The sequence below is a fragment of the Hemicordylus capensis genome, chromosome 1 (genome assembly GCF_027244095.1).
Source record: "Hemicordylus capensis ecotype Gifberg chromosome 1, rHemCap1.1.pri, whole genome shotgun sequence".
NCBI lineage: Eukaryota > Metazoa > Chordata > Lepidosauria > Squamata > Cordylidae > Hemicordylus > Hemicordylus capensis.
In genome coordinates, this window is record NC_069657.1 from 110,374,386 (window position 1) to 110,446,474 (window position 72,089).

General features: G+C 44.7%; 1 protein-coding gene across 14 annotated transcripts; it reads right to left on the reverse strand.

Annotated features, from left to right (window-relative positions):
- Window positions 1–10,019: 10,019 nt before the first annotated feature.
- Window positions 10,020–54,521, reverse strand: PAX6 (paired box 6). 14 transcript variants are annotated; one of them, XM_053286214.1, is made up of 14 exons: window positions 54,312–54,519; window positions 43,884–44,029; window positions 39,786–39,862; window positions 39,301–39,355; window positions 33,180–33,310; window positions 32,217–32,258; window positions 32,108–32,122; window positions 30,812–30,977; window positions 20,511–20,669; window positions 19,573–19,655; window positions 18,704–18,854; window positions 18,447–18,544; window positions 12,949–13,099; window positions 10,020–11,548 (listed from the first exon to the last, which is right to left on the reverse strand). In XM_053286214.1, the coding sequence occupies exons 4-14, from the start codon at window positions 39,308–39,310 to the stop codon at window positions 11,463–11,465; spliced, it is 1,092 nt and encodes a 363-aa protein (XP_053142189.1). In that variant the 5' UTR covers window positions 39,311–39,355; window positions 39,786–39,862; window positions 43,884–44,029; window positions 54,312–54,519; the 3' UTR covers window positions 10,020–11,462. The 14 variants fall into 14 exon arrangements, 13 of the variants coding, with proteins under 13 accessions (XP_053142189.1, XP_053142185.1, XP_053142188.1 ...); XM_053286210.1 differs by having other exon boundaries at window positions 31,907–32,122; XM_053286213.1 differs by having other exon boundaries at window positions 18,447–18,562; window positions 54,312–54,499.
- Window positions 54,522–72,089: the final 17,568 nt, after the last annotated feature.

Here is a 72,089-nt window from a genome sequence, read left to right on the forward strand (position 1 = left end):
CCATGTATCTCCAGTGTAAGAGCAACCACTTTTCAGTCCCAAAATGGGTCCAATAGCCAGATTTGAATGGACCCATACAGTCAGCTTTGTCCATGAAGCATAAACATTTTAACGGAAATAATAAATAGCTGGCCCAGGTGCAGAGTATCTGCACCTCTAGTTCTCCCCCCACGTTCCCTCCTCCCTCTCGGCTCCCCCCCCAGGTTCTAATCCCCCACCCCACAGCCTCTGCTGCTTTCTTCCCCTCCAGCTGCCGTTGCTTTCTTCCCCCCCCAGCAACCACTGCCATTTTCTTTCCCCACTACGCCCACATGCCTGTCCGCCGCTGCTTCCCTCTGCCCCACCCAACAGCTTGTTTGAGAACTTTCACAATATAGATAACTGTAATAATAATAATAACAACAACTAGCTTGACAAGCACAGAGCATCTGTGCGCTAGTACTTGATTGCTCTCCTCACACCCTGCCACAGTCCCCCTCACCTCAGAGATCTCTCCACCCTCACCTGAGCCACACTCCCACTAATCCTATTCCATCCGGTTGCCTCTTGGTCATGGCTGCAGCATTGCTGGCGCCTCTTGGCCAAGCTGTAGCCCCCATTCCCAGAGACCTCTCCACCCTCACCGGAGCCCCACTCCTGCTCCTCCTTATAGGAGCAGCAGCAGTTGACTGGGCCCTTCCTCACTGCCACCGCCACCATGGACACTTGTCCCCCTCAGGCCGCTAACAGGCCTGGGTCCATCCCTTGCCTGCCTGCCTCCCTCACTCCACCAATGACCTTGATAGCTCCAAACAGCAGCAGTGGTTGAGTGGGCTCTTCTTTGCTGCCAATAGGTGCCACCATGGCCACTCGTTCCCCTCAGGCCACTGACAGGCTTGGGCCTGTCCCTCACCCTTCCTTCTTTCTCTCTTCTCCTCTCTTCTTTTTCTCTCTTTCTCTCTCTCCCACTCGCTCTTCCCCTCTATTTTTCTTCCCCTACTCCCTCTCTCTCTCTCTCTCTCTCTCTCTCCCTTCCTGAGTTAATAGATCCTGTTCATCTTGTTTCCTCATCTAATTCACACAATGGCAGCCTCCTTCTTCTGAAGGGGCTCTTTCCTCCCTCACGACCCTTCTCTTCACAGACCCCTGCCTGCTATCCTTGTATATATAGAGAGATTCCTTTCCTCTACAATCAAGAACATCTTCCAACCAGTAACAGTTGCATTCCAACTGACCTTCGCCATCACAGGCTCCTCCTCCCTATCTGCATATGGAATCTCCATTGTCCAATCACCGTGGTGCTTCTGCTCACACAGGTTCCTCCTCCCTATCTGCATATGAGCTGCCATGCACGGGATTAGCCATGGGTATGCCTTAGAGAATTATATATAGAGAGATAATGATGATGACGATGATTAATAATTAATTAATGATGATGTTGTTGATGATGATTTATTTATTACATTTATAGACCACCCCATCCAAAGGCTCTGGGCGGTGCACAACAAATTTAAAAAGACATATAACAAACACCATCTAAAACACACTATTTAAAACAATATAAAAACAATTTTAAAATAATTCAAAATAATTCAAAACCAATTAAAATACCCCAAAACAATTTTAAGACCTTGGAAGGCCAGGGCAAATAAATAAGTTTTCAAGGCTCTCTTAAAAGCCAACAGTGACCCTAAACTGCGGGTATCTGCCAGGAATGCATTCCATAGGCCAGGAGTAGCTACAGAGAACACCCAGTTCCAGGTCACCACCAGACAACCTCCAGCCACCAGACGACTGGAGATGTACCTCTCCAGATGACTTCAACGTGCGATGGGGATCATACAAAAGAAGGTGCTCTCTAAGTTTGCTCTCTACAATTTTGAAAAGGAAAAATGAAGCAAGAACTTTTAAAGACTCCTGTATTAAGGTTATTCACACATTACATTGTCTACATGTACTCTCTACAGTGTACACAGATCACTGAGCTGTATGCACAGTTATTCACACATTATGCTCAATCTATGAATAGCCATGTGTACAATCTGTAGCCTCTATTTGATTAGTCAGTCCCTGGTTCATTTTCAAAACAAATGCATCCATAGTCATTCACACAAAAACATGTATGTGCATTCAGACATCTGTACACATGCACAACACAATGTGTGAATAGCCCTAATCTCAAGAGAGAATAGCTGTTCACCAAGTTAACCTGCACTCTTCACAATCCTGGCTGGACCACTGTTCCTACACTAGGGTAGGTTCACATGGAGCTTCCCACTCACTTCAGAGCTATTAGGAGTTCTGTAAAATTCAGAGCCAGGGGTGTAGCTGCGATTTAAGGCGGGGAGGGACTAATGTCCCTGGGCCGCTGAGGGAGGGGGGCCACCAGTTGAGTGGCAGATTGCCTTTTGCTCCCGCCCCCCTTGCGCCTCTCTGAAGAAGACGGAGGGGGACGAGGGGAGGATAGGCAGCCAATCTTTACTTTTTGTCCTAGGGCTCTCTCCAAGTTTGTTTACACCCCTAGTCAGAGCAGGAACAGGAGCAGTGCAAAGGAAGAAATCTAGGGAAGAAATGTTTTTTGGGGGGGGACTAGAATGCTGAGAAGTGTGTTTATGTGGGGAGAGGGGAGAGTTGAGTGCTTTATATCACATTAGCTAGAGCTTAACTATACGTGAGGGAAAGTTACAAATTTCATAACTGGGGAGTCAGGCAATGCCCTGGTAAGTTGTGAGCCTTCTCTTCCTTATAGGTTTTAAGAGCAGACTGGAGTTGATGAAAGCATTCTGGACCACTCATTTAAGACCTTTCCAACATATGTTAAAGAAGTTTCAGACCCGCCTCTTCAGAAAGTCAATCTGAGTGCTCCATACCTTTAAAAAAAAATTCTGTAAGTGTGTCTATTTTGTTTAGCTTCTTAGGGCAATAGAATTGTATAGTAAAACAATCTTCTTTTCCTGATTTTTAATGATAATATAATATGCCCTGGGTATGTTAAGAACCACGTGAAACTATAGCGAGTTTCAGTTCTTAACTTCCTCCAAGTTCCATTTTAAACAGCTGAAATGAATGTGGGAAAATCTTTCTCAGACAAATCATTTGTACTCTTCTAGTCCTTAGGTTCTGAAATTTTGAGGCAGGACTCCCCAGGGAAGTCACAAGACTCCTTCATGGATGTGTGAGTGCTGGGACTCTGAGAATGGTCTACGGCTACTGGAAAACCAGCAGTGTCTGGGGTCACTCCACACTAGGCTCTGAGACTTTAAGCAGGAACTTGGCAAACAAAAGTTAGAACTACTCAGTTCCTTTCCTTTGGATCAAAACCTAAAGCAGCTCCGAAGGCCGCCTTTTCTCTCTCCTCCCAGCCCTTGACAATTCACACGCTTGTCCTCATGTCTGGAGAGGGGCTTCTTAACCCTTCACCAACCCTCCACCACCATGCAGGTAAGTTAGTAGTGCTGATTGCTACCATGGCAACAGTGCCCAGTCCCAGCCAGGCTGTTTCCTCTCCTCTTTTCCACTATAGCTACCCAGACTATGAAGTTCATAGTGGTTCATTGTATGAACCCAAAGTGGGACTCCATTATTCCTTCTTCTCACTGTTAGCATATCATAACATTTAAAATTCTCTCCCCATTCACATTTTAAAGTAGATTCCAATGATCATAACTGGAAGTTTAGAAGGAGTTGAGGTAAATTAAATGCCTAGGAAGAACACTACGCTAATTTAAATTTTTGCATCCTTTCCCATTACAGATTGCATTTGATTTAGGGTCTTTTTAAAAAAATTATTGACCACAGATAAGATCTTAGCAATTTCCTGAATTGGACAAGCTATCACTTCATGATGGCTTCACACGTCATGGAGATTTGAAGTAGGTTGCAGATGTGAGGTTTGAAAGTACTAGTAGGGTAAAATCACACACCAGTGTCAGCATAGCCTTCCCAACAGTGAAAGTCAGGCTCATGCCCATGGGTACTCCAGGAACTAGCAGTTCAGCTAAGCCACTGATCCTCCAAGACATGTGAAGCCAGCCTTAACATTATTGCCTTGCAAGTTTATCAGCAAGATTTAAGATATATGTTAAAATCTTAACATTTTACTTAAGATGTAGAGACTCCAAAACGTATATTTTCAAAAATAAAATTTAGAGATTTGAAATGTTAGGTTTCAGTAGTAAAGTTTTTGCCAAAGTTTGATTCTGTGCAAAATTTTGAGCCAAGTATTAAGTTGATTAGGATTTTAAAATGAAAGATGAAAAAACAATTGTCCTGTTGCATGAATACCTAAAGTCTAGAGATCCATAAGAACAGTAGAAGTTGTCCCATTTCCCAGTAGTGGGAACTGGAAGTCTGCCCAAAATCCCACTTACCAATGGGATGCATTCTGGGTCAGGACCACAACAACTTTCCAGAATCACTTGTACCAACTGGGTATCAGGATGCAGGAAATGTTGCATCCCTTCAACAATTCCTTCTGTGGTGGAGGCAATTTTACATAGATTCTTCTTTTCACCTATGAATTACACTCTGCATTGCAGATGTGGCCATTAGCAGATCAGTCAAAATGTGAGCTTGTGGTATCAGAGCCTAACATTGGGTGACATCTAGACTAATGAAGTGCTCATGCAGCAATGTTGTACTGGTGCTGCAGGGGAGGGGCGATATTAGTCTGTCTTTCTTTTCTTTCAAAGCTGACTGTGATTCCTAATAATATGCCCCTGAGAGTCATGCAGCCCCCAGGGACTTATTTGGGGGGGTCACAGTGGGCTTCAAAAGGAAGAGAAAATATATTAACATTGTTCCTCCCTTGAAACACTAATTCAGTATTAGTAGAACCAGCACTATGTTATCTAGATGTCAGCCACTGCATTTCAAGTTGCAATTGAGTTTCTATTCCTCTATTCAGAACAGAGGCACATCAAATTTGTCTCATTTCACTGGAGCAAGAAAATGGAAAAATTAAATATTATATTTTTAATTATAGCGACTACTAATACAAAACAAAACAATATCACAAATTTGCTCACAGCTGTTCATTTGCAATTTGAAATCAGTTACAAGAAACTGATAATCTGAACCCTACAAGCAGACATTTTTAAAAGTGAAAAATTTGCCACAGCAATTAACCATAATGCAGTCAGAAGCATTATTTCCCAGTATGTCCCTTTTAAAACCAATAACTACTACCCAGAAAATTCACAACAATGTCAGTTTTTTAGATACATTCCACAATTAGGTTCTGGTAAGGAGTGCCCCTATCGCTTTGAATATTCACTCTGGGAAGCTGTGGAAAATGAGAGACTTAGCTTTCAGAAAAGAATGGGAAACTATAGAAAACTTTCTACCCCAAAACCGGAACAAACGGGTGAAGTAGAACAGATGCATTTGTTTGAAATCTGGATGACTATTTGAGTGTTGTCTGCACTCCATACAAAAGCAAATAGGAACAAAGGAGAAGACAGTGTTAAGTATCTGTCATAACATCAAACTGTAAAAAGAGCTTATCCCCAAATTAACACTAAACCTTGCAGGTGTTGCTTGAAGAAAATGAAATTGCACAATATGATTGGAAAAGGGCAAATCAATTGAAATAGAACAGACATATGTGTGCCCATCACTGATACCCTGAGGTTTCTGGCTGGTCTGTTTTGATTGATCTGTCCTTTTTCAATCACATTGTGTTATTGGTAGGCAATTAAATTTCATGAAGGTCTAAGAAGTCAGGACAACAGTTGTGGTAGAGTCTAGTAATGGGTTGCCATTCTGCAGACAAGAGCACTCACTTTGTGCATGACAGATGGATTGGTTGTATGCATAACATCTACTAGGGTTCCAAATATTGGCCACATTCATTTGATTGCCCAGGCCTTTGTTGAAAAGCATTATTATATTATTAATTCTTATCATCATCATCATCATCTCACATACCATGCAATGTAACGTGGGTGATTGGAGCACCACCTATATTGCTGAATGTTTGTAAACAATGTCAGTGGTGTTGTGCCCACTGGATTGCAATGGGCAGCCTGTTGTGTGCAACTGTGTTTGCGCAACTTTACACCAGAGTGGAGCTGCCTGGGGTGCAACACCATCAACATTGTTGACACACATACATCAGTGTAGGTGGTGTTCCAACTGCCAGCATTGCATTGTGATATGTGAGTATATTATTATTAATTATTATTATTTCTTGTTTGCACAAACAGGTATTATTGACTGGTGGTTGTTATTAGTATTATTATTATTTATTTACACAGTCAGAGAGGTGTTATTGACTGGTTTGTTTCATCATCATCATCATCATTTCTTGTTTACACAGTCAGACAGGTGTTATTGACTGGTTTGTTTTATCCAGACATCGAGGGCTTCCCAAGGACCTGGGATGGCTGAATTTTATTATCAATATTGTTGTGATTATTATTATTATTACCTTTTGAATGACAATATGAGTGTTCATTTTTTTAAAACCTCATACAGACTGGAATTTTAAATTCAGATTAGAAGTGTTTTGTTCACCTTGCACTTACAAATTAGTACATTATTATTTAAAATGTTAATGCAACCCATGCCACTCACCAAGCTTTTCCAGTCCTGTTGGGAAAATGATTTTTAATGCAGTTTGATTCCTATATTACATTGAAAAGAATGAAACAGCACTTAAATTGGATTTAATTCCATTCTGCTTATATTGTGCAAACTAATTTGTACAAATGACCTGGAAGAAATTCAAAATATATGAATAATTGGAAGTCTGGATAAAAAGGGTATACTTTGAATTAAGGTTTTCAACTGATTTCCCCCATAAATGATCTTGCTTTTAAGCAATGTTAATTCACTCATTAAAATAATATTAAAATATATTTATACTGAGGCTGTGTAAAGAAGATAACATTTTTCTTAACTAAAGGCATAATCCATGAGACACTTCTCCTGAACAAACCCTCTGAAATGTTTCCCTTTGATATAGATGGATGGACTCTTGTGTAATTCTTATTTCAGTGGGGTTTGCCCGATGAGGTTACCTGGTGAATTTGCTTTACGAGACAGAGAAAAAACAATATTTGGGAAATGTAAACTAAGTTTTCCAGACCAAAAATGTACAGAGAGGCTTTACAGTGCTATCACCACTGAACGTTCTTTTGCAAGAGCAGTGCCAATAATCCAATTTAAACTCCACATTTTAAAAAACCTGATTGTTTAATCTCACAATTTGATTTAATCACATATGCATCCCTCCTTGTTTTTATAGGATGAAGGTGACATGGGAGGGGGCCACTAACTGAGGCATGAAGAATAGAGGTCCCTCTGTAAGGCTGTGACTATGGTCGGCATCAAGGCCATAAATATACATAAATAAAGAATAAGATTATTTTATTATCACTTGTTGAACATTGCCTAGAACTGAACGTTTGAAAGGAACAACAACCATGTGATTGAATGAAAGCTTACATCCTATTTCCCGTCTGTATTTGATGGAAACACATTCAGAGTCACAAACAGATGCAAGAACTGCTTAATGATGTTTTTTTTTACTGTCAGTCTGCAAACTTCAATATGAAACTTAATTGCATGCAAATTGTCAGTAGGTGCCATTCAGAAGACATTCAGGATTTTACTTCCACAAACCACCTCCCAAAATGTTTCTCTGTGAGATGTGCTAGGCAAAACGATGTGTACATGGGCACACACATACCTTCTCTTGCATTCTTTAAATACTAAAAATTGCCCTGTGCCCAGCAAGATGCTTGGGTTGTTTCATGATGTAGCATGCCCCTGAGCCAATAGCCAGGAACTGGCATGTAAGCTCACACATGTCAAGATGTTACATTTTCTCTCCTTGCCCACCCACTCTTGGCAATACGCCCTTGTCAAGCTTCTAGACAAGTTGTCCTCCAGGGCAATGCCGTGTGCAGCTAGTGTTCTAACCCACAATGCTGCTGGCTAAGAGAACAGCCGCTTTTCCAGGCAGGCGGTGCTCAGAGGCCCAAACAACCTAGCTTCAACCTAATGAGCAGTGATCCAGTGCCTCTTCCCAGTCTCTCCCATTGAAAAGCAAATGGATCACCAGCCGGTGAACATAAATGCCTCACTTGCTCTTAATAAACTCAGAGAATGCACTGCCACTTTCACACATGATGCTTTTAGATCAGTCTTTGAATTATGCCTCTAAGACAAGGAACAAAGTATCAATAAAATATAAATTAGACAATGCAGATAAGCCTTGTTACTGTACAGATCCACGCTGTAGATGAAAGTGAATCTCTGTCTAAGGTGTAAAGAAGATTAGGGAGGGGAGGAAGAAGAAGGAGAAAGCTCTTTTCTTTTAGTCTTTTCACCATCTCTTTTGGATGAAAGGACTAGGAAAAGGTTCTTAATTGTATAACCTGAGCCCTGAAGTTAGATACAAAACCTGATGCCACATTTTTAAGATCACCTAACACATTTTATCCTTTAGCACATTGTAATGATCTGTAATCAAGAAGGTTAAAAACTTGTGGGTTTTTTCACATTTGGACTGCCTGTTCAGATCTAGTGTGATGATTATAATCTGCTTTGGTAATGCTGAGTACAGAACCAGGGGGTGGTAGTTAGTTTAATTAACCTAGAATAAAAGAGTGTGAACTCGTGATGTGCCCTAGGACATATATTGATGCAAAGTAGCAAGAGTAAAATGCTAAAGAAATCAAAATATTACATAGATTGAAAAAGCTTTAGCAGTGAGATTAGGCTGGGTATACAAGGAGCCATATTAAGGCATAGCTATATGTTTCCCAGACTATGGGAAACATCTATATCAGGCAGCAGTGATATAAGAAGATGCTGAAAGGCATCATCTCATACTGCGCAGGAGATGGCAATGGTAAACCCATCCTGTATTCTACCAAAGACAACCACAGGGCTCTGTGGTCACCAGGACTCGTCACCAACTTGACGGCACACTTTACCTTTATCGGACACTGATATTCCTGTTAGGTTTTGCACATTGTCACTTATATACAAGCTGGGAAATTTTCTGAAAGATTATTGACTCTCAGGAGAGATGAAATTACGTTAAGAAGACTTAAATAAGCCAGCATTCTCATCTAATGACCTGCAATTAACTATGCCTTCAAAGTTGCTTGGATCTCTTTGGAATGTAGTTTACTAAGTTTACTTTGGCATGTAGCTTACTAATTTTCCTTAACACCTGATATCTGATCAAGCTCATGCATGTGATTTTATTCAGTGCATAAAATGTATTCTTTCTCTAGAAAATAATATTAAACATTGGCAGAAACTGATATCTGATGAAGCCACTTTAAGTTTTTATCCAAAACATCCATAAATTCCAACACCCTTATTTCTGTTCATGTTGAGTGTGGCTCTGTGTGTATGTGTGTGAGTGTTAAAGCTGTGTTATGCTTTGCATATATCTGTGTTTGTCATGGAAGCAGTTGATGTATCTGGATGCTTTCACAGAATCAGCAGAATCATGTGTGCTTCAGAGCAATCGCAGTTTTCCCAAGTTATGGATAGGCAATATATGTTTATATGGCAGAGTGAGCAGCAGGAAAATGCTCTCAGCTGTCTTTTACAAAGGCAGCTTGTGATGCCTTCCCTTTGATTCCAACTCCCTGCGCATTGCCTTTTACACTTCATCAGAGCTCTTCTTCCTTGCAACATTGCAAGTAACAGCTGGGCCACAATGAGCTCTCTTCATAGATATGGGAATGTTTATATTTAGCTGCCACTGACTAAAAGCCTTGAGCTTTCACTAGCCAGTCACAGTTTGCATTGTTGTTGCATGTTTATTTGTCCTCACTTGTTATTTCTTGGCATGCACCTCTCCACCCTTGCCCACACTCATGTAAAATGCATGGAAATATTAACCGGGTTGCAAGTTTACTAGAAAATGGTGCTAAGAGTGTGCTTTGTGAATACACATATAGAATTTGTTTCCCTAGAATTTGTTTCCCTAGAGAGCTTTCCTTTTGTTATGAACAGACCCGCTTAGCAATTTAAAAAGAGAAGTCCAAAGCTGCAGCCTTGCAACCAAATACTCCAGGTTGTTCCCATTTATTTAAATTGGGTATTTTAAAAAGATAAGTGGTTTCAGGATTGCAGCCTCATTGACTTAAGGAGCATAATCATTTCTATACATCTACTTTTGTCTAGAACAATAATTTAAAATGCAAACCCCTTCTTAAAAGTTATTTAGATTTTCCTCTGTTAAATAGTTCTTTTTTACATATACTTCTGTGTAACAAGGAAAACATTCTTTTTATATGCTCTCCAGAGACTTTCATACATAGCTTTGCTTTTTCATCAATTATCTTTTCACTGATATTACAGGCCAAGCTATAACATCTACAAAACTAATTTCTAAGGACTGAAAATAATTTTCTTGAAGACTTTCAGAATTAAGGACTGAAAATAATTTCAAAATAAGACTTTGTCTATAAAAATGTTAAAATCTCTAAAGGGAACAAAATTTGCCACACCACACTATAAGGTTAAAAAGAAAATATTATAATAAAGGAAATACAAAGGCTTTGGCATGGTTTTTACAATCAACAATGGTTAATTTTGATATGTCGTTGTGAACAACTTCAAAACACTTAAGTTTAAAACTCTTGCAAGCACTTTTAATTGATTAGGAATGAATTCTAGATGCACAAAAATGATTGAACTGTGAACAGTAGTACAACTATAGCTAAGAACAATTAACTTTTGCCGACCAAAAAAGAAATGTTTGATGCATGAAAATGTGTATAAAACATCTATAGAATATTCTTGTCAAATATAAATGAAATTAACTTTATTATAGAAATCATTCTGGGAGATTTCTAGGGAAGACAAATACTTACATTTTGACATAAAACAAATTGGATTATATCGAAGACACCATCTACCTTTTTCCTATCAAACTCTTCTTCTTTGACGTTTTCTCTTAACCTTTGTTTGCACATAAGCGTCATCTGTTAATAACCTTTGGAAATCCCAACAGATAATTTTCTTACAGAAATCTAGTGCGTATTGTTCCAGGTGGAATTATATGCAATGGAATGATGGAACTTGGAGCATCAGGCTGAAATCTATGAACAGATTGGTAGAAGTATTCGATATAGCTTGATAAACTCTTAATTCGTGGCAAAGCTTGTTGATCATGGCTTCCTTTTTAAAAAAAAAAACAACTTCATGACCAACACAAAAGCAAACATCCATTCAGTCTACATTGTTCTTTTTTTCATTATAACATACAAATGCCCATTTACAAATAATACACCAAAATGAATAAAAGTTTGGATACCAAAATGAAGATTTGTTCCAACTGATATAACACCTTCAGTATTCAAAGGTCCATGTTAAAGTCTTTCTCCATGTGTTACATCATAGGGCACAGTTGCAGTACAGAAGTACTTGGAAAGCCATTCTTCTTTTAGAAAATACAGCTGAATACCCAACTGTTGTCCATATAGCCATTTACAAAATCAACACATGGTTTACTGTAATCTTGGCCAGTACTGAGACATATCAGGTTCACTGCCGGGAACTTGAACTGGAACTGACACTCCAGGGGAAATAAGACCTTTAAAAGAGAAAGGGGTGTGTGTGTTAAAAATTACTCTCTCTCTCTCTCAGCTTCTCTGTATGAACTGCAAAACAAGAGCAATGTAAAGCTTTCAGAGTTCTTACTGCCAGGGGCATAGCTATAATTGAGCGAAAAGATTCAAAGAACATGGGCCCCCAGCTCCTGAGGGCCCTCCAGCTCCACCCCTCCCTATTTTCTTCATTATCTCCCTCACTCTGGGGGACCACCAGAGAGAGGGATGAACACGGGCCCCCTCTCCCCTAGCTACGCCCCTGCTTACTGCATTCTGAATGTTCATACATCTGTTGAATAACTGGCATGACCCTGCATCTTAATAGGCTTTTAAAGCCTTCTGAACATCTACAGTCAAATTGTAATTACTCATATAGCACAGGCTGGCTGATCCCTGAGAATGTGTAATAATTTAAAGATAATCAGAAGTCTGGATGAATATCTGGCACTAACTCTTTTCATGAGGAAAAGAGAATTACTTCAGATAAAAGGGACCAAGGTACAGATAACAGGGGTTCTACTGAACTTACTTATGGGGAGGGGGGACACTGTGACATTCCATTGATCTCAATGGGAGAGAGCTAAGCACCTAGTTCTCCCTTTGAAATAACTGGAACTTCAATGTGCTGAATTGTGGTTGGACTCTGATCTTGCATTCCTATTCTGCCCGATCATGGAGACTAAGGGTGAAGACTAAGGGTCTGTGTTTATTTTACATAAAATAAATTAAAAACAAATGACTTTTTCCAGTAAAAAGAAATAGATAGTACACCATCTGCATTATAAATGATACAACTCCCCCAAATACAAAGCTCCTTGGGCACCTTTTTGCAAGTTGAGATATTCCCCCACATTGACATGAAGGCACAAGTATAGGGTTTCTCCATGTTTGCCCATTGGAGTTCTTATACCCCCAAGTATCAGGGCACTATTGTAACAAAGAACTAAATCTACCATTAATTTACTTCAGTTTGAGATTTCAGACAAACATGGGCTGCTCTCTTAAGGAAGTGTTTATATGTGATAAATCTATGAGATATAAATGTATATCTGATTATCCCCTTGTATGCTATATTTTCTAGGATCTTCTTCCTCATTTGAGTCATAAATTGGAACAATTTTTTAAAAATTAATGAATATAATCTACTAGTGGATTGAGAAAGTACAGCACTCCAAAACAATGCATTTCATATTTGAAACCCCAAACTATTGCATTTAAACACATGATGGTAGCATTAACCTTTTAAGAGAAATCCAGCCATCATCTCTTGAAAGAAAATTAGTAATCGTTTTCTGAATATATGAATTAGAGTTAGACCATTTAGATTGGCAGGAGAAGCAATTCCTTGAAATTCTCATTGAAGAAGGTGGCAATGGATGCTTACCTGTTGAAGTAGCCCCAGAGGTGCCCATTGGCTGGCTGTTCATATGTGTCTGCATGTGAGGAGGAGTGTATGTATCATAGCTCCTCCCATTCACTGACGGACTTGTGGGCAGCATGCAAGAGTAAGATGAAGTCTGGCTGGGTACTGGGGGCTGTGGACAGAACCAAAAAATATTTATGAATGCCTTTGTATCGCACCCATTATTTCTTCTCTTTTTAGTGCATTACAAGGGTGTAACAAGGTTGGAGTGGACCTTGGGGAAAAACGTGAAGATGGGTCCCTGCCCCCCTTCTTCTTCAGAGAGGTGTAAAGGAACTAGGAAGAGTAAACTGTCACCTAGCAAGCAGGCTCCCCTTCTTCAGGGGCCCAAGTACATTTGTCCCATCCCCTTATAAAATTGTAGCTATGCCCCTTGTGCACTATGCAAGCATCCCCTCCACAAACTCCAAATAAGCATTCCCTCCACGAACTCAAACAAATCCAACATTCACTAAATGCCCTGTTCCATGGAGCTCTTATAGGTTTCCCTGTTTGTTTCGATGGGGGCAACAAATGTCTCCAAACCAGGGGAGTGTACGACATCAGCTCCCATAGAGCTCATCTCTGGCCTGTGAGGTCTGTTGGGGTAGCCCCTCAACTAGCTTTACAGGGATGCTGGAAGATCTGTGGACCCTGAGAGGAAGACAAGAAAGGAAGCACCCAGGCCACTGAGCTCTGGTCCTCAGCTCTTGAAAAACACTGCTTTGTAAATCTCCTGTGTTTATGTTTAGTATTGGAAGCCTTGGGTGTCTTGGTCAAGGAAGAAAGGTGGTATATAAATTCAATCAATCAATCAAAGGAGTAGTGAGGGGAGAGTGGGTCTGTGTTTATTATACAGGTGGCCTCCCCTCTTCTCGTGGCACTCCCCTCAGTGGTGATGCACACACTCATGCACGTTCAGGCTCATGTGCATGTGCACCCCACTCGCATAGCTCCACCTATCCTCCTTCCATCAGCCGGGAAGGAGCCCGGTCTATGCAAGGAGGAGGTGCAGAGCTGGGCCAGCCCATTGCCAAGGGAAATGGCAGCAACAGCGGTGGGAGCCCTAGACGAGGGGGCTCGGTGGCTCCCCAACTCAAGGCATGGAGGGTTCTTTGAACCCATCTGTTTTATTACAACTCCATTCCTGTAATCAATCCTTGGCAAACAAGGACAGGGTCCCTTCACTTAACTTATTATTTGTTATATCTTTACAAAAATCTGAGCACTGTTCAGGTCCATATCAACTGAGAACTGGGTGCTTCCATAATATTCACCAAAAAGGGGGATTCAGTATCAGCATGGAGCAACCACACTCAGAAGCAGCCCCTGAATTGGCTTAATTTAAAACATTGAACGCAAACTTTGGGCATTCAACTAAGAGGTACTTTTGAGAGCAAATCACTGCTGGGGGGCAATTTTCAGAGGGAAACAACATGAAGGCAGAGGGTTAATCCCCCTCCACCTACACTGTAGTCCTGTCTGGATCCCTATTCACTCACACACATGGAGCTGTTATTTTAAACAAGGAGGAGGAAATCAAGATTGCTGACAACATGTTTAACATCTAGTTTGGCCCTCAGAAGTACTGTGCTTAATGTTTTTCTCAGATTCAGTCTGAGCCATTCCATTCTCTTTCCATATAGCAGGAAATCGGGCCAGCTCCTCCTGTGCCTGCAAACCTCACAATGAGCATCAAAAGTGAGAACATTTTTAGCCATAGAAGAATCACCCACATCTCCCACAACTCAATCCACCATCTGGGAATCACTGAAGCAGAATATAAGCAATTTGAGTGGTAGTAAAAGTCATATTATTGAAGAACAATCTTGTTGTGAGGCTTGCAGCCATTTTCATATTGTGACGCTGCAACTAGCTTATCCTTACAGCCTGGTCTGATACTCCAATTAACTAATGTGTTCAGAATTTACAATAATTTAATCAGAACAGCAACTTAAATCCAAATGTTTTGTGGTTATGGTTTAGGCAGATCCCAGTTACTTATATATTACAGAATATATAAAGCTATTGTATATATGTACATATATATACATAAGTACATATGTAATATTTACATTATTACAGAATTGCTTGGTTACATAAACAAGTATGATACAATAGGCCCACTGATTAAATAAAATAATATACAACACACTTAATTTCCCCCATTAATTCTAATTGGTGAGACTTTAGATTGAAATATTTTTAAAGGTTCTGTGGAGTTTTCTTCTTAAATCCCTTCAATATTTACTGAAATTTGATAAATATTTATTTATTTATTGTATTAGATTACTGTTGCAATGCACTCAAAGTATGTTATTTTTCTATACACTGAATATACAATTAATATCCTTTCATTTTAGGAATATATGCTTGAAAAATTAATTTCAGGTTCAGGAATGCCTCATTCAGCTTTCCCCATTATTTATTTTTGACACATTATACTGAAATTTCCCTGGATCTCTCGTCATGCACACCTCCATTATTTTAGGTTCACCTAACAATGCCTAATTTAGTCATAAGCACCATTTCCAATCCAAAATGCAACTTTAATCCAAACTGATTTAGGAGTACACTCCAATGAAATCATCATCAAACTTCCACCAGCGCAGCAATATATCACAAAACCAATTTTCCTAGCTTCAGTTTGATATGAAAAAGCCTGTCTCTAAGACCTCAGACATCATAAATAAATGTTTCACTTTTTGTAAATATGAGTCCTTTCCCCCTCCCACACCAAATATATTAGCTTGGTTTGGGATCATAACGAGCATAGCAACAATTCTACTGTGGTCTGACTTCGCCGAGATCTTGGCTAAAGTGGTAATAAACAGATGATTCGAGAAAATGCATGGAATAGTCATAACTTAAGTGTCTTCCTATGACCCCTACTATATGCATGCAGTCATTTATTGAACTCTAGAATGGTATTCTTTCCTTGAGCCAGCTAGTTTTCCACATGCTTGCAAGCATGAGGGTTGGCACTCTATCCACTTTAACACAGCTATTTAGAACTGCAGGTGCTGTTCACAACCTTTGTCTCCCCTTTGGGTATTTCTAGGGTGCCAATAGCCACAGCATCTCATCAGCCAAGGTGCAATCCTGCTAGCATTTTAATAAGCTCATTCTTCTCAGCCGTGCTTCTCAGCTGAAACTCTATCTAATGAGTTTCTCTTTAGATAGATTTTTCTTAAACAGATATTTTCCTTTTACCCATCTTAAACTTTCTCCCTTTTGAATGCCGATTACGAGCCCCAATTAATCTTCACCACACAATAGCATTCATTACTCTGCACAATTTTATCAAATCTTTTCTTTCTCTTCTGCAATGCAGGCTATGCCATTCATGATCGACAAAGCTTTCCTCTCTTGCCTACCCTCTACTATCATACTCCCTATAGGTGGCCATTTGGGTGGACATTTCATTTTGGTTCCTTCCAGACCTTTGAAATCAAGAGTCTCTAACCAAAGATTACATTTTATAGGATATTCCAGACCTTTAGAGACCTGGATTTATACTTTTCTCCATCCATATTTGCAATTCTAGAAAAATCATTTAAGGAACTGAATATCCCAAGCCTATCCTATATCCCAAGCCTATAGATACAGATCTCAATTCAGAAGTTAGTTGAACCTTACTGAAATAATCAATATTCACTACACAGCAAGAAACTGCCTTAATTTCATCATGCTTATCCAACTAGATCCATGAAACCTCTATTATTCATCAGAATCATATTTTTTAAAATTATATCAGTGAAATACGTTAGTTGAAACTGACTGAAATCCTGTTGAAATTAAACATGTCAGACTTTCTCTGGGTTGGGATCAATAGCCATGATTCAGTACAGACATAATCACATTTTCTACGAGGAAACCCCCATGAAAATCCCCAGAATGAAGCCTTTGACCACAATTATCAAAGTTCCCTATTATTCAAAAGAGTTTGCCTCTTAGAGGCAGATTATGCAACTCCTATTCAGCAGCAGGGGAATATACAAGAATACTGACAAAATTCTTTTAAATGCCTGGTAGTCTCTCAAATCAGCTCACAGACATGATCACATAATTTTAATCAATCTTAACATTGATTTATTCCAGATGCAATTAATCAGAATTAACTACTGCCCCCCTTTTCCACACTAGTTATCATTGGCACCATTTAAAATCACACTCCACCCTGAAGAAGCAAACATTACGAAATTGGGGAGGCACTCTGAAAAAGCTTAGAGTTTAAAAAAGCAATGCTGAAGGACATCAGAGGTGACTTGTCTGCTATTGAGCGCTACTGCTAGGAAGTGGACCAGTACTGTGACTACAAGGGTCAAGATTATGATGAGCAGCCGTGAGGAGGTCACACTGCAGAAACCAGGAGCAAAGCCAAATACATACAGTAATAGTATTAATAATGCTCCAGATAATTTTTAACACCATTACTTAAGGGACTTCCATGGGCCACAAAAACATAAGCCCAATATGGGGGCTTTTCAAGCCTAAGTTTGCAGCATGTAAAATAAAATGAACAGTGGGCACTATTTATTGGGCAACATCCAAACTAAGTAGGTCAAGATTAAGTCCCATTGAAATTCATGGGACTTCAATTAGAAATTACTTTTCTCTTTTATTTCAATAGTATTTAGTCATGACTACGGTAAATGGTCAGGATGTTGCCCATCATTTTTACATTTCTCTCTCCATTACTGTTCTTATTCTGTTCACTCTCACAAAATCCTTGTGGTAGAGACTTGCCCAACATCACCCAGTGAATTTCATAGCAGAGCAAGAATCTGAACCCCTCCTGAATTCACCACTGCAGCACATTAGTCCCACATAATTATAGTGGCTGACATCCTAACTAATGGTGCAGAGGTACTCTATGCACAATGCATCCACTTTTCCATGCAGTGCCTCTGCAGCATTAGTGAGGATGTTGGCCACTACTGACATCTATTCATCTACTGAAGTGCAGTTCTGTTGAAATAAATGCATGATCTAAGAGCATGCAATTTGAGGGCTGCATTCTTAGTGCACCTGAGGTTGCTTACTCAAAATCAGAATTATTCCTTATACCATTTAGTCAATTGTCATAGTCAAAGGGGTTAAAAGATTGTGAAAAGATGGATTTTTCACCCTTTCAATGCATGTCTATGGATAAAATGGAGGTTTTTATCTGTATTATGGATTGTAAGCATAGAAATAGGTAGTGGGAGTTATTTCAGATTATTTAACATAAAGCACAAGGGTGAGCTTGTGATACATGGTGAATGTTTCCCATTTGTGAACCTAAACAAAAAATACTTGGTGAGGTTTCATGGAGATTTCCATAGAAAGATTAGTAAGTTTGGTAATGGTGTCAGATAGAAACCCCTTTGACCTCTGAAAACATCCCATCTTGGCATTAGCCCTTCAAACACCAAAGGTCAAAGATCTGTCCAAGAACCACTCAGCCCAGAGAGAGCATATTAGTGGATTATACTTACTTGCATAGGCAGGTTGTTAGCCATTGTGAAACTAGGCATGGGTGGCAAAGCACTGTATGTGTTTGTTAGCGCGGTGTCTGTTCTGCCCAGCATGGAACCTGATGTGAAAGAGGAAACTATAATAGAATAGATAGATAGACAGGATGGACTTATTAGTTTTCACTTCAATCAGATGATCGTATTACTGTACAGAGTACTCTGATTTATCGCCCTGAAAGGGTGAGTAACTGGTCAGTATATTTCTTAAAGCATATTACCAGGTGTTGTGGGTTGTGGGATCGGTTGATAGACACTTGTGCTGAAACTACTACTGATGGGAATGTGACTGGGAGTGTTACTAGCTTGTCTTCTCTGGTTCCTTAGTTTCTCTTCCCTTCTCCACTTTGCCCTCCTGTTAGAAAACCACACCTGCAAATGCAAAATATTTTCCATTACTACAGCAAAAAGAGTATGGTGTCCTCCTGCAGGGTGGATCTGTGTTCCTCTAGAGCTGTGACCTCTTCATGAAGAAGATATGTTCCTCGCAAATGACATACATCCAATTTTTCATTTGTTAACAAATGCCTAGGAATCCATGTTTAGCAAATGATGTAAAAGGTTATCTCTGTGTGTAGCAGGCTTTCTACAGGGGCAGATTAGATGCAAATGCAGGTGCATATCCACTGCACATCTGCATTACAGTACACATCTGTATCTAGATGAGTTATAGGTTCAAAATCACTCTCTACACTGCTTGCTGTGAGTGGGGATGCACCTTCCCATTCACATGCATGCCCGACCTTTCTCTCATGACTGGGCCCAACATTTTCACATTACCCACATATTAGCAATATATAAATATTATTGTCATCGTTGTAGTAATCATAGTAGTACAATTTCTTGTGGCAGAGTGATAGCTAGCTGAGACTAACATAAGAACAGCCCAGCTGGATCAGGCCCAAAGCCATCTAGTCCAGCATCTTGTTTCACACAGTGCCCCACCAGATGCCTCTGCGAAGCCCACGGGCAATAGCTGAGGGCATGCCCTCTCTCCTGCTGATACTCCCCTGCAACTGGACCTTGTCCTGTGAACATCAGTGTGCCTCTTTAGAGGGAGGGAGGGAAAATGATATAGTCACTTGGGTACCTGTATTCTTGCTTCAGGTAAGTCTATTTTGGCAGCTAGTCTCTCTCTGGCAAACACGTCAGGATAATGAGTTCTCTCAAATTCTGGTGTAAAGGAAACATTATGGAATTAGTGTTAAAAATATGTTTCAAAAAGAATGACCACTACATGCTTTCAGCTTTCTGTGTATTTCTGAGTGCACTCTATGCTTTAAATCTTTCATGAGGAATATCCCTCAAAAGTGCTTTTGGACAAGATAATATGCAAGTTTGTTTCAAAGTGAGAGACATCATTGTTCAATCTTCACGTACACACACACACACACACACACAGATCATGGGATCAATACTGAACCATCTGATTGAAAATTGTGCCCAGTAATAGAATGTGATGGAGACAAATTAATAAAATCCCTCTATGTGGAACAGCTAACATACTAAAATCAGGGCAGCATTTTTCATTCTAACCTTTATATATGTGTTAGTTTGTGTTAGTTAATACTTGTCAGTCTAATTGTATTATAAACACAGTACTGCAATCCAGGCCCCACAAGCAGAGATGCACTAAAGCAACAGAAAATCTACTACACACTGAGAGCAATTGGACCCAAGGCCACCAGAATAGGATCTGCAATCTCAATGCCCCAAACCAGCTCCTCAGGCATATAATGTAACCTGAGAAAAGGAATAAGACTGCACTGCAGCTGGGAATCTCACAACAACTCAGCCCACATGTGCTCCTCACACTATACTTCTGGAGCATTTGAGGTATCAATTTAAGTTTGGTTATCACTTAATCTATTCTCTACACATTTCCATGATGCTACAGGAAGGGAAACTTTTGTGATCTTTATCAATAAACACCAGCATCTTTATTTTCTTCGAGCACATTCAGTTCTAGACAGAAAGTGGGAAGCGCTTTCCTTGTTCTCGCTCCTGCAAACAAAAAATGTTGCTCACCTTTCTCAAGCGCTTCAATTTGTTCTTGGGTGAAGGATGTCCTATTTCTCTGCAACTTTCTTTTCAGCTGTAGTCTCATCTGAGCCTCATCGGAATCTTCTCCGTTGGAACTGATGGAATTAGTGTTTTCACCCCCTCCTTCCTGTTGTGGGCAGCCATCTGCAACATAAAGGAGAGGTGATTTTAAGTATGAGAGACTTGGTTGAATTAATATAAGTTATAACAAAGTCAGCCATGTTTGAGCTCATCTCTTCTTAATGATGCCCAGCCTACAATAATCAAATTGCTTACTCTTGGAGAGGCTCATTGCCAACTGTATGATGTCTCTTGCAACTCAATGTATATCAGTTAAACTAAAGCATTTGGATTTTGGTCAACGTACATCCTGATCCTAAATACATTTGCATGATCATGGTCTAATCCACAGGTTACAATACTATGCACACTTACTTGGACTGGAAGGGCCTTGGGCCTGATCCAGCAGGGCTGTTCTTATGTAAGCAAGTCTCACTGAACTCTGTGAGATTTCCTTCTGAGTAGACATGCATAGGACTGGGCTTTGTGTCTCACTGGACTGACATGTGAGTCACCAGCAGCAGCAAGTTGCCTTCAAAACTGAAATGTGTGCAGACACAAGAGCTCTGTGTGTGCATGGCAGTACATGTGGAGCTCCGTTTAAGATAAATGTGTTAGGACTGGGATATCACTCATTGAAGTCAATACCCTTAATCCCAGTACTCTAGTTTAGCTGGTTTGTGAACTAGGTTTGTGGTCTGTAAACATGAAGCAGTAGTCCATGTCCACATGAAGCAATAGCCCATGTCCATGGAAGTACATGGGGCAACTATGGGACTGACAATTGCAGAATGGCAAACAGTGATTTATTAAAGACATTTATTCATCTTGAAATCTTGGATGTGGTGGCAGCAGATGAGAAGAGTAGAATATGATATTCCTGCACTAAGGAGGGTCTCAATGTACGGAGGGCAAAACAAGAAATGCAATAAAACTATGAGGGACGTACTTAATGTTCAACTAAAAAAGATTCACAATTTGATATATTCAAATAGCAACATTCTACTATATGAACGAAGAATTAATAAATGTATTATATACCCTAATAATATCAACTACCCCCCTCTCACGCCCTCCCTGATAGGAGAAACCTAAAAATGGCTCCACGGATCTATGGGTGTATCTTTTCCAAAATGTCCTGAAAAGATAATCACTTTATGGAATTTATTTACCTACTGCTACATTTAAAATAGTGACGTTCAGTATTTCAGATTATCTATAATCAGTAATTCCTATCTAATCAATTAGATGTTGATAGGTTTGCAGAAAATGCTATTAAGAAACCAAACCAAGCTTGTAATCTTTTAAAAAAAATATTTATCTAGTTTTGATTTGAATTCTGCACAGTCAATTTCATTTTAAAGGTTGTGAATTTAGAAGTGCCTGCATTGTTCTGCAGTTTTATTCAACTATTGTATGAGTGTGCATTGCCTTGACACCTATTACAGAGCACAGCTGTAATTATATCATCACCAAGAACAGGCTATAATTGCTGAAAATGGAATTTTATATTTAGATAAAAGGACTGTCCATTCTTTGTAATGTGTTGCACCAGAGAAAAGTAAGATTTCTTTTAAAATTTTAACATGTAATTTTAAAAAGAAATAGTAACGAGTTCGCTAAGTAGCTAAATATGCTATTCTGCAGCTGAGCGCCTGGCATATCATTTAAGTAGTACATTTTTAATTAGGGCATTTCCACCACTTTTAATGTAATTTCTATCATTAAACAAGAGAAAGTTTTATTGTTTTCACATTGCTGCTGGAGGTAAAGATATGCTCGTGGTCTAGCTGTCTTTCAAAGTGTCTGCAGACACTGAGGGGAAGGGGAAGGGGGAGAGAGGGGAGCTTACAAAGGGAATGGACATTTCTGTAGAGGCAGAAGAGTTGTCAGTAAATTAACTCTCCCTTTCCTTTCAGAACATAATTCGGAGTGGTTTTGATGTTGCTAAATGAAAAGTAGAATAAGGGATTCTTCTCCTTTTGACTAACGTGCTGAAATAAGAAGAAGGAGGAGGATGAAAAGTTAAGCTAAAAATAAATGGCCAGTGTTTTAGCCTGGAAAATATATTTGTGGGAAATCAACTTTCAAGTAATATCGTTTATAATCAGCTAACAATGGGCCTGGCCTTCAAAGCCTAAAGAGAATTGTGACAGGATCTGGTAGGGATCTTTTCAAACACTTTGAAATGTTTTAAAACCCCAACTTTCTCCCCCATTTAAACAGTTGGATTCATCTCCAGTGGTCACCATATGGGCGTTTGGAGATCTATTGAGATGACCACCAACACTTGAATAGAGAGGGGGTTGCTTTTCACCAGGACACAATGCCAGCAGAGTAAGGGAAACTATTAAACTCTTGGGGCAAGGAGGAGGGTTGGCAAACTTTCGTGGGCAGAATTTTGAGGACACAATCAGGCAGACCCAACAAAAGGATTCTCTTGAGGCGTGCAGTGGCCCACATTGTATCACAAGGATCCCAGTCAACAGACTTTTCAGTGAAGTATGTTAACCTTTAGGCACTACTATCATTAATCACTGTCCCCTGGGCTGGGCTACTCAATGCTATTTAGGATTTTTTAAAAAACTTTCTATAGGAGCTAAGGAAGAAAGAAAGAACACCCCTAAACTGGTGAATAGGCCAGCTCCATACACTGAGCCTGTTTACTCAACACCAGAAAAAAAAGGGGGGGGGAGGTAGAGGAGAGGAGAGAACTACTTAGCTAAGATTAGATAAGCTTCAACTAGCAGAGAAGGGCCCAAGACAAACGCCCTGTTTTTATTTACTATCCAAAGATAGTCACTGACTTTTAAAGTGTTTTCAGAATAAGGGCACTTGGCGGTTCATATTCTAGGAGACATTGCTATTAAGAAATGCTGCCGGGCAGCTTAGATCTCTCAACACATACTCTTGCTTTTGAATTTCCTGAGCAACACTACTGGTAACATCAGGTTTTAGAACTGATTCTTGCGACACATTTTGCTCTTGGGTTTAGATATCCGAATAGGACAGATAAACACATGTTGCATTAGACATAAATAATCAATGTTTGTTTCAATTTATTAGGGCTCAGTACTTTCCTGAATGCCACGTGTTTTAAAAGTGTGTGTGGGGGGGGGGGATACCTTGTTTGCATGCACCATTCCTAACTGAGGAGGCACACGTGTACTGTGTATTCAAATATCTGTACCTGTATGGTAAATTAGTTAAGATGAAGTGTTTGGATAATCAGTTAAGTTGGAGTGTTTGAATAAGATGGAGTGTTTGGAGACCTTAGCTTTCGTCTCATGGAAAGTGGGCTTATATAGGATTAATTTGACACATATCGTTTTCCATGTAGGCATGTATATTTTGATGAGATCAATTCACAGTGTGCATTTTGCTGCCTGCCTGAACACAATCCATGTTATGCAGGTGGATCAAAACAAACACGTGTGCATTTAGCACTTCAGGAGAGTGTACTGTACACAGTTTCCGACTGAGTCCTCGGAAATTTGTCGTGTGGGAAGCATTTAAATCATGAGATAAAATCGGTTGATACTCAAACTCTTCCGCTCAATCGGCTTTTGAGGGCTGTAGACCAAAACCAAGAAGCCGAAGTGCTGAAGTCATTCGGAGCGAAGGAGACTTAAGTCCCTTTGGACTCACTGGGACCTGCTTCTGCGTAAGCAACCCTGAGGCAGGACTTTTCCCCAGTCAAAGCGCCATAAATCATCCGATTTTACTCTGGTACTGCGGCTAAAACAGTTGGCTTTAAACGGCTGAGCCCTCGGTGTGACAAAAAGCACATCTAAACGAACCAAAGTCAGGCTTAACCTGTTTGTGGATCGGGCGCAGTCTATAAGCAAATCAGCTCAGCTTCTGCACCAAGTGGAGACCGGAAGGCTCTTTGGGGGCGGAGGGGCTGCATCGGCTGAAATCCAAACCCTCCGGCTGCAGAAACGCTCGATTGGCTTTGTAGTGCTGCCCAAAGGAGTGGTTAAAAACACCCAGCAGTGTGGGGTCGTTCTGATTTCGTTCTGCTCGTTTCCTTCGCAATTCTGGAGCAGATCGCATGGCAGCGCTGGGCAATAGCAGGATTCTGCGGAAGGCAACAGTCCGATTCCCAAGACATTTCAGCGCGCGCCTGGTTGTGAGCGCGCCTGCGTCCGGATTTGTCTCGCTGGTGACTGACAGTGCCTGTGCATATCTGCTCAGAAGCAGCTCGCACTGATTTCAATAGGACTGGCTGCCAGGTCAATGTCTATAGGGTTGCAGTCTTTCTCCGACCCCGTTACCAGCCCTGCCTTGCAAAATCGTGTCTAAGCCAAACGCTGTGATCTGTTCGCACTTCTTTCAACATCACGTTCTCTGATACAACATGGCGCCACTAATAAATACATAAATCCGTTTTAAATCGAAAGGGGAGCTTTTTCCTCTGTCAAGGCAAAAATGGCAGATGGCAAAATACAGAATGCTCCATTTAGAGGATAAGGGGAATTTCAAAAAACAAGAAAGCAAACCAAAAAAAAAAAAAAACCCCAACACCCTTTTGACACCTCCTCCCCACAAACAACCCCGCCTCAGCCAACCAACACTTCTAAAGACTGCAAAGGTTTCAATCCAGCCCCATTAAAATCAATGGGATATTTACCACTGGCTTCAATAGGATGTGGATTGTGCCCTAAAATCAAGGGCTCTTCATTTTCTTTAAGTACTATTTATTGCAACCTTTTCGCTTGCCTTCATTCTTCTGTAAGTCCCTCTTACCCCTCCCTCGAGTCCCCCTTCCCAAAAACCGGTATCTGTTAACACTAGTTAAAGGTTTGATCTGGAAAGGCATATATTTAAAAAAACAAGAAAAAGAAAGAAATGTCAGACAATTAAGATATCTTTCTTTCTTTTAAATGGAGACTTTTTTTCTTTTCCCCCTTTTCTTTTTTTAAGAAGCCCTCTAAAGGAATGAACTCAATAGTCCGTTCCACCTTCTAGACCTAATCCGTAAGAAAGCGAGTGAATATGCTGTCCCTATTATCCTATAGCTAGACCATCTGACGCTGGGTATAGGATTTGTTTCTAGGAAAGGGGGGAAAAATAAAAGACGCTGGGAAATAAAATCATTCCTTAGTTTCTTAGTGTCTTAATCAGTGAGGCGGAAAACTAGCACAGAAAAAAAAAGAAAGAAAGAAAGATAGCAAACCGATTGCGGCACCTTTCAGCTGTAGAGCTGGGATCAAAACATTGTAGCATCTGTTGAAAGAGAAAGTGTCTAAATCCTATAGAAGGCTTTAGTCTTATAAGGAGGGTAGAAGCGGGGGGAGATAAGAAACAGTGTCTCAGTGATCCCTAAAACCACTAAATCACTGGAGAATTTCTCCCGGATAGAGATGTCTCTTTTTGTTCTGTCAGCCCTCATGTATCCATTATTTTATTCACTGCTGCATGGCGTTTATCAGATTGAGACCATATTTGTCCCCCTCTGAGACCTAACCTTGCCTTATGCTTTTGGAGTAATGGACTCTTAAAATCCAGCAACACAGAGACAGCCCTGCAAGGAAAAAACATTAGAGCTACGCATGAATATTCCAGGGCAAAGCCATTTTATTAATTTTAATTTGGTGGTGCAGAGGTTTTAAGTGCGTTTCTTCTCCCCCCACCAAGGACTTCATATTCTCTCCTCCTCTCTTCAGTCGCCCCCACTTCACTTTTTTTGGTGACTAAGGACCAAAAATATAGTGGAATTCCCTTCGCCCTCCGAAACACACACACATACACACACACCCAAGCTTTATTCCCATTCATTTATTGTAGTCATCTCGCAACTGATGTTTAATGGGGTCTTTGAAACTCTGGCACCTCAATGTTTACTCGAAAAGATTTAGGTCGATCTTACGTAAGATCGTGTAGGAGAGTGGCCTAATTTCGTTTGGAGCAGGATCCTTCCAAAGTTAAGCACCTTTAAGGTTGCAGTCCTTGGAGTCAGTCCCATTGTACAAAACTGGATTTTTCTTGTGCGTAAACTTCCTATGATTGGGAAGCAATGGAGTCAGTTGATTTAAATGGGTTTAATTTTTCCATTAAAATCAATGGGGCTTACAAATGCTTAACACTGATTGAATCATCTCTCTCTCTCTCTCTCTCTCTCTCTCTCTCACACACACACACACACACACACACACAAACACGCATGCACGCAATCCAGCACAAGAAAGCCAGCGCAATACCTTAGCTTTCCTCCCGAGGGGCACTGGCAACGCTCATTTCCGGCCATTTTACAGAGCACTCCAGAGCCTGCCTCAAGTCGGCCCCATGGCTTTGGAAAGCAAAGCAGATTCATATTTGAAAGGCGGGAGGAAATTCAACCCCAAGGATGTCCTCAGGTTTTGTGACCGAAGAGGCAGGTAGGGATGTGCGTGCGCGCGCAAGAATGAGGCGGGAGGATGCTGTTTCAGCTTCGGGTGTTTTCTGGTGTAATCGGAGGGAAAGAACTCTGAACAATTAAACCTTCAAACATCCTCCTCACATCAGATCCCCCAGTTCCTATACTGCAACATCGAAGAGGAAGAAGAAGTTTTTAAATGTTGTCTCTTTAATAATAATTTTTAAAGGAATTAAAAAGATTTCTTGATGAACCTACGCTCAGTTTAGGTTGCAGTGTGGAGAGCTTCAAGAAGTCTATAACTCACACAGAGAGAGAGAGAGAGAGAGAGAGAGAGAGAGAGAGAGAGACTTTTGGGCTTCCATTTTCCACAGTCACAGAAGGTTGTGACTGGCAAGAATACTGCGAGCCAAGGTACAGTTTGAAGTGGTGGAATTCAGAACATGCAAGAGAATTCCACACAAATGTAGGCTATGGGGGTCTTGACCATATGGAACCCGAAGCTCTCTTTTTCTTCTAACAGCCCTGGATTGGGTCATTTCTTTATAACAAAGATTTACAAGCAGGAAAGGTTGTGGCTGTACACCAACCAAAATTTACAAAATATTAAGGAGGGGAGCGAATCCCTAAGAAAAACACTGCATGTACAGCATATTACATTTATTTGCCCAAGATATTCATGTGACGGCCCTCCCCCTCCGCAAGTTTGGAGGTTTTTCCACACTCCGGCTTTTGATTTCAGGCCTCTTTATAGCCACAATCTGAGGTGTCCTCTAAAGATCTCTCTCTCTCTCTCTCTCTCTCTCTCACACACACACACACACACATTCCCGCACGCTAGAGATCTACAATTTGAATCTGTCTAATGCCCTTATTATTAGTGCCACCTAGCCGCCCGATCCATTCCATAGGGTCACGTTAACGCTGGAGAGCTAATCAAGACCAATGTGGATGTGCAGACTCCCCCTCCCCTCACTTAAGAGATTTACTGGAAAGAGCAGGTCCTGTCCAGACTAGGAGGGCAGGGCTTGCTTGGAAGCAGGAGTGCTGTCCTACAAACTCTGATTTGGGATTAAAATCCCACCGAGTTCGGTGGAGTTTACTCTGGGTTTGACTGCAAATTCTACTTAATTCCAAGCAGGATCGGGCTGAAAGGGTGTTTAGACTGGAGCCTCGGGTCTTAAGACCCTTAGTGAAGCCATTTCTATAGTAGTCATGTTAACAGCGAAACGTGCCCCAAAGCAGGGGAGCCTTGCAGTAGAACACTTGGGTGGAAATAAATTCCATTTTAAATCAATCAGTGCGTTCTTCTTCCAAGTAACGTGCTTCCGAGCAGGGTACCTTCAGACTCAGATGACAAACATGGGAACTTGGAAGTCTGTTTCTGCACAGACTTCGGTGGGGTTGTACGCAGTTCAATTAACACAATCCACAGGTAACGTCCGAGCCACAACAAAGGCGATGTAGTCGATTTCAGGGCTGATTTGAATCGGTTGAAATCCAAGCCCAACATATGCCTTGGATTTTGCCACTGGTCAGGCTGTAAATCTCTTTGTGTGAGACCCGACTCATATAACTACCATATATCCTGCAAATAAATAATGAAGAGGCTGGCACCAATAGGCTGGAGGTGCAGAGTGTGGAGGGGGTAACTCATTTTGGATTCACACAACCATTCCTAAACCGATTCCGGGGAAAGTATCATCGCCAAGTACCAGACTCCATCCTTTGTCGAGATGCATTGCCTAGCCTTGGATTAAAACGCCACCCTGCATCTCTCTCTTCCGCATTCAGAAGCAGAAAATTATTAGGGAGGGTCTGAGACGGTACAATGCTGCAGCCAACTTCTAGGGTAGTTACTCTGAAGGAATGCCCCTCATGATCCCCCCCCCTTATTCCAGAACCCTTCTGCCCCAAGAATACGAATTCTCTGGATGTTCTTCCTTCAGAGCTTCACACAGATCGAGAAAGCACCTTTTGATCCCACGTTTGGAGTAACACCAAAGAGACCTGTGGCACCTTTAAGGCTAATATATGAATCGTGGCGTCGCCTTTTCTGGGCCAAAGCTCACTTCATGGGCAGATGCGTCTGAGGAAATAGGCTCCGGCCCAGGAGAGTTAAGGCCACAATACATCTGTTGATCCTGAAAACCCCACAAGGCATTGTGTTGGTTTTGCTCAAACATAACACGATTCTCCCTCCGGAACCCAGGCGAGCAATGTCTCTTCCGGGTCTCACTTCCTTTCCCTTAGCCAATTAGTACCCCAGCCCCCAGCCCACTTCCCCACAGGGGCGCGCGCGCACATCCCACTGATTGCCATGCTGAGAACCCTTTTGTAAAGATGTGCCATTGAAATCAATGGACTCCATTTCCCGATATGGATTGCTCCCTGGGAAATGGGCGTAAGGCCCTAGCAGACGGACTCCCACGTCCTCCTCTAGCCACTTCACCAATCCTCCTGTACTCCTCAGAGGGAGATCGGGGATCTGGGAGGGTAATAGGATGCTCTGTCTTCCCAATGTCCCTCCTAGATTGCTCCCTTCTCTTAAAATTGACAGGTCTAATTGGCAAGCGGTGCCATATCGTGTCCAGAGGTCTCCTGTGGAACATTTCTACAGCTGTCTCCTTCAACTAGACGCTTATTCATGTCGCCTTAATGAGAAACAAAACGATCTCTAATGAGCAATTACATAGCGACAGAATTGTTCCCATAACAAATTCTTGCGTGTGACAGAAACATCCTTTGTACCAGATATTCCGCATATTGTTACCGATTTTTCCCCTCCCTCTCTCTCTGCCTCTCTCTCTGTGTCTCTTATTTTTCTCGTGTCCTAACCTCCTTTTCGGGATGAAAACAAGAAGCAGGTTTTGTTGAGTAGACACACCTCTCCGCACATAGACTGACCGCAGGCAGGGAAGGGTCTGTCAGTCTGTGCCCGAAGAGAGGACCAAGCATTGAAAACCAAAACAAACCAGAAACTATGGAGCATCTCCAGGAGAAGAAACTCAGCATCGAGTTTTCCTGCGTGTCATTCCGTACAACACCGTAACCCCTCGTCATCCCCATCAACAAATATCTGTTAATCTCAGGATAAATAAACACAATAAACATATTGGCAAAGTTGAAGCTGGTCTATCTGAGGGATGAATTCGCATGGAAACATGCTGAAGGAAAGTCGAATCAGTCAAGCCCTATGCAGCCAAAGACCTCTTGCCTACCAGGGTCTTTTCCGACAAGGAAAGAATAGCGACTGCAAGAAAACCCAGATGGAGACCAACCAGCTAATCAGGGCTCCTGGAGGCGAGAGCAGCCTCTGTTTCTTTCTCGCCCATCATTCTAGATGCTCCCTACTCATAGTCACATCATTTGTCAATTACACTTAAAGCGCAACCTGATACAATGATGTTTACCTCCCAATCTGTCAGCGATTTCGTGTCTCAGACTCCTCCGAGTGTGGTTTATTAAAACGCATTTTAATTGGGAGTGTGTGTGTGTGTGTGTGTGTGTGTGTGTGTGTGTGTGTGTGTGTGTGTAAGGATTTGGATAGAATGTCCAAAGGACGGGCAGGATTCTGGCAGTGGAATGCCAGAAAGATTTCGTTCAAAGCCTTTGCCTTTCAAATCTCTTTTGAAAAACCTCTCACATCTGTCACATTCCTATTCAGACGATACAACACCAAGGACCATAGACTGCAATATGGAACGCTGAGGCGGAGGGCAAGAGAGAGATGGAGGTGGAGTCACAAGTCGAGTTTTGCCCATGTAGGCTTTGATAGGTCGTTAGAGAAATCAGATTGATGGGGAGGAAGGAGAGCAGAAAAGAGGAGGGAGTTTGATCTCTCTCCCTCCCTCCCTCTCTTTCTTACCTTGTGTTGGCTGTCCTGGAACTGATGTCCCTGGGTACCACCCAGGTCTTGTGCCCCACGTCCCGGTCTGACCGTTCAGCATTCTTAGCTTGTCATACATTCCATCTGCACCCATCTGTTGCTTTTCGCTAGCCAGGTTGCGGAGGACTCTGTTGATCGACGATACCTGAAAGGCAAGCGACATTCAACACACTGGTAGCAGGGAGTACCCTTTCGAGCAAAGCTGTTGCAAATCCAGAACCACCCTCCCTCACCTCCCCATCCAGCACGTCTGCCCATCTCAGAGAGCATTAAAAGATTCCTCCCAAATATATTTACAGGCAAAGAAGCCCCACTGATTGTAATGGAGCAGCTTCCATGCAGCCCACAGACCATACACCAGAACCCTTCTGCTCCAGTGCAGCTTCATTGACTGCAAGAGGACTACTCTGGAGTAAACGGGTTGGGTCTTGCAGCATTAGACTGCCATCCCAAACATACTTGCTTGGGAAATGCGTTCAGGACCAGGGCATAGGAGATGAAAGGCTGCGATCCTAAAGCACTGAACTGAAAGCAAGTCAAGTCAGTTGAAAAAGCAATGGGATTTGCTTCCAAACTAATAAGTTTAGAATCGGGGTGTCAGGCAGCAACCGGCAAATCATTGACAATTCAGCCCAAGTGGGTTGGGTTCAGCGGTATTCTTTCTTCAGGTGAATGGAACCTATGGAAGATACACAACCTGGACAGAAATGCCCTGTGTTTGCATTTGCAACCTAGAAATAAACGCCAGGGATACATAGGCTGATCACTGGAGAAATCAGCCCATATCCATATCCAGGTGCCATTCATATGTCACCCTTAGATCCCTGTGTTGTACTCTGCATTTTAAAGGAATGTGTGATTTTAATTTTAGACTTCCTGGCAGCTCAACAGACAAAGATAATACGTCAATCGTTTTTTAAAGACACCCCCTAAATTCTTCATGCCAGATTTTGGCCCTAGTAAAGGACCTCTCAGCCTTTCATTGTGCTAGAGGAACAAAGAGAGGGGAGGTTAGCTACAACTCTCCGGATATTGTTCTAGGTCAGACAGAGAGAGATTTCTTGATGAACTTACGCTGGGTATATTATCGTTGGTACAGACCCCCTCCGATAGTAATCTGTCTCGAATCTCCCAAGCAAAGATGGAGGGGCACTCCCGTTTATACTGTGCTATTTTGCTTACAACTTCTGGAGTCGCTACTCTGGGTTTGCTACCTCCGATTGCCCGCGGTCGGATGGAGCCAGTTTCGTAATACCTGCCCAGAATTTTACTCACACAGCCATTCGATACCTGCATCAGGAAAGCGGACAGAAAATCACATTATTAATAATTTCAAGACAAAAATAAAATTGTTTAAGTATGCATTAAACAATGACAAGCTTACGTTTTGATTGTCCAGCACTTGGACTTTTGCATCTGCATGGGTCTATAACACAAAAATATACCTTAAATGGTATGAGAACTTACTTAGAGAGGTTTTCTTTCTTTCTTTCTTTCTTTTTTAAAAATACTACATTTGTGGCCCTACACGCTACAAAGGTGAGATTTATTTTTTTAAAAAAACCCACTAAAAAGGGAGGGAGGAGAAAAACTGGAGAAAAACGTGAATTTTGGGTTGGAATGTTTCCATAGACATAAGACCAGTTTTCAAAATATTCAGATTTCTGGAGGGTAGATTGGGAAGGCGTGAGTAGATTATAAAATGGAACTCTGATGCTGTATCCCTACATCAAATCCCTTGCCAAATCGTTTGTTTAGGAGCCTCAAGAGATAAATAAGCGCCCAGGTAACTATTTCAAAGGAAATCGGAATAGTTTATTTAAATGTTTTTATATATATATATATATATATATATATATATATATATGCGTGTGTGTATATACACATACATATTTGCATGCAGAAACCATAGGATACATAGAAGGGTAGGGAAAGGGAATTAACACTCCTGACCTATGTACGCTTGCTTGGAAATAGGTCCCGCAACAATCAATGGGGCTTACTTCTAAGTAAGTGTATTTAGGATTGGAGTATAAATGGATTGCATCACTCAGTTCATTCCAGCCAACTAATCAGAAACACAGTTACTGAATTAACATATGGAAATAAGGCATAAAATTATCAAGCATCAATTTATTTCAGGAACAACAACAAAAGCATCCCCATGATTTAGAGAAGCAGGTTGGTTTTTTCCTTCCCCCAGTAGGCTGGACAGGGGAAGATGGCAGTCAATGAAAGCCCTTTCCAGGACAGGCTGGTTCTTTTTTGTTTGCTTGCTTGTTTGTTTTGTTTTCAAGCAAGGTAGGCGAAGGATGGCTCGAACTGGGGAGGCGACCCGCATTTTCACCTGCAGGATTCGGGAGATGTCGCACGGCCGAGCCCCGCTGTGGGCGAGCTCCACGATTTTCTGTCTGGTTGAATCCGGCAGCGGCCGACCGTTGACAAACACACCGCCGAGCTGATTCACTCCGCTGTGACCTGCGAGGGGAGGGGAGGAAAAGAAGGACAATGGAAGCCTCGGCTGGCTACCTGCGGACCTGGGACCAGCCGCCTCCCCGGCCAGTTTGCTGCCTATGGCGCTGGGAGAGGGAAGCTGGGGCGAGGGCGGGGGAGCAGCAATCCTGAGCAGGCGCTTCTTGCCCAGAGAGCAGCCAGCCAGCCAGCCAGCCCGGCCCCGGCACAGGCAGGGACTTGAAGACCCAGTCCAGGGACTGTTCGCTGGTCCTCCTAAAAACAGCGTCTGGAACCCCAGGACCAAGCCATGCGCCGCACCAAGAGTAGCAGCAACCCTCCCTCCTCCTCCTCCTCTTCCTCCTCAAGAGATTTACACAGTGGCAACACGTTGTATAGACTTGAAATATATCTCTCTATGTCTATATTTTAGATCTATATATTTTATGATGTATACAATATGCTAAATAAATGAACACATATCTATATCTACATCTACATCTACATCTATATCTATATCATCTCTCGCAAGGAAACTCAGCCCACGCTAGCCACAAAGGCTTTTTCCTCTCTCAGCGGCTCTCCCCCCTCCTTCCCCTCCTCCAGCCCCTCATTCTAGGCTCAAGGCTGAATCCTCTCTAAGGATCCATTCACGATCCCAGCTCTGCCTCTCAGCCCAGAAGAGCAACATTTGGTTACACACTTTCACTCAGAAACATCCTTTCAGCATACTTGGCAGCAGCCAGCAAGCGAGGCGCAGCCGGCATGGGGAGAGGGGGGTGGGGTGGAGGGAAGCGGTCCTCTCTTGCATCGGGACGCGGGAGGCGGGGCGGGCGGAGAGACGTGGGGTGGAAGCTGCTCAAGCCCTACACTGGGATCCGAGCACCCTAAAGTTTGTGCTCGCCTGACTCCCCCAGCCCAGAGAAGGTCCCCCTTGTCCACCTGCCTCCCTCTCCCCCCAAAGCTCCTTCGATCAGGATCTGACTCAGCCAAGAGCGCCGTCTGCTTTCCTTCACCTCTCACCCCCCGCCCCAAATGCCACCATCGAGAAACTCCCCACTTCCAAATAATTCTTGTCAGGAAAAGAGAGGGAGAGAAAAAAAAATATATATATATAGGAAAAGTAATCGGCGAGGTCTTGTCTGAGTTTTGCAAGATTCTCTGTGCATCCTCCCAGCTACAGCTCGCTTGGACAAAAGCCACGCGACTGGAAATTCTAAAAAGGAAAAGGAGAAGGAGAAGGGGGAGAAAGGTCCGAAAAGCATCCCCAACCTGCAGGCAGCTTTAGGCTTTGGAGGCAAAGGCTCCCTGGAGAAGGTCTGGGCTCTCTGTGTGTGTCTCTGTTCTGCTCTCCTCCTCTCTTTGGAGCCTCCTGCTAAATTGACTCCAGGAGCCTCGGCTTCTTAGCAATAAATAAGCTCCAAATATAGAAGAGGGGGAAAATATGATGAGTCTCTCTGACATTTGTCTTTAAAATAAAACTAGCTGCACGTCAAGTTTGAGCTTAATTTCTGGAAATAGGCGGAAGTCGCCCCGGATCATGCATGGAAGGCTAATTGAAAAGATCAGTTGGAGCACTTGTGGCAGACATGTCACTTTATGACAGTGCTCCGCTTTTGAAAATTGCATCGTCACGACAAACAGGAGCATGATAAAAACGACCCTTTCTGTCCGGATTTGGGTATCACTCCGACGAGATTGAACTCTACTCGTTTCCCCTTCGAGGGGAAGCGACTTTTTAAGGTAGCCACGGGGCCAGTGCGGACACAACCGAGGGGGCGCGCTGCCTCCTCGATAAATCCGAAGTGACATGCGGTTTGGGGAGCGATGGGAGAGTGTGTGTGTGTGGTGGGGCGGGGGGAGAGGAAGAATTTCACGTGAAGCCACTGGAGAACTGGCGAACGTGTATGGGTCTGGGGGGGGGGGGAAGCAGACATGGCAGAGACCCTGTTTTCTCTCTCTGCCTCTTTGACGGACTAGCACATCTCCCCTGCTCCATTAAGGGCTCATTGGGAAGGGAAGCTCCTATCCCACCGCTGGGGAGGAGGGGTACCTTTTGAATTCCACCAGCGCCGCCCATTCCTCGACTGTACGGGTGCAGGCCACAAAGCCCTCTGCTCGCTCACCCCGCCGCTGCCCTGGACTGCAGTGGACTCAGGGCCGCCTCCACTACAGAAGGACCCGATCCCGCCCAAATGAAGCACTTTCCCATCACACTGGTATTTCCACGGGAGCGTCTCCCCCTCAATCTCTCCCAGTGACACCGACGGGACTTCCAAGGGCTTGGGCACGGTCCTTCAAAGTTGTCCTTGATCCTGAAGATCCGCTAGCAAGATCTCTCTCTCCCCCTCTCCCCTAGAGAAGGAGGATTCAGGAGGCCATTTGCCTGCATCTCGGCTAGGACCGTATCTTGTCTTTGCCGATGTGTGGCAACGAAGAAAGCCAAACTCCCAAGTTCCGCGTAAAAAGGTTAAGCCTTAATCAATGCCTTAATTTCCCTGGAGAGCGGAGGCAGTTCGAGCCCAGTGGCAATGATTATGCGCCTCGTCTTCTCGGGCGAGGCATCTAATAGGAAAACATATGGTGTCAATTTGGAGCCTCGGCACCAGATACACCCAGGAGTTCTTCACACAAAGCCTGAAGAGCCGGCCGCGACCTTTACACAACATCCAAGCGTCCCCCGAACGGGATCTCCTCGCTCCGGTGTTGCAAGGGGGCCGGGGGCGGGGGGCGGGAGGAAGGAAGGAGAGAGCGAGAGCGAAGGACCCGTGCCGCGTGGAAACACTGGCCAGTCGCCGAGCCGCGCTCTGGCTGGGCAGCAAGGCCAAGGGCCCGGACCCAGAGGCTCGCCGGCCTCCGCACCTCTCTCTCTCCCTGGCTCTCTCCTCTCCAGCCCCTCAGTCCCCAGTCGCCACTAGGGACTGTCTCGGACCCTCCCAGACAAGAAAAGTGACATGATCAGAACTCAAGTCCAGCCAAAAAGGATTCCCCCAGATCAGCTCACACACAACCCGCGACGTGAACACACCCTTGCTTTGATCCTTACAGCCCGAACTTGACATGTTTTATAGGTATACGGATGTGAGTGGGACTTCTACACCCAGGGAAGTAGCCTTCGGTTCCCCGCCCTGCCCTCACCCCAAAGTGCTTCCGTGGGAATAAGAGCCCCGATGGAAACCTGACCGGGCCCAGGAAAGCGGGCTCCCCTCCAGCCAGACACGTTTGACTTGCAAATCCGCGCCGTGGGTTTGCCAGGGCCGCTGCAGCCTTGATCACACGGGAGAAAGTTCCAATGAGTTCAACTGGCCTTGCTTCCAAGTAAATGGGACTGTAGTTTTAGAAATCCAAATACAATATTATAACCTCGGATTATGTTCAAGAAACTCGAGAGGCCAAAGAAGGGAGGAGGGGAAAGAAGCAAAAACCAGCGCACTCGTTTCTGAATCTCAGGCTCCGATCCTGAGCACACCCACTTGAGAGTCAATTCCCATACAGCTTTACTTCCAAGGAAGTGTGCTGAGGGCGCAGAAGTTTAAAACAACATGACTTGCCAATGAGCTCCAGATGATCTTGCCGAACGAGCGCTTTTTGGCAAAATAAGGCCACAGACCAGCCGGAACCATACCTTTTAAAGTCCCCTTGAATTTAACAGGAACTATTTCAGCACGGGCCTGTCTCCCCCACTGAAATCAATGGGATGTAAGAGAGCATAATTTGGGTTTGACTGGGCACTAATTTCCTAGACTGGCACCCCGATCTCGCTGGCATTCAGTAGGAATTTTTACTCCCACTAAAATCAGTTAAACTCACTTGGCAATCAAAGTAGTTAGGACTGGGGTGAGCGTTGGTTTTCCTGCTCCCTGTCTGTCCTACAAATATGTATTACGCTATAGATGTCAACGACAACGGCACTTGCTTCCAAACGAGCTGGCTCCTTTTGGAGAGCCTCGGCTTAGCTCCTCTGAAATCGAGGGAGTTTCCTCGCCAGGGTGCAGAGGTGCGCTGAAGTTCGCAGCCGCTTGGAAATCTCAACAAGCTTTAAGGGTAGGGCTTACTCATTTTCGAGTGAAAATAAACTGACAGCTGACACTCCCGCCCTCCACAGTGGGTGCGATTCAGCTCCACCAAAACCAAGGAAGACTAGGTTGCTCCAGGTTTTGGAAGTAGATCCCATGGATTCCAGCGGAATCTACTTCCAAATGCGTGGAATTCGGGTCTTTGCCTTCCTCCCCTTAACTGGAAATATCTCTAGGATTCCCTCCGGAGAGGGAAAATTATGCGAAGAAGGCCGGCACGAAAGAGCTAAAGTTAGGGAACCGTAGACCGCTCTAAATGCCCTCGAATCCCACTGAAATCGGCTTGGTTTCAAGTGCTGGACAAGGCGATTGCTGGACAAGGTGATTGAAACTGGCAACATTTCTGACATTGAGTTCACCACTCCCATTAGCTACCATTCCCTTTCAAGCCGCCTCTGCAACCACCAAGAATACTTCGGTCCATCTCCCCGTTAGACTCGAGCCAACAACCAAACGCGAGCAAAAAAACCACACAGGTGTCCAGTATTTTCTCGGCCAACGTTTCCTTGATGGATTTGACATTATTAGTTCTCTATAAATGCCACAAACCTCTCTCCACAGAAGGAGGGCGGTGAAGTGGGAACTTTTCCTTACACATTTGCAACTTGGCGTGTGTGTGAATGTGATGTAATAAAGGAGAGATCTGATTTCCCTTTAGAAGTCCAATTCAAGCATAATTAATTGCAGTTCGGGACCGCCCTCGATATGGAAATAGATTGGAATTTATTTCAAAAGAAACAGCAACGACAGGGGCAACAGCGCTCTGGAATTTGAGTTTGGTGGCCCTTTCCCTCCTGCCTTCTGGACGGTGCTCAGCTTTATTGTGCCAACATACCCAAACTGTGTGGCCAGGCTATTGGGGCTCTTCCAGGCCTTCTGCCTGGCCAGCCTGTACAAATCTATCCGGATGGATCGATCTATCAGCATCCATCGCCGCGATCCTAAACATGTTTTCATGGAAATCAATAATTAATCCGCTCGATTTTAGTGGGACTTGCTTCCAAGTATCCAAGTTGGATTTTCAGAATGAGGTCTTAAACTGGTTTGCCCTCTGCCATCCGCATGTCTTTTAACAGCACCACCAGAAGCAGTCTCCTGTTTCTGCCCAGCTCAGACTCCAGTGGGTCACATGCAGTGGGTTGAATCCACCTATCTCTCGCCCCAAGGCACCCCCAGTGATCTACCTAGTCCTCCCTGCTCCAACATTGTGCACCGGATATCTAGGCCGTGAAGACTCCATCTCCGCGAGATCATTTGGGGGGAAGTCAGCACAGAGCACAGCCAAAGGAAAGGATCGGATTGTCACTTCTAGAAAACCCTCGGTCCAGAGGTGTGTGCCTTCCCTTCTCCTGACAGTCGGAGGCCTTTTCTCACACCAAGCCCACAAATGCTCACAAAGAGCCGATTTATTCCAGTGGCTGCAGAAGCGATCCATGACAAGTTGAATTCGAGTGGTCAATTCCACACTCAATGGGTGGCCCATCCGGGCAGACGCCATCAACAAAGCAGCTCACTTACTCCTTACTCCTCTTCCTAAGCACGGTTACTCGGAAGTAAGTCCCACGGAACTGAATGGCACATTCAAGTAAGCATGCTTCGGATCGTGGCCTTAGAAACTTCCTTTCCCTCCATCCGGACAAAGGAGGGAGTCGCAATACCATCTCCAGTTCCAAGACCTACACACTGCACTGCTGAAGCGAAGGGCTCAGAAGACATTCACTACTACCACTACCACCAACACCATCGGGGTGTTGCAACTGGCCTACCTTCGCCCCCTCCCCTTTCAATAAGAAACCACTTCCAGTACGATTAGTATTTTGAAAATGTGAAATCCTATCCCTTCCCCGCCTCCCCCCCCCACCACTCCCCTTCCCAACCCATCCGTTCAACTCTACCTTCCCAAGGCCGGCATAGCAGTGAAACAGAGAAAGAGTCACTTACTGTTCTGCATGGCGAATTGATGGAGCAAGATCCCACGTGGCTCGCTTATAGGATTCTATTAGTGATAAAACAGACATTAATCAGGGGAGCGAAGCGCATTGGCAGCTCCACTGTCCTGAGATCCAAGGCACCATTTGTTCTACTGGCCTCCCAATTAATGTCCATTTCTATTTTACCTTAGTTTTGAAAAGCACCTCCCTCCCCCCCCACACACACAACAAAAATACCACCGAAGGTCAATGATAACACCCTAACCCCCAAAGTTTCAGAATAACATCCAAGATAAATTATTTTTAAAGAAAGGATGGATTCCTCAGCACATTCCTTTGCAAATGACAGAAACATCCGTATTTGTTAATCTCCAATTAAATGTGCATTGCGTCGGATTCCTAAGTATTATCCTGATTTAGGAGAAGGAGGAGGAGGAAGAGGAAGAGGAGGAGGAGGAGGAGGAGGAAGAGGAGGAGGAGCTGCTTCAAACTTGCCTGATTTATGAGTGGACTCTCCTGTCATGCAATTTAACGACTCGCACATCTGCGCAGCGCTAGTTAAAGTCTTCCCTCTAGGATTAAAAAATAAGGAAATATTAAAGTATATATAAAAGCATATTAAGTACTTCTTTTAAAAGTATGTTCCCATCATCGTGCCGCTTCTCCAGAGGGTGTAGCATGGGGTAGGGGAAAAGGCAATTGAAAAGATTGCACACAAACACTCTGTCACACACCCCTTTCAACATATCCCGGAGTTTCTAGCTGGCCTTCTTGGAGCGCCTCCTGCAAGTCTAAAGAGTTCTGATCTGTGACACTTTTTGTGCCCGTATTTACAAACAGAACCTCGACTTTGAGTGGATGTGATTTTGCTGGAGTGAGCGGCGCGGCATCCTGGCCCTTGTTTAGAGCTGCACTTTAGGGGCCTTTTCTCTAAAGAGACGGCAAGAAGAGTTCGTGGCACTTTTGTTGGGGTTGGGGCGGGGGGGGGGACTTTCTGCAGTGCTTGTGCGCCAGTGCAAATCTGTTGCACATTTTTAAAAGAACATGTTGCACTAAAAAAAAAAGTTTGAAGTTTCTTTATACTTTTGACGCTGAGGGCTGTTGATTCCTTCAGTGGCACTAACAATCCCACCCCCCCCCCGAAGAGAGCGAGAGCGAGAGAGTAGGGGGAAATCCACTTATTGTGATTAACTTCTTTTTTGGTCTTTAGATCTTCCCCTTTTTCACTGTACTGTGACACACGCTGTCTACCTCGCCTCAGTGCTTTAAAAAGTAAGACCAGGAGGGGGTGAGAACTGGGAGTACAAAGCCTACAGAAGGCGAACAATGGCTTCCATTTTACTCCCCTACCCAAACCCAGAGCGCAAGACCCCAGCCAGCCTCCTCTTGAACGGGCAGCTCAGCTTCCCAACTCCACGTACCAACAACCCTCCAACTTACAAAGAGGAGGGAAAGAAGCCCCCTTCCTGCCTTCATTAGGGCCTGCTTTGACTCAGCGCCTGGACAACCCCAAATCTTGCCTTTGGCTCGCTGGTGTGTGTGTGTGTGTGAAGCAGCTGTAGGGGAAAAAAAAGTTCTGCTGATCTCGATGTATGCATGTATGTATGTATTTAATCCCAACTCTTTCTTTTAGGTTCCCAGCCTAGCAGGGGGAAAATAGAAAAGTAATTTCTCGTTATAAATATCTGGAGGTAATTATGTTACTGGTGTGAGTTGTTAGGGGTTGTAAAAAGATACAACAGCACGGCGGGGTGCTCAATTGGGGTGAGACAATTACAATAAAGAACCTATTCAAGAGGTTTTGCTTTAAAAAAAGAGGGGGGAGACTGAGAGAAATAGAGGAGGTAAAATAATGAAATAGTGGCAGCCTTCATTTTCCTCATCTCCCCCATTCCCCCCCCCTTATTTTTTGAAAGCTTTAAAAACAGCTTTTCTTTCTTTCTGGCTATAATGAATATTAATTTTACTTTTTCTGCATAGAAGGAAACCCACCGAGGTACTTTTCCCTGTTCCTAACTGGATCCGGTTTGATTTTTAGATGCTTTTCAAAACCATCTTGGTTCCATTAGAAAGAAAAGAAAAGAAAATCAACAACGGAAAAGGACTTTCTCGCAGCGTGAAGACTTCCAGTGGTAAATATTTACTCCGCTTTCGAGAGGCACCTGATTAGCTGCCGAGAGAAAGCTTGCCCGGGACCATCTTCAGAAGAATCGGTGCCACAACTCCCGATTCTCCAAGAGCCCCTTTAACACACTAAACACGTCTGTGTAGACACACACACACACACACGAATCGCTTGCAGACACACAGACTCCTAACCGTGAGAAGCAGAGGATTTTGTACAGAACCAGAGGGACCATTGTTAACATTTCTAGCCTCTGCTCCCAACTCAAGAGATTCATTTAAAAAAAAACCACCAAAACTTTGTCTGTATCTGAGAGAACAAAAGTCAACCACTTTTTGACAGCAAAATAAGCCGTCCCGTTATTTTGGTAAGTAGGTGATGGAAAGAATATAAAGAAAAATAAAGATCTTGCTTTTGAACCATTTTAAATCGTAAGACAAGCACCAAGCAAATCAAACCTTCTTCCCTTCCCCCACCCGGAAGCACAATAATGGTGGAGTTTTTCTCTCTGCCATCAAGCAGCTCCTTTTACTAATTTCTCGCAATATTTACAGTAATGAAAGAGATGCAGGTAAGCACACAGCAAACTGGAGCAGATCCGTGTTGGCTGGAAAGTTATAAGCGAAATGCAGCCTCCCACCTCCCCAGCCAGGCCTAATCTGCAAGTCGTTTTTAAATCTCAAAATCTGAATCTAATCTGATTCTGTTTGGGATTTGATCCTCCACTCCGTTGCAAACATAATTAGCTATTAAGATGACAAACGTTTACAATCCCGAGGCAAATAAGCAAAAGATAAACGCTAATCCATTGGCGTGGAGACGTTTGCAAAGGTCACCAGCTATAAAAATTTATTGCCAAAGACCACAATTATTATTTTAGGCCTATAAAGACCCACAGCCTGCAGCTTGGACTAATGGCTTAAGTTTATAGAAGCAACTGTCCGACCAACTCCAACTTAATTTTGAAACTGGGTTAAAAATTAGTTTCCTTTTAACACCCGATGTGAAAGCAGTTGAAAGCTAAATTGGAAGCCAGTGGGTTTATCATTTATATTAGGGATTCGATGTGCAGTCCTATTTCATGCAACTTTACTCAGAAGTACAGTCCCCCCCCCCCAACTTACTCGTAAAAATAATGGTGCATAATATTTCAGTTTTATTGTACGACGGAAAGGTGGCGTCTCTGAAAAAGTCTTAACTAGGGCCACAACATTGCCCTGTATTTTCAACGAGTCTGGGCGAACAATTGATAACTCCCCAAAGGAAATGTTATTTTGCAATTCCAAGATTTACCATTTCTTGCTTGAAAAAATAACAAGAAAATCCAGCTACCTAGAAACTTGCTGGAGAAGGCTATTGATCACAGGTAGCCGAAGTCCACAGAGTTTTGGTTTTTTTTAGCGCACAACTAAGGAAACCAAAAGATCACCGAGGCGCTGGAGGTGGAAAAGACGAAAGCTTAAAAAAACCCCAAAAAAACCAAAAAACCAGTTTTCACTTTTAACCGAGTGGTGATCGAGTTGGAAAGTTCTGCTCATTCACAGTTTCGTTGTGGACAAGTTTGGGAGGATCTCACGGCTGCTTGATTGAGAGTGACAGTCCTTCAGCTCTGCTCAGACCTTCCCGGATTCAACTACTGAGACCTGACTTGGCCTAGAATGTGACTCTGCCCCCCCGCCACCGTCTCTCTCTCTTCCCCCCCCCATTTCCTTATGGCCGGTTAGCTTGGTAAAATACATATGAAGGGAGAGGCGAGAGTTCCCTAAACAAGACTCCTTCACCACCGCGCGGACACACACACACACACACACACACACACACACACACACACACACACACACATACCGCATAAGCTTTGGGAGGTACCGAGCAAAAAAAGCAAGAAGCGGGGTGAGTAGGGTGTAAGGGAAAGGTACCAATTTCATATCGACCCGATTTCCCAAGAAAGCAAGTGGCAAAGGAGCGTCGAGCGGTCATAACCTCTCCGGAGCAGACAAAACAACAACAAAAATCCCTCCACAGGAGCCAGGTGTGATTCGATCTCGACTGTGTGTATTCAGATCCCCACCGCCTCGGCCGTGCCTATTGCCTTTTGCAAAATGGGGAAATCCTTTTGGATTGTTCTGCCCAGGAAAAGGCAATGCGAGTCTACTGTTGTTATTGCTGCTGCTGCTGCTGTTGCTGCTGCCATTGGTTTCCAAGTCGAGATGCTTTTCGAGAGAGTGGACAGAGAGAAAGAGAGAGAGGGCCGTGGACGGCTGGTGGGGGTGTGAAGTTAAAAGGACAAAGTCTGGGAGCCTTTGGGTTGGCATCTCCCCTTAGAAAACTCTCCCGGCATGTAAGACGTGGGGATCGGAAAAGTGGTGTGTGTGTGTGTGTGTAAGAGAGAGAGAGAAGGGGGAAGAGACCTGTCTAAACATTAAAATGAAAGGAAGGGAGAAGCGAGCAGAAGAAACGAGCAGACTCACCTTTCTGAGGCATCCTGTCTTGTTGTCAAAGCTCCTGTCAATAGTTTTAAAAAGCGCCCCTGATTTGAAATGATGGTGCCTTAAAAAGGGTTGCCAGTAAAAGAGTTTTTCTCCACTGAAGCTGCTGGTTGTGTGATCTTGAGTTCCTGGGAAGGAGACAGAGATTGACAATAAAATGTGCTGTCACTGACTGGAGAGGGAGAAAGAAAGAGGATGTGAGTGAAGTCGAGGAGAGAGGGAGAGGGAGAGACAGAGCACACCTATGCTGATTGGTGATGGTTCAAGTGTATTAATGTATGTGTGCCTGGTCTCTGCCTCGCCTCCACTGCTCTGCACTGGCCCATTAGCAAAGCCTGACCTCTGTCATCATCTTCCAGCAAAACACTTCCTCCCTGAGCCTTAACCAGAGCGGGAAATGAGGCTGAGCCAGGGCTCGCTTTTCAAACCCACTAATCACTCCACGCATGCAAATGCTCCGCTCGCTCCCACACAAAATATTGCTTTATGCAAAGCAACGCCATTGCCTCCCAGCTGCCGATTGGATGCTCACTCACACTGCCTGGTTCAATTGGCCCATTTGTTTGAATATGAATGCACTGGCTTCTCTCTCTCCCCCCCCCCGCCCCCACCGCCACACAATCTCCCAGCTCCTCCTCGCTTCGGTTCCACCTCCCCCGCCCCCTTTGCCCTGGGTTTCTCTTCTAGAGCTCAGATCGGAGACTCCGGGACATATGATTAGCGGGCCATCACCTTCTCTGCTGTATGGACTTCGGGACAATCCCTTCGTGGTTCGGCTCAGGTCTTCCAAAATAAAGCGATGGGGGCCCGCCTGAACTCCCCCCTCCCCGCCAATGTGCTGGAGCCAAAGTGCTTCCTTGCCTCCAACTAAAATATCAACTCTGCTCACACCCGCCCCCTCCCTTTGAATTAGGGCCTGGAGTAAATAAATAACGTGGCTTGGAAAACGAGTGCCCTTTTCTTTCCAAGGCGATCTAGGTTTGTGTGGGCGGATGGGAAGGGGGAGAAGCAGGGAGAGGGGGCGCGCGATCTATTTGCATTTAAACAGTTAGCTCCCACCAGACAATGGAGATAAGGGAAAAATAACATTCAAATGGTAACGACATAAATATTTGGGAGACAGGCGCTTTGTCAACCGGGAATCGCCTGGAGGTAGCCAAGTCCACAGTTGGGTGTGTGGGTATTCCCCCCCCCCTTCTTTTCTCTAAATGTGGTGGAGAAGGGAAGCTTTCGCTCTCCGCTGCCTGAAAAGTGCAGAGCAAATACACAATTTACTTTGTGTATTGAGAGCTCTTGTGAAAGGCCCTGAAGAGTCCTTTCCCAAACACTCCCAAACTTCTTCCACGTGCCGTTTGTTGACTAAGAGCTGTTGTGTCCCGTCCCACTGCTCTTGCAGACGCTACAAGGAGGGGAAGGAAGAGAGGTGGGGGAGGGATAATGGGGGGGCACTCCAGTGGAAGGGTCGGTGGGGGGGGGAGGTATGCGTCTTGCTTGCACCAGCTTTAACTCACTCATGCACTGCTCTCTCTCGCTCTCTCTCCCTCTCCCTCCTGCCAGAGCAAGCAGGGGCCGAAGGAAAGCAAATGACTTTGCTGCTCTGACCACACACCACTACAAGTTCATTTGTTGAATGGCGGAGTATTAAGACACACCTCAGTAAACTCCAAAGCAACCCCTCCGCGCCTGCATTTAAGGTGACACCGGCAGCACCAGTTTGAGCTCAGGGTGTCCCGATCGTTTATGGCGAGTGCTCCGGGAGGCGGGGGGTTGGAGTGAGGTGGGGTGGGGGGCGGTGGATGAACTTCCACACACATACACAAAGAGTAGAGAGAGGAGGGGGGCAAGGAGGAGGGGGGAAGGAAGGCAGCCCCCAGAAATTCCAGGATGCTAAAAGTGGCGAAGGAAAGCGGCTGGGGTGGGTGGGGGGTGGGACACGAACGCGCCAAGCATAAAATGAAGTCGTAGGCCCGCATACACTTGACTTCTCTTGACATGTGAAAAGTGCTAAAAGTCAGAGCTCATCAATAAAGTAGCCGGCGATTGAATGAGGGCCCTGACAACCATTGCATTCTTCAATAAAGTACAATGAGGAGACAAACGACTCTGCCAAGGAGTTTGCATGGGAGTGAAAGGACGCCTCAATAGGAGCTGGATAATGGGCTGCCAGGCCGTCATGCACTGTCATCTCCAGCCCTGCAGAGAAGCTACCGCGGCCCCTAATAGCACAAAATGGGCTCTTAAGAGACTACTGGGCGATTCCTCTCTGGGATGTGTGTGTGTGTGTGTGTGTCTGCTCCCCACTTCTTCCAACCTCCTTCCATCCCTCTTGTGCCAATTTGCCTTGATGCTGATTACCTCTAATGTGTGGGGCTGTGCTTCCCTGGGTCTTGTTTTTATCCTTGGGGTGGGGGAGAAGAGGAAGATGAGGCGGCAAGGAAGGCTGGAATTTAAAATCAGGACTCTCTCCTGGTTTCCTTTTTTATTTTATTTTTTATTTTTTTTAAAAAGGCCACTGATTTTAAACTTGTTGGTGCACTGACTTTTGCAACATGGGCCATTCTGCAAGCAGGAAGGGGGAAATCTCCTGCAAACGTTATTCAGGAAGACTGGTTGGGGGTGGGGTGCCTCCCCCCACTATTGATCACCTTTTCATTTGCTGATCTTTTCTTTCCCCCTTCCTTCTCGTTTTTGATGGGGTGGTCAACCCAACATTGCTGCCATCCTCGATAACACAGGACACTTCAGTTTGCTGAAGAAAAGAGAGCTTCGGTTGATTGGCCAAATCATTTACCTCCAGCTACAATAGTTCAGGCCCCAGGCAATCTGCATTTTCTCCTCCTAGCTGGGCACATTCTTTTGATTTTATTTAAACCGGAGCCGGATATAGTGTTGGAAAGTTGGAAAGAGGAGAACATTCTAATAGGACTTCCCGAAAGGTAGGTAGGAACTTGAGAATTCTCCTAGCTGGGGGCACTGCTACCGATAGGTGTTTGTATGTTTGCGATTATTGTTTGGGCCATTTCATTTCTCGGTGCCAAACCATTCCTTCTTCCCTTGCCTGTCTGTCTCTATCTCCCGCCCCACTCTCGAAACGGTCCCCAAAAGTTTGAACACTGCTAATTTCTGCAGAAAGTTCTCTCTCCACGCCCCCCTCCTCCTCCGCCAGCTCTTCACATCTAAATCTTGGACTGCAGTCCTGCTCCATTCAACTCCATGGGAATTTTGCAATTGACTTCAATAGGGGCAAGCTTGTTCAAAGTGCACCAAAGGAGATCTTTGCAGAGAGATCAAAATGGAAAGAAAACATAGATTACCAAGCCAATGCCTTGCTTGCCTCGCGGGTTTCCCCCGAAGAGTTGCCGCTGCGGGATTGCTTAGCGAAGTGCCTTGAAAAGACCCGGCTCCCTCTAGTTAGTGCTCTGCAAACCTACCCGTCAGTTCTTTTGTTTTGTTTGTTTGTTTTGCATCTTTAAAAACTCCGATTTTTAAAAAATTGCTAACAAAACAAAACAGAATAGTAATTTCCAAAGCTCTTCAGAATGTTGCAGTTATTGTATGTGTGTGTGTATATATATATATATATATAGAGAGAGAGAGAGAGAGAGAGAGAGTTTCTAGTCCTCTGGCAATCAGATTAATCCTTGTTTTTCTTTCTCGTCACAAACACATTTTAACTCCTCCTCCAAAAACAGAAAGAAAAGGAGGAGAGGGGCAAAGAAAGAAAGAAAGAAAGAAAGAAAGAAATCACGATGATGAGTTTTGTCCAGATCTACAGGCAAATATCATTTTTACAGCCATTCAATTAGCAGTCCTTTGGCTTAGCACCTTCTTATGCTTCGTCTCCAGAATAAAGAAACCGTAATCTTGTTGCTATTTTCCCCGAGGGCACAGTGAGCTTTGTGCCCCTTCCTCCCCGCCACCCCATCTCCGTTTTTGTAAAAGCTAGAAACAAATAACAACAACAACAACGGGAGGGAGACGGCGAATAATCTGACGTCATTCCAGAGATGGGAATGGAAGGGGAAGCGAAGTGCCACAAAAGAGGAGAAAAAGATGGGTTGCCTCTGATTTATCAGCACGCTGGAGACCGGAGAGCGAGGGAAGGCGAAGGAGCCTCAGGAGCTAAGAAAGCAAACCTTGAAAGGAGAGGAGGGCGGCCAGGCGGGGTGTGGAGGGGGAGGGAATGAGACCCAAGGGGAGGAAGGGCCTGCTTGGAAATGTGTATGTCTGAAAGACAGTGGGGCAGGCAGAGAAAAAGGAGTGTAGGATGCGGGTGTGAGAAAGGAAAGTGGTATTTGCGGGGAAAGTTGGGGAGGGAGGGGAGGAAAGAGGAGAGGAACAGATCTGTGTGTGTGTGTGTAAGAGGTGGGGAAGACTCGTGTAAAAAGATGGGTGTGAGAAAGGAACTTCGGATGTGTCCTGAGGAGAAAGCAGGGAGGGGAACCAAGTTGAGTTTTCCAGGTAGGTTTTCTTGGGAGTAACTCCCACTGAACCCAGGTCAGGTGGAGTCATGCCTGAGCCGAACTGTTGGGAAGCGGAGTTGGGAGATCCTCCAAGGAGGTGCTGCTGAGCGGGGGGTCGCCACCACGTGTCCAGGGAGAGGACGGTTGCGGTGCAAAAGACACGCGGGGCTGTGGAGGAGGTGCGTCTGGAGAGCGGCTGGCTTGCTGGCCGCCGGGCCGCTCTCTGTGCCAGGCAGGTCCTCGGCCAGCCCTGGGGCTTCTCCTTCCGCCAGCAGGGGCTGGGCTGCTCCCCGGCGGCGGCAGCCTCTCGGAGGAGGGAGCGCTCCCAGTGACGAGCCTGCGGTCTCTGAAATATTACCTGCTCTCAAACGTACAGACCAGGAAGGCTCTCTCCAGCTGAGTTCCCAACTCGAAGGACGCCATTTTAACTCGGTGTGGCTCAGGTTATAAAAGCGGGGCGGGGTGTGTGTGTGTCATTTGTTTGTTCTTCAGAAAGGCACTTTAGGGATTTATTTATTTTAAAAAATCATGTAAGGTGTAAAAAATGAGAAGCGCCTGATAACCACGTCGCCTTGCGGCCGCCTTGTAAAACAGCCTTGAAAAACAGGTGGCTTGCCAGGAACTCTGAACTTGAGAGATAACTTGCGAAAGTTGCGGGAGAGCTCTGGGGCGGTTCCTTGAAACACTGAACTCTTGCCAAGGACAAATCCAAACCGATGGAGCGAGGAGCGGGAGGGGGGAGGGGAGAGGGGGGAGATCAAGCATCCTTCTTGGGGTGACGGATTATTAGAAACCCGTTTGCCTGGGGAGTGAAGACCGTGTGTGTGTGTGTGTGTGTGTGTGTGTGTGTGTGTGTGTGTGTGTGTAGGGGGGTGTCTTTTATTCCAGAGATACCTTTCGAGGGCGGGGGGAGCCCGCTGGGAAAGGACTTGGGATGGCAAAGGCATTAGAATCCCATGAGGTTGGTATCCTGTCCACCTTGTCTGCAAGACCTGGAAGGAGGGGAACTTAAAAGGGATGTCCTGATAGTGAGTGGATTTCTAAATAGACGCGCAGGGCCTTATTCCCATCCTGTTTACAAGGAAACGTCGCCGTCAGTTCAGTTCAGGGGGGCTAAGTCCGGAGTAAGCGTGCCTCGGATCGTGCCTTTTCTGCCCTGATGGGGCTGTAAAATACTTACAACTCCACATTCCAACAGGGGAGCCGGGTTGGTTGGTCGGTGGCAGGAAGACCCACCTTACAGGCGGACAGATTGGTGATGGGGCCAGCCGCTTTCGTGGACTCCGGCGGAGGCATAAGGTGTTTTCTGATTACTGGGTGTTAACTGAGGATTACACTTCATGCCTCTACTCCACGAAGCTTGTGCCACAAGAAAGGCTTAAAGGTGCCATCTTCTTGTTATTACCACTAGAGCAACAATGTTTGAATGCTCTGGGATTTCCCACCTCCCTTTATTTATTTTTTTAAACTTTTAGTGAAATTCAGTTTGATCTCTCAGAAATGTCTCGAGTACTGCTTAAGCCTCTTTAGACAAGAGAATAAAGTTAACTGAGGAAGTCTGATTTAGAACTTTCGAGTGGAGAAAGATGGGTCCTAGATTGCCTAGAGAGTCATCAGATTGCCTAAGAAGTATCTTCAATTGCCTGGAGTAGTGAAAGCGGGTGGTATCTGGACACGAATGTTCAGGATCTACGATCTCTTTTTTTTGTAGTCAACACACAGAAAGTGCATATTGAAAGGAGATGATGCGATATATATATATATGTTTATGTGTATGCGTGTGTGAATATATATATATATATATATATATATATATATATATATATATGAATGAAAGCACCTACACACTTACTTAAATTAAGGACTGCACCGTATGTCTATTTGTCCGGAAGAGCAAAAAAGAAGAAGAGGCGGGGAGAAATTTGACTAAATAATAGTCACTGCTTTGATGCTGTCATTTGATCTCAGGAGTTGCTATTCATTTGTCAGGGACACACACAAAAAAGCCCCTTCCTACCTCCCCCTCCCTTCCTAGGCTCAGGAATCGCTGAGTTAGGTACTCCCCGATCGTCTCATTGTATTAATATCTGACTTGCAAACCACCTTTTTTAATACCCAGAAAAATGCTTAAAGTCCTCTTGTCCAGTTCAGTCTCAAACTGAAGAGATACACAGACCCTGACGTGTTAGACTACAATGCTTTTGCCTTCGGGATACCGAATGCCGAGTTGGATATGAAGAAGGAGCGCTTGAAACCTCTAATGCGCCGGACACTGAGTTAAATGGAGCTTTGGCGAGTTTAGAAACAATCTGCAAAAAGTTTGGAATCGATTTAACCTCTTTGACGTCGGGCATTTTGCAAGAAGGCGCAACCTTTTGTGTGCAAGGATTTAAAAAAAGAAGAGAGAGAAAGAGAAAAGAAAGGAATCAATTTATAGTCCCTGGAAAAAAACGGCAAGATCCCTGGTTGTGGATTTTGGTTTTTACCAGTTGCGAAAGGTTTGATATTTATAATGTCTACACATTTTTTACTTTTTTTTTTTTTGACTGAGGGATATTTTGCAAATTGACATACTACAAATTCTTCCAAAAAAGTGTTGGGGGGTGGGGGGTGGAACTCACCAGCAAAGCGCATCCTGACGGGCTTTTAAAATGCTATTGATTGGGACAAGCTGTTCAAAACCCCAGTAACAGTTAATCTGCCTGTTAATCAAGGCACTAAGGAGCTCAATGCGAGTTTTATTAGCGACTGGAGAACACAGCGGCAGAAAGGATCAAAAGACTTGCCCCCTTGATATTTGTCAAACCAGCCTCCCTCAAAAAATATATTTTCAATTACAGAGCAATTCTTAGCTTATCATCACCGCCTAACAGAAACACGCAGATGGTTTCACAAACGCTGCCAGAACAGCCGGAGCAAAGACAGAGGAGAGGAATAGTCACCAAATCCCACGCTTGACCAAAGGCAGGACTTCGGGTGTGAGAATAAACATTAACCCCAGGGCCAACATCATATTATTATTTTCCTCGTTTCTATTTACCATTTGGAATTTGGGAGAGGAAAGCAAGATGTGGAAATCCTAAAACAATTAGGACCATCCAATTGTCCTTTTAATGGTTCTGCCTGTTTGGGAACTGAACACTTTAAATGATTTTGCAGTCAACAAAAAATAATTGGAGGGTGGGAATTTGCTGGGTTGTGTTTTCTCATCTACATTTTTAAAATTAGATGTTAAACCTCATCCTCAACACACTTTTTAAAGTGACGTGCCCCGGTTCAAAGCTGGCCCGCCCTGCAAGCTGAATTTCAATTAAGGTAAAGGTGGAGAAATATTATTCCGTCTGCGAAAATCAACATTTTGATCTTGTCATTTTTAATGCGAACCGATGGCGCTGGATGTCAACGAGATATGCATATAAAAGACTATGTGGTCAGAGGTAATTATGTCACAGCTTTTTCTCGTCGTGACAGCTGGATAAACACAATCTCCAATAAACATCTCTAATTAGGGAGGAGGACCTGCGAGGCTGGGTGTTTGATTTATTACTCACCCAGAATGTCCATTTACCGGTGGAGATTAGAGTGGACTTTCCCCCCTCCTTTTTTTGGTGCCAAAGCACCTTAAGGGATTTGGTGTGTAGAGGCTGAGGGGCTGGGGAAGGCAAAGCGTTACAGCTTGATCCAGGAGAGTGAATGGAAGAGAAAGAAAGAAAAAAAAATGCCATTATCCTACTAATCCTTTTTCTCCTAATTAAGTTTTTTTAAAAAAATCTAGATTTTAAAGCACAGTTTACCTGCCCTGGGTTGGAATCCTAACCCTACTTACCTACTATTCCACTCGGTTTACTCTCAAGTAAGCGTGCGCACTGCATTGCAGCCTCACTTCTTGGGAAGGATGTTCAGGATTCCACTTGAGCAGCCCAAGCCTAACTATATATACTCGGAACCGTAAGTCCGATGGCTTGCTTTCAGGCAAAGCTGTTTAAGACGACATCCCACAGCAGTTAAATTGAGCGTCTATATTTACACTTCTACTTAAACGGCACTCAGTAGCATCCCGCCCCCATCCAACAAACACGATTTTCTTCCACTCTCAACCACAAAAAACTACCAAGGAAAGAGGCAACAGTTTTCCACCTGCTACTTTCCGCACAATTTTCAGCCGATGACAATTCATTTATTCAAGCTACTGCTCCTCATTGAAAACAAAAGGTGTATATATATATACGCGCACATGTTTAAAGGGAGTTTAAGATCCAGGGGTCTGCTACCAAACTAGAAAGTTTCTTCTAGATAAATTTAACCCGACGGCAACAACAAAACAGGCGACAAACAAGCCTATATTCATCCTTCCCTCAGTTTTGTTCTTTTAAAATAAAGCACCATCTGCATTTTCTAAAGCGCACGAACACTTAAGGCCGCAGCCAGTGTATACAACCTGGACACAAACTCTGTCTACACACATCGCCTAGAAACAACTCCTATTGATCTCTATGGGACTGATGTACAAGAGAAGATCGACGCGTCAGGCTAAGACTCGTTTACTCGGGAGTAATCCTGGTTGAATTACTGGGTGGCTCCACTCCTTCAGTGGTCAGTACTCTGTTTTGACTTCAGTGGGTCCCAAGCCGACTTGGAGGAGGCATTTGGGCTCAGCTGGCTGCCGATCTAGCAGTAAAAAGCGCGCGCGGCTTGCTTAAATGCCCTTTACCACCACCCATCCCACAAAACTTCTCAACTTTACTGAGGCAGCCGCTGCCGCCGCCGCTGCCTGGCTGTGCCGGAGACATTACCTTGTCTGACACTCTGGGGTGCCCCGAAGTCGGTGTCCCAGCGGACAATCTCCCTTTCCACGCCTAAGCCCAGGAGACGCAGCGAGCAGAGCCATCCAGGACTGGGAGAGGAAATCTGAGAGGCTTGCAAACCCAACACGCCAAGTTGGACCGAACACGTGGAGGAACTAGCAAGGCACGCCCTGCAGAGGAGCAGGACTCCAGTTCGGATTGAAGGGGCAAGGGGGGAAATCCAAATGCAACAATTCACCCGAAGGGTCTTTTGTGCTTTGCTCTGCCCGAAAAGCAAACCCGCAATGCCCCCTGTGGCAAGGCTCCAGTCCTTTCCACTGCCCAGAAGCCCAAGGCGAGCAGGGTGTGACGGAGCTCTGTGTAATCCGAAGCCCCTTTTCGTTCTACCTCAGTGGAAATCGTTAATTATTAGGTCTTCCTAAGGAAAGCTCAAATCACACGGTCTGGGGATTGAAAACGCGACCCAACTATGCGAGCCGCATTCTTTCATTTCTGCCTGAACTTCGGAGCGCCCAATCATGGGTTGAGGCTGTTGGTTAGTTCAAAGATCAACTTTCCCCCTCCACATCCCCCCACCCCCCACCGGTAACAACCACCGGACGAATTCGAGCCTGTGTTTCCAAACAAGGCACCTCCAAGCTACAGATGTCACCGCAGTTTAACAAGCGCCCCCCCAGCCCCTTCTCTCTCTTTTCCTTTTCCACCTGTTGTACAGTATTTTATACACACACCCAATCCGATGTTAGAATGTGACACAATGTTGCAAAGTGACCCTGTTTGTCACCCGCAATTAATACTCTACCCAGGTTCCCGATCCCAAACACGGGAGATCTCACTCCCAGGACCGGCAGATGTGAAGGATTGGCTCGCAGCACAACCCCCCCGCCCCAAATTATTGAAACAAATATTAACACTTTATCGGGCTTGGCAAAAGAGAGACGAGAGGAGTGTGTGTGTGTGTGTGTGTGTGTGTGTGTGAGTGAGAGAGAGAGAGAGAGAGAGAGAGAGAGAGAGAGAGAGAGAGAGAGAGAGAGTTGATGTGTGTAGAAAAAGGAAAATTAAAATCCAGAAGAGAATTCGGTAGCTTTAGGAGAAATTCGGTAACTCCCCAAACGACTGGATAAAAAGCATCAAATGCTTACCTGTTAGAGAGAGGGCAGGCAGAATCGTATGATCCCCGGTTTCCCAATTCCGCCTCTGAGAGTCGGTAACTGGCAAGTTTGATCGCCAATTTCTACATAAGAATCTGCCACACAGTTTAAATGTCAATGACAATAAAAAAAGAGGGTGCTTGGCTTTGCACTAACTTTCCCTTAATATCAGCGCCAGCGCCTCCCTCATTGGCTGGGCTGCCCCGGTGACGTCACGGCGGACAATAGTTAGAGCTGAGCTAATAAGAAATTTTAGACAACAAGGAGCACATCGGGCCGGATTATTCACCTTCCCATGACCAGTGGAGCGGCTTTGGGGCGAGGTACAGCCAGGTGGACACTGACATTCGCCATTTGCTCGCTCGCTCTGTCTAACAAAAACATGTTGCCTTATAGATCACACCATCAAATATCCCCCAGGTTGGTCCATGTAGCAGTCTAACGCACAAGCGTTTCTCCCGCATAGAAGAGGTGCCAGAGGTTCTTTTGAAAACGATGCTCTGTCTGTACATTTCTGCGGGATCTTTTGCCTTTTGTCACTTTACCTGATCGCACATAAATTCTTTCCTGGTCTTTCACCTGTAGAGCGGAAGGTCTCTTCTTTTCTCCGTCTTCTGTAAACAGGGAAGTCCGCAGGTTTAATTATGACGCAGCATCTTTGATGTGGCAGACGCAGAGAGGTCACTGGACGTTTGGGTCTGGAGAAGAGCTACCAAAGGGGGCGAAGCCGTCGACTCTCCCTGACCGTCCGAAGTCGAAGGTTGGTCTTTCTATCTGAGCTTCTCCAGATTTCTAAAAGCCCCTTCCCTCCCCCCTCCCCCCACGCCCACGGCTCCGTTCTTAATAAAAACCAACCTTTATAACTGTGTTTCTAGGTTTCTGTTTCTGGAACGATGTCAGTCAGGGAGAAAATCCAATTTGTGCTTGTGGATGCCCACCTGGGTTGTGGCAGTGGCGAAGACTAGGGTCACAAGACAGTTCGGTGTATCCAACAGCATCCCCACCTAAACAGGCGGTGTTTGCCTGGATTTCCAATGGAATTTGAAAATCGGTGTAGAATCCTGCAGTTATTTAAAAAGCCGTATATTAAAAGAAAAAGAAAGATACTTAGTGTCTGGACTTTTACTTTGGATTCTTAAAAAACAAAAACACGGAGGTGGTTGAGGTGAGTTGAAATTTTCGGGCAAAGGTCCTAGCAGGTTTAAATGAGAACCAGCGGGTCGATGGATCTATGCTTGTTTGCTCTCTCCCCCCCGCCACTTTCTCCTTACCTTAAAAATTAGGAGCCCGACCCAGCCAAAGTTCATTTTACATTCCACTGATTTCAAAGGGAGGATGACGCGCTCCCTCGTATCTTCCTCTGAAATTAATGGGACATGATAAAAGATCTAATATTGTCTGAATCCTGCTCAGAGTTAGTTCGCCGAGTAAGATCTAAACAAAATGCCGCCTGTTACTTGTTTACTATTACATATATGGGATAATACTGCACGGAAGGCTGGTGAAATGATGAGAATTGCATTCATCTGTACACTAATGCTGTGTAAGCAGACTTCTAGGCCGCGTCGTTCATTTACATCAACCATGTCCCCATTTTTTTGTGTGTGTGTGAAGAACGGTGAAAAGGACATTTTAAACACAAACCTGATGGTGTTCTTTGCCACGTTTTCTGGCAGGCCGTGAAACAAGCGCCCCTCCCCTGTCATAACACTTCTGCGCAAGATCTATGGAAATATTCTGCGCAAGACTCATCGAAATCCAGGGGAACTCTAAAAAGGTTGGGTCTTTTGTCTTGCTGGCAATTAGTTATCAGGGAAACACCGGAGAGTCCTTTTAAACTAGGTAGAGTTGTCTTCAGACAACTGCAAGAGGTGAGAAGAAAAGAGGATCAGAATCCTCTCCTTCGCACATTGGAGTTGTGATCTCCTTCGCCTCTTTCCGGTAAAAGCAGACACACTTGTCGGAGTTAAGACTTTTCAGAAAAGAAAGAAACGCCGGCAGTCGATCGTTGGGTGAAACCGAGCTTCGGTGTTCCGATGTCTCAGGAGCTCTCAGGTGTTTCCGTGTCCGCCTAAGGCTTAAACACAGCTTCGGATTCCTGAAAATGGAAGCGGGGAAGCAGCCTATGCAATGCACTCCCTCCGCCATGTAGAATGGGGGCTCTCGGACCACTGGGAGGAGGCCTACTTGCAAGGCTATCACAGGGCTACATGGTTGCCTCCCCAGAGCAGTCTTGTTTGCCCGATAGGCAGGGATGCAGTCACCACCTGCCCGCTTCTTATGGGACCAATCCCACTGAACTCCATTGACTTTGGATTCTGAATCAATGAGTCAAAGTAGCCTGGATCTGCTTCTAAAAGCATGGTCGGTTTCCTCTCTCTCCTCGCACCAGTCCTCCTTGATCTTTCTGGGGCTCAGAGACAATACACATATGACTCGGGGAGACGCCTTTAGGTTCTGTTAGGAATTTCTGAAGCGGGAACTATCAAGATATTCAGAGCGGACTAGAAAAGGAACGAGAAAGGACAGGCCACCAACCCATAGGCCAGCTGAGACCGAACACCTGCAGGTCCTGGCACTCCAGAGTGTGTGGTAAGCAACCTGCCTCCCAATGAAGACAGGATCCCCCCACCCTCAATCATAGGATCTCAGCCACACTAGGATTCCAAAGGGATCCTAAGCCGCTGCTTCTGAATTTCACCTTACTGTTTTCGGTGAAGGTTTTCTCTGCATCTCTTTGAGATGGCTCAGGGGCAGAGCAGGCATGTAGAGGCAGGACCCAGGCATCTCTCCCCTTTCTATCTATCTATCTATCTATCTATCTATCTATCTATCTATCTATCTATCTATCTATCAGGTAGCAGCCAGGAAAATACCCCTGGAGAATTCACTGCAGCCTGTCAGAGCAGGCCACGCTGTCTGACTTCGTAGAAGGCAAAGGGATCTGCCATTCACTGCGACTGAAAGTCAGTGGCTGGCATCTGGAGTATGTTACTCAACAGTGCTGCCCAAAGGCGACTCTACAGGGCTACTTAATGTCAGTAGGATTACACAGGAGTAATTCAGTCTGGATCTCAGCCTGTCTTCTTTGAGATGGGGGTACAACTTTCCAGGGAGGCCTTTCTCCGACAGGACTTGCCTGCGAGTGTGTGTACAAATCCAGACTGTGGCCACCAGGCTGAGCAGCAGACTTGGCCAGACAGAAAGTCCCTCCATCTGGTGGTGCTCTTGGTTTGGGAATCAGGCTAAGAGGGCAAAGCTGAGAAAGAGGTCCCTTCCTTCCCTTCAGGGGGGCCTTTTAAGTCCCTAGCAAGGTTGCTTAGGAAAGCAGCCTTAGCTGCTGCTCCCCATTCCACGCATTGGCTTGGAGATCCCCGCTGATTTCAGTGGCGCGTATTTCTGTGGGGTGATGGGGGGACAGGTGTAGTAAGGAAGATGACCGCTCTGGCAGAGGCCGAGAGTTGCGCGGCCGGAGGCTGAGAAATGCCCCCCCCCCGCTTGGTGTTGCTCAAGGACACGGCAAGGCGTTGGAGTTAGGCTTGCCCTCCTTCCCTCCTCCCTGGCCTTCGCCCGCTTCGTGCCTCTCTTCCTTGCCTCTGCTTGCCTTGCTGGCCTGATTCTCCCAGGGCAGGCAGAGGCGCTCTGCAAGGGCCCTGCTGCAGGTTAGGTTAGCCAAGAAGGAGCGGCGGCGGCGGCAATCGTGGCTGGAGAGGCGAGGGGGGGCTACTCTGGCCAAGGGCTTGTCGAGCACGGAAGTGTGTTTGCCTGATTGTTTGGAGTTGCTGCCATTAAGGGACTCGGGCTCCCTGCAACCCAGCAGGGTTCTCCAAGGAAGCGCTGGAAACGCCACGGCTCCCGCCTGCTTATCTGGCTGTCAATAAAAGGAGATGGCTCCGAAAAGCAAGGCCAGGTGCTGCCTTCCCTTCTCTCCAACCGGCGCGGCTCTTCAGAAACTGATCAGGCGTGAAGCCAAGTCTGCTTGGCCAGGCCTTCGGAGCGAGCAGACAAACAGTCCCCCGGCCAACGCCTGAGTGTTGCCCTGGTTGCCTTTGGAGCTCGGGGGCGCCCTGCCTGCCTGCCTGCCTGCTTGTGTGTGTGTGTGTGAGAGAGAGAGAGAGCGAGAGCTGAAAATACTGTAAATTAGAAGCAGGACGGGCACAAACGAACAAACAAAAAGGCCGGGGGCGGGCTGCATCCCGGGATAAGCCCTGCTTTGGGGGATGCTGATCCGGATCAGATGTGGATTTCAAAGAAAAGCCAGTCTGTAGGAGCGCTCTGCATCCACATCCCAGGGAGGGGTGACGCTCAAAGTCGGCCACCTTCCTGATCTTTCGGACAGCACAGCCACCTTCATCGGATCAGACTGCAGTTTAATTGCGGGCTGCCTTTCGCTCTCTTTTTCTCCTACCGACAAATTTCCAGGAGAGCATAATTTCAGTCACGCTGCATCTCCCTAGTGCGGAGTGACACGGGAGGAGATTCTCACACATACACCCCAGCCCACTCCCTGTCAGCCCCGAGTTACTTGTACGTTGCCTTAGAGTGGGCTGGTTAAACCTACTCCAAATAAAACAATGGGGAACAAAGAGAGAGTAGAGGGGGGCTGCGTGTGTCACTAGAGCTGATATCCCCTCTTCGCTGCCTAACTTATTGGGGCGCGGGAGAGAGATCTATATAAATGGATCTGGAAGTGATCATATGTATCACCTTAATTGGAAATGTTGGGTTACGAATTAAGGTGGGTTTCCCTGGAGGAGCCCATTGCAGTTTGAAAAAACGCGCCGTTGTTGTTGTTGCTGCTGCTGCTAACAACAACAACCACAACAACAACGTAACGCTCCAAACCGTGTTCTTCTTGAGCTCTAGTCAGGTCTAAAAAGCAGGCGCCCAAGTAAACGCAGCAGACTCGAAGTCCCTTTCCCAGAGCAGCATTAGGAGGAAATTAACATGCCGTCTAGGTAGATAAGGCGCTAATGAGGGCGCTGAGCTTGGAAAGAGGGAGGGAGAGCGGAGCCCTGCCTTCAATGGAGGCGTTTTGCTCTTCAGGGTTTCTGATGGGCAGAAAGCTTGAAAGCTGTGAAGCCACTTTGAATAGGATGCAGGCAAGAGGCAACAATAATGTGTTACAAATTTATAAGCATTATACATATTTGATTTACACAGTGATAGGATCTCCCTCTCTCTCTCTCTCTCTCTCTCTCTCCCCCTCTCCCTCTCTTTCTAAAAGGATGCCCCAAACCCCTGTGTGTTCGCTTAGATGGAGCAATTCTCAACACACACGCTGTAATAATGAGGTTTAATTCTCTATCCAAGCAGAACTTGAGCAATAATAATAAGCACATCAGAACAATTTGTTTACTGTGGCATCGCACAGACGGCAAAATAAGGTCCGAGAAAGACTAGCTGCTAGAAACGGGTTTTACGGAGGGGGGAAAATTAAATAAAAGCTAGCCAGGGAGAAAACAAAATTTCACAGAGCAGGGGAAAACCTTGTGCGGACAAAGTGGAAGGAATCGGTAGAAGGGAGCTGATGTCCTTCTTCAAGGTATGTGCTTTTCAAATAAGTCAATTACTTAGTAACTGCTTTCCCGAGAAGCAAGACATTGAATTCAGGAAAGAAACTTCTCTGTTGTTGCCTGGTATTTAGTTTTAGGAGTGCATTTAAGAGAAGAATCAGTCTCTCCTTCCTCCCTCCCTCCCTCCCTCCCTTTCTTCTCCTTAAGGTTAACTTTTACGAAAATGTGGACCTATTCTAACCAAGCTGTCTTTAAAACAAGAGAGAGAAACATGTCTTTCAACAGACCTCGCAAATAAGGGCTTGCCTGTCGTATTCCCTTTAAGGTGTGCAATTCATTAGGATAGGTCGGTGCTACATTCACTGTCTGGGTACGAAAATCCGATGTATAAGAGCGAATGGATAAATACTTGTTTCTAGTTCTCATGGCATCTTGTTAACCCACGCCTCCACGAATCCTCTGAAAACACTTCCAAATACTGTAATAGCATTGTTCTACACCTGAACACATGATGGAGAAAGTTAAGTCTCTTCGATTTCAGTGGGACCGGCTCTCAATGAGGTATTTAAGACCAGGGTAGAAAGGCTGTGATTCTAAGGTTGCAGTCCATAAGCACCTTTACTAGGCAAAACATCCCATGGGACTCATTGAGACTTTATTTCTGAGTCAACCCACGTAGATTCCCTCTGTAAAGGGAAGGAAGTCCCATGGACATCAGTGATGGGTCTTCCTTCCAATCGTATGCATTTAGATCCGGGTGCTAATAAGATTGAGGAGTAGGGAAAAGGTTGTTCAGGAGATCCCAGGTACTGAGAGGATGAGATCCTCAAGCATAACCGCCAGATTTGGAGAACTGCGCTCAATCATCTGTGAACAGAAACATCCGAAAGGATGGCATATATAAAATTACCATTCTGTAAAATAATGAAGGTTTGCAATGTTGTGACCTCACCCCGCCCCATTTCTCAGACCCTCCCTAAAAATAATTAAAAAATAATGCTGGTAAAAGTCGTGTAACATAAAAAGGAGGGGTGTGTGTGTGTGTGTAGTTCCTATATATGACAAACAGAGCGACTCGGCGTATTTACTCGGGAGTAAGTCCTACTGAATTCAATGGGACTTCCTCCCCAAAATGTGCTTAGAATCGAAACCACATTGAAAGTTTGTTTTTTTGCTGGGGGAAATCGAGCGGGCGGGAGAAAAGGAGGACTCAAGCTTTCTGGGCTGGGGTTCGCTCCCCCTCTGCCCTGCCCCCTTCAGGACTCTTAATGGTATTCATTTGGCTCCGACCTGATTCGGGCTTCTCTTGCCTCCTTTCTTCCTTTTTCCTCCTTTAAAACATTTTCATAATAAGTGTGATGCTGGCCAACGTTGGTTGATTTGTTTTTCTCCCCCTCATCCCCGAGTCCCCCCTCCCTCTTTTTTCTCCCCCGATTGAGACATTAGCTGAATTCCCTGGGGGTGATTGGATGCAGTTCGCTGAAAGTCGACAGGCACGTCCTGGATGTTAGAAATTCACTTTTCCTCGACGTGACAAGGCTGAGTTCGATCTACAATTGTATTTGAAAGGGCAACGAGCGGAAAGATCTCTCATCATTAAAGCTTCTCCTCTCCTTTAGCAAAATAACAAGATACTTCATTTGCACACAAACACTCCTTTTTTAAAAAAGGCCATGCCTACCCTCAATGAGACTAATAATAATAATAATAATAATAATAATAATAATAATAATAATAATAATAATGCTCTTGCTGCATAATTTACATCTCGGGAGGAGGTAAATCAAAGACCAGGGAGGGGGGGTGTTTCGGGATTTTTTCAAAGGTATCGGAGCTTCCCCAAAGCGCCCATGTGATCCAGTTGACTTTTTTACTTTAAATCTTGAATAAGATGTGAGTTGTAACAAGGGGATTTGCACTTACTCCCTGACCCTTGTAATTGGATTAAATATAGACTGAGACGTACAAAAACAGACCAAGATTGACACCTGCCAACTGGGCTTCCTTATGATTGATTGTGATGCTTCGTGCTGGCAACAATAATGAAATAAATTGTATGGATAAACCAGCGCATTTGTCATTTCCGTGCCATAAGAGAGGGAAGGCAGCGTGGCTGGCAAGCTGTTAGCTGACACACCAGAGCAGAGCAGACACGTTGAAAGAACTGAAACCAGGAGGCCAGCCGCTGACAGGACAAATGATAACTTGTCACAACCTCCTTAAATTCCCAAGTTTTTCAATTAACATATAGATTGCTCTCGCGGAGAAGATCGGGAGGCCTTAAAGAAAAAAACAAAACAAAACGCAACCAAGACAAACATGCAGAGAACTCTAGAAGCCCGGGGAGGAGGAGGAGGAGGAGGCGCCAGGATAGGGCCTCGCACAGTCCGGCTTTATGACAGCGGCGGCAGAACGCCCGGCCGACAGCCGGCCGGGAAAAGTCGCTCCCAGGGCCTCTTCCTTAGGCACTGTCGGATGCCGCCGACAGGAAGCCGCTCGGAGGGCGGAGGCTCGCCAGGAAGCTGCAAAGAGCAGGCGAGCGGCGGGGAAGGGAGGCCTCCAAACGAGTAAGGGGTGGGGGGGGGGAGGGAATCCTCCCTATGGAGGCATTGCTCCCACCGGCGAGGTCGGCGAGGCCCCACGATCGCCTCCGCTTCCCCTCAGGAAGATACTGGGGTTGGGGGTGGGTGGGTGGGAGGAGAAAGCTGCTTCCCAGAGTGGACAGGGCCCCGCCCCGGCCGAGACGCCGGAGGGCAGCTGGAGGAGGAGAAGGCGACCGCATCAGCCCCTCAGAGCAATCTCTGGTCCTGACAGTGAACCTGCTTCCCTCGCAAGTGAGGCGAAGTGAGCCACGGCAGCCTCCTCAATGAGGGCGCTGCTGGGCATCGCAGCCTGGCCACACTCGCGGCTGCTTGAGAGTTTAACTTCCCGGTGGAGAGGTACCGAAGCTCAACCTGGCAGGCAGGTCAAGCGAAAATTCCATCCCACATCTGTGGCGAACTTGCGCGCTCTGCACGTGCTCAGGAGCCACCTTTCCTTAAAAGTATCGCTTCATAAGGCTGAGGTCTGATACTGAAATAGAGATAGGGTGCTACTACCGTATCTCGGTTCAAAGGTCAGGCCAACAGCCTCGTTTGTAGCTTCACACAGACTTTGCCCGGGTTATTTCCGATGGCCCTTCTACCGTCGCCCCATGAACCTTCCTTCCCTTCATGCCCACTTGGAGCCTCCTGGCTGCTGCCTCCCGTGAGCCGCAGCGGATGGGATACCAGGGGACTCCTGTTCGCCTGTCCTCGTCCCATCAGGTCGTCCCCCTTTCAACTAAGGGCGCACACACTTCGACAGAGATAGGCGAGCCATTTATTCACGCCTCCCTTGCCCCCACCTCCCCACAGCCCTGCAAACCCAAGGCTGCGACTTGCAGGCAAAGTCCAGAAGTAGCTTCTTTGCTGATGAGAGGACAGGAAACCCGATGGCTGCGCCCCGGCACAGCCTGTCTTCTCAGCTCACCAAGCTGCTGATCTAGAACAACCACGCGAGACTATCCCCTCCACGAACATCGCCCGCATTCCCTCGCTTGGTACCGTGCCAGGAGCTATAAAAGGGTGCGAAGCGTTTAAAATCGCTCATTGCAGAGGGTTCAGTACACATACAAGGTTGAGAAACCTGGTGCTAGAAGGCACGGGCCAAGCAGTCCTGCACACCGGACACACACAGCAGCCTTCCTCTTTGATTTCCCATCCGCCCCGCCCTACAAACACACCTATTTTCGAGATGTCAGAAAACACAAGTACCAAATTGTGTGTGTGTTTGTGTGTGTGTGTTAGAGAGAGTTAGAGTTTTTTTTCCTAGGGCTTTAGAAACCTACTCTAGGACTGGTACTGATCGTAAAAAGGTGCTGCGTCCTGGTAAAGTAAAGCACCTCACCTGGCACACCAGGGGAAGTGAGGTTGGCCGTTGGCAAGCCAGAAGCAGCTGGAAAGAAGTGGATTCCATACAACAGGGACAAGGCGCCGACCCTAAGCACACTTACTCAGAAGTAGGCTCCCCTGAAAGCAATGAGATTTACTTTCAAGGAGCGTGCTTGCGGAGGCTGCAGTCCTAGGCACACTTGGTCGAGAGGAAGCTCAGTGAACACGATGGGGCTTCCTTGCTAACCGAGAGGATTTAAACCCGAGCTTTACACGTACTAGGTTAGACTCTCTGGGATCAATGGCACCTCTGAATTTCCATAGCACTGGTGATGCTTGCTGACTTCCTTTCATGTTGAATACTGGAATCTGATTAGAATCTGATCAGTAACTCCGAATGAGTGCATTAATCTTTCAGTGTATCATCCGAGATTTTGTCTGTTTTACCTTCAACAAGCACAAGAACCCAAAACTGAGCCAAGTGATACTGGTAAGGAAAAGGGCGCCATTAATGGTTTAATTAAACATGAAGCTGCATGGCATCATGCCTGTAGCGAAAAACTAGGCAGGCTCATTTTCGAAGTACAAAATGCGTTTTTCCTGTCCGGATGAAACCGCAGTGGAAGGGAGGGCACCGACCATAGACGTGTGAAGCCGGGAAGTCCTCGAAGTCAGCTCCTATTATGTGGGCTACTCTGCAATGATTCCAAGGAATCCTTTGAATCCTAACGGAGAAGCCCAGATAACAATCGAATAAAGTGGAGGGGTCATCCAGAGGATGCCAGACGAAGAGAGCAGTAAGGGAAGGCGGTAAACGAGGAGAAGCCTCCTGGGCCTGCAGGGCAAGGAAGGAGCCTGGAAGCTCCGGTAAAGTTGCTGTGGCGCGCTCAGCAATGGTGGCACTCTGCTAGGGACGTAGGAAGCTGCCTGCCATGTACTGAGTCAGACCATTGGTCCATCTAGCTCGGTATTGTCTACACACAGACTGACAACGGCTTCTCCAAGGTTACAGGCAGGAATCTCTCTCAGCCCTATCTTGGAGAAGCCAGGGAGGGAACTTGGAACCTTCTGCTCTTCCCAGAGCAGCAACATCCCCTGAGGGGAATATCTTACAGTGCTCACACATCAAGTCTCCCATTCATATGCAAGGAGGGTGGACCCTGCTTAGCTAAGGGGACAAGTCATGGTCACTACCACAAAACCAGCTCTCCACCATGGTGGTGGTTCTGCTCCCTTGGAAAGAGGTTCAGTTGAAATCCGTGGAACTTATCTTCAAGGGAGGTAGCAAGAATTCTCTTTGGGCAGTACACCCCACTGAAATCAATTGAATCAGTCCGAGGAATCGCGGCTGAGTTTGCTCTGTATGGAGACTGGAAGTGCTGGGCTATCTCATCACTTCTTCAGTTCCTGGCATTCCTCGCTTCCTGTGCTGTCCTGGCAATAGTCCAGGATACTGCGGCTATTTGAGACATGCAGGTCTATCCATTGATTACTCTGCACTTGACTTTGTGACCTCCACTGAAACGCGCGTTGTATGAGATGACCTCAGAGTCCTCTGCGGTGCTACGGTGGCCCATTCGCACATGCGAGCTCCCTTGAACTTGTCCTCTCTCAAGTGATGCACATGTGGTGTGAGCTAGCCTATGATTATTACAGCTATACCCACCTAACAGTATTATGAGGTATTACTCTTGTTGGAACCAAAACATTAAAAAAGGATCTCTTGACCCTGTGCTGGAGGCACCCTTTCTAATTGTAACTCTAATGTGTTGGCTTTCTTGATTATTACATTGAATTCCTTTGACCTACCATGGCCAAAAAGGAAGCTCACCCAATTTGGGAGCAATTATTTGGAGGTAAACAGATCACTCTGTAGAAAAAGGGTTGTGGAATGCAGTTTCTCTTTCTTTCTGAGTCCCCTACAAGAAAGAACAGAAATGACCATAAAAAGGTCTCTTAATTGGTGATAAAGGACTCAGCTTCAAGTATCCACCAGCTTATGGGGTAGACTGTTGCAGGCCTAGTGAGTATTTATCATTAGTCAAAAGCCAGAATAATTATGTTGGGAAAAATCATGCCCCCCATTTTAAATACATGCTTGCCTTGTTTACCTGAATCAGTTTGACTTCATTTTATATAGAAACCAAAAATAATTATAGATGGTATATCTATTTCTGCCTCTTTAGCTATCATGGAGAGAGAGAGAGAATACCCAGGCTCAACCTAAGGCAAAACAACACATATTGTAAAGCGGCCTTTCCAGTTTTCTGTAGTTGCTACCAAATTCATTCCTATAAATTAAATGCTGAAAATGATTTGAATTCTGGTAAAGGAAGGGAAGAAAGAGAGAGAGAGAGAGAGAAAGAGAGAGAGAGGACAAAACCAAAGTTCCATCGAATTAGTTTTAGCCTGCCTGCTCTCCCCAGTGGCTGCATCTATTAGCATTATAATCTCAAACACCATTTTTTATGTAACACTATTGTTAGTAAATCAACTCCTCAGGTCCACAGAGACGCTGACCCCTGGCAATTCAGTGAAAGTGTAATTATCTCCCCGAATCTTGGACAGATTTAAGAGATTACATTGCAACTAAATCTATATCAATGCTAATTTTTTTTTCTAGACTCCAGGTGCCAGGCAGTAGGAAATAGTGTGCCTGCCCAGCAGAATGGTTTACAAAGAGGAAAGAGCTTGCTGTGGAGAAGGCCAAAAGAAATGGAGCCCCCCATAAAATTACACCTATTTTTTTTTGCTACAAAACCTGGTTCTTATAAGGCAAAGTTAAACAAAGCAGCTATGCTAAATTAGCGTTAAATAAAGAGGAGTTTAATGCTCGGTTACAGTCAACTGGTGTATATTTGATGGCTAATTGTCTATCAAAATTAAAGAGAAAAGAACAAATGATACGTTATAAGAAGGTGTTAAAAGCTCCAACAAAGGGGGACATTTCACAAATATAATATCTTTGGACGGTGAATTTGAGCCTTTCGGAAGATTTGAAACAGTGGAAGGGAGACCTGCAAATCCCTAGGCAGCAAGAGTTTCAAAAAGGGAGCATTTGCAATATTGGGAAATGGATCTTTTAATCAAAAGAGAACATTAATCCACACAGTAAAACGAGGCAGTGACTTAAAAAAAAGATTATTAACACTATTTGAGAGTTAATAATACTATTTGTCTTCTCGAAGAGCGACTTCAATAAAGAATAGAAAACAGTGACAAAAGGACTCCTTTGGCAGTCTGTGGTTTAGGAGAGCTAGAAGCAATTAGGGCACAAGCCATCGGGAAGTTCTCCTGCACAAGCCTCATTGAAATGAATAGGATCTATGCCAAAGGTAGTGTTCTTGCATAGCTCACATTCATTTCAATGGGGACTTGCCCAGGATAACTTCTCAATGGATTATCCCCTTAGCGTATGTATGGTTAGCAGATGTAACGTACCAACCCGCTCATGGTAAGAACATTGGCGTGGGAGAAATCGAAGTAGGAAAGGAGTTGCTTTCTGTACAGGTCGGTAGCGGGAACCTTGATACCTTTAATATATTCCTTCTCCCTTCCTCTGTTGGTTTACTCCCTGTGAAATTGGTTTTAAAAGTGTAATCAATGCCCTGAAAGTTTCTGGAAGGACATAAGTAAATAAATAAGAAAGGGCACAATACAGATCACTCTTGAATCTCACTAATTTCAGTGGAAGAGCTAGGCATGTATCTAAATATTTCCTTTTTAGAATCAGTGGGACGTACATGTGCTTAGCTTTCGCGGGATCCTGCCCAGAGGAAGAAGGAGTAATAAAAGCGGTAAAAGAAACAACAACTCAAGTTAATTAGATAGTGTGGACACACACACACACACACACACACACACACACACACACACACACACACACACACACACACACACAGCAACGGCTCCGCCAAGGCGTCAGAGCCCGATGGCCACTGATGATTTCGACACCAATTTGGTCGATCTGCATCAGAAGAAGACGCGGACTGAACGCTTTCATTCGAGTAAATGTAAGAGAGAACCCAAGTATGCAAAAAAGAAAAAAAAGGTGGGGGGGAAAGCCCCAAACTAAATCATGCAGCTAGAAGGACAAACCGTCTGGAAAATGGACCTATGGAGCAGCAAGAATGTACTTTAAAAAAAAGAAACATCTTTGACAACTTGTGTCCTAAAGAAACTATCTTGAAGATAATTGAAATGATTACAATTCATTGCTGCATTACTTTGAATATGAACAGTCAAATAATGAAATCTTAGTAATATAGACAAAATTTAATTTACATTACAGCATTGTGTCGGCTCTTCTTATATGCCAAGCTTCCGCTAGAAATTTTGTGGTAATACATAATTCGGTACTTCGTTGCATTATTCATATTTTGTGGGGTATGTTTTTCCCCGCCTTCCTTTCCCTGTAAATGGTCTCCTCTGAAACTTCAAGGTGTAAATGCAAATGAAGAACGACTGGGAGCAGATCAGGTTCTGATGATGACATATATTGGGAGAAAAAAAGTGTTTTTGACAAATTGTTTAACCTCCTCTTTCCAATTTCTGCCTCCCCACCCAAAGCAGAAGCACCAGATGTAGGAGAGAAGTTATTTTTAAAGCGGCGTCATTCTGATCTTGCTTGAGAGAGGGAAATCCTATAAGTAAAGGGATCTTAACAGCAACAAAACACTACAGTACCCAAATCGCAATATCATAATATCTTGCTTGGAAAAAGTATAACCTTAAAAGCAAGAGAAACTTCTGAATACTAACACATTTCAAAAGCGAATATATCAGACGTCGAGACACAGCTGACTGGGAGATGAAGAAGTGACTTGAAGACAATTAACCGCCTTGCAAATAATATTCGCTACCTTAAAGCACCAAAATCATAACGGTGATTAAACTGGATCGGGGCAAGAATTCAAATTGCCTTCCTCCTGCCTCCTGAATAAGAACTCCATGCTTAATGTGCAACTTGATATACTTTGTAGATGTGATGATGGTTGTTTTAAAAGGAGCTATATATATATATATACACTGATCATTAAAAAGCAGTTATGTGGATTTAATTTCAAATAAGTGTACGTGGAACGCACCTCCAGATGCGTACATTTGGTTCTGACTGCTCCTATGAACTGCTTTGGACAGACTTCGGAAACATTTAGTTGAGTGCAGAGTTCAAGAGGTCGTGAACTCGGCGACTACCTTTCTTATCGCAGAAAGAGGAAAGTCGTGTGTTTCCCCACCTAAGAAATGAAAAGTCGCAAGCATCTCCCCACTATTTATGCTGTTTGAGGGCATTTAATCTGTTCCATTTAGAAAGTTCATTTGACAGCAAGATTTCCCCACTCCCGGAAAAAAGACTACCGGTTCTACAAAAAACAGCGCCCAATGTCCCTTCCACATCACCTTGTTCCATAACGTTTCATTTTCTTGGCAAGCAACGCAAAACGCACACATTCTCCCCTACATTTGCAAAGTATGTAGTGGGTAACGTGTTTCTTAATCCAAATTAGAGATGGACCACTATACATCCTCCAACAGACTTAAAAAAAAAACACCATCTGGTAATTGTCTTTCTTTAGATCTTCCCTTAATTATGCTTTTAATTAAAGATGGTTCAAGGCATTGGACCACATGAAGGGCAGTAATTACAAATTACATTACAAATTCAACAGATGTAGATGTATCTGCTGGGATAGAGAAAAAGAGGTACCGGAATATAAAATGGACGAAACTTTGGGGGGGGGGGGATTAATCCGCTGCTCTGAGAAAAGAAGCACATTTTAAAAATTATTTTTATTATGCAGACTCTCGCCAGGATTTAAGTTCTCTGTCATGATTGTTTTCATATTTCTTTGACATCTATTGATTCGGAGGCAGCTGCGAGGCTTTGTCACAAGAGAGAAGAGCAGTCACAATATATTAACTTGACGGCATAACTCAAAGACGAGGAGGAACGAGAGAAAACACGACAGCGCCGCACGTGACCCAGGGCTGGGGCCCTCCAACAAAATCAAGAAATTAATTTTTAATAATTATCATTTTTTTAAAGGAGAAAAAGCTTTAAAAGAGAGACAGACGATGGCGATGGCCACAACGCTCCTGTTAATTACCCAAAACTAGGGGGGGGGGTGAGGGCTGAGATATAACCCCCAACCCAGAGGCGGGGAATTTTTCCTGTGTTTAATTTTCATTTCGAAATTCTTTTCGGCATTAGATGAAAGGCAGCCCACATGGAGGGGGAAAAAGCAGCCCAACAAACTAATCGTCCTTTTCTCTAATATGGAACATCTTTTTTTTTTAAAAAAAGGACTCTTAAAAAAACACACACACACAAACACACATCAGGGAAGACTGTGAAAACATTGCTGGGGTGTGTGCCATTTTTCCACTTTAGAGTTTGTCTGGAACCATATATGCCCCATTTCTTTCCCAATGTATTTGGAAAAGTAAACAAGGAAAACTTCTATCCTGATCGCATTCTAACTTTGAAGCTTCACTAAAATCAAATGGGGAAGTGTTTTCTATTGTATTTGGGCAAGGGAAGACAGCCCGTGGTACTTAAACTTTCTGGAACTAATGAACACTTCGGTCTTACGTTCCTCAGGAGTGTTTATAAAAATGGGTATCAATCGGAGTAAATCAATTTAACAGGGTCGTGAATCAGGGTTTCAAACGTCAGACTGCAGAATTTACAGAGGGAATTATTTTTGAGTAATACGTGGTGGAACCTAATCCGATTGCGACATAATACACTTCAAACTTGGTCCTATAAACAAATTAAAAATATATCGAATCCTTGGTTGTAATAAATCAGACATGTCAAAATAGGAAAAAAATCCTCACAATTCGGTTGCAATATTTGAGCAGCAGGAAAACAAGGTCCATTATCAGTAAGAACAATGTATTTAAAATCGGTTTAAATCTAAGATTTATGCTCAGGGCTGTTCACATAATCTATTCACTCCAAACCGCCCTGATTTTCCATGCCTGGGGAAAATCAGGAAAGAAATTATGGGTATCCTAAGAAGTGTATAAATTCTGTTTATGGTTCAGCGGGCAAACAGACTGAACAATAACATAATCGAGGTCTTTTTATTTTAATTTTAAAGTCTCTTCAGTTCAAAGTCTTTCGCTTTTCACCTTTTCCAAAGTTGCCAACTAAACACTTTACCTTGTATGTAGATTTAAGCATTTTGAGCAGGTTTGGGCAAGAAATCAGAATTATTGCAAGGGAGACGGGTGATTAAAAGCAGTCATTGTGCTTAATTGCGAACGAGAGGGGCGGGGAGGGCAGAAAGAATCCCTCAGTCAGACACTGAAAGCAGCGCGCGGCTGAAGATTTTCTTTTCAAGTGAGTCAGCCACTTCAGTCACCTGTTCATCAGCACTCCCCTGTTCTCTCCACCTCGGAGCACTGGGCTCGGAGCCGGCGCAGTGGCATTTCTGTCGAGCCTGATTAACTCTGGGCGAGGCGCTGCGGCTCCAGATCAAGCTGAGAGGCGTTTACCTCTCGCTAAAGGGCTGCCGCAGCTCCTGGCCTCGAGCAAATCCAAACCACGTTGCTCCAGCGCAGAGGCACGCCAGCCTGGCCTCCTCGCACATGCTCACTGCACGTGCGGAAGGAATCCATCCGAATGACAAGCAGACCTGCGCAGTCGCCTTCCCGTGCGGGCGAAAGGCCCGCTGTTTTATTGCCGCCTAGTTTGCCTGGAAGTCCAGCCTCCACGGAGGACACCAGGGGGCCTTGGCAAGGGCAGTGGCAATCGTGAAGTGGCGGGCGGATCGGAATGCCTTGGAGTTCTGTCCATCTGGCCTAGGAGGCCCAGCTCCTAATTCTTAGATGTGTGGGGCATGGCTTTGCCTTATTCCAACCAGGGGTGGAATAAACTCTCAAGATATTAAGACGCCGTCATTGTATTGTCACTTTGGATGTCCAGCATTGAAAACAGGTTCCAGCTGAACCTTGGCTTCAAGGCTCTCTGAGTGCATCCAGAGTTAGAATGGTTCTCTTCTGAACAACAGCCCTGGATGTACACACGTCATGAACACACACACTCCAGTTGCAATATAACCTCTATTTGCTCTCATAACAGACTCTTGAAGTAGACTGCTATTATTCTAACTGTACATATGGGAAATCTGAGACAGAAAACCTTGGTATCTTGCTCAAGGATAACCAGTGAGCCTAGTGCAGAGGTAACATTTAAAGCTCTCACATTCAGATAAAAATATGTAAATTGGTCATCCTTTTGTCCCAAATACCAATAAGTAGTCGCTAAACCAGTTAAACCAGGGTTGTCCTTTTGTCCAGCAAACCAATAAGTACTTGCTAAATCTGGAAATAAA

Excerpts from the sequence above, each read along its gene's own strand:
- PAX6 (XM_053286204.1), bottom strand. Across the intron at positions 30,978-31,906 it reads CCAACGATAATATACCCAGC|GTATCGTCGATCAACAGAGT; the intron begins GTAAGTTCATCA and ends CTTGCCTTTCAG. Across the intron at positions 19,656-20,510 it reads AATTGAAGCGCTTGAGAAAG|AATTTGAGAGAACTCATTAT; the intron begins GTGAGCAACATT and ends CCTTTACACCAG.